Source organism: Gigantopelta aegis, chromosome 12, assembly GCF_016097555.1.
Source record: "Gigantopelta aegis isolate Gae_Host chromosome 12, Gae_host_genome, whole genome shotgun sequence".
Classification (NCBI taxonomy): Eukaryota; Metazoa; Mollusca; class Gastropoda; order Neomphalida; family Peltospiridae; genus Gigantopelta; species Gigantopelta aegis.
In genome coordinates this window covers 7,527,900-7,599,988 of record NC_054710.1, presented here as the reverse complement: position 1 = coordinate 7,599,988, position 72,089 = coordinate 7,527,900, and the positions used below count along the sequence as shown (strand labels likewise).

At 39.8% G+C, this 72,089-nt stretch overlaps 1 protein-coding gene across 2 annotated transcripts; it reads left to right on the top strand.

Moving 5' to 3' along the window:
* The first annotated feature begins 18,948 nt into the window (after positions 1-18,948).
* On the top strand, positions 18,949-70,730 carry LOC121386424 (dixin-like). Of its 2 annotated transcripts, XM_041517312.1 has the most exons (18): positions 18,949-19,786; positions 29,140-29,269; positions 31,304-31,429; positions 32,358-32,497; positions 34,424-34,518; positions 37,010-37,051; positions 46,058-46,308; positions 48,960-49,072; positions 50,149-50,226; positions 53,063-53,167; positions 55,167-55,271; positions 57,133-57,186; positions 59,540-59,686; positions 60,247-60,357; positions 62,470-62,637; positions 63,187-63,271; positions 63,795-63,912; positions 66,254-70,730. In XM_041517312.1, the coding sequence occupies exons 1-18, from the start codon at positions 19,697-19,699 to the stop codon at positions 66,444-66,446; spliced, it is 2,151 nt and encodes a 716-aa protein (XP_041373246.1). In that variant the 5' UTR covers positions 18,949-19,696; the 3' UTR covers positions 66,447-70,730. The 2 variants fall into 2 exon arrangements, with proteins under 2 accessions (XP_041373246.1, XP_041373247.1); XM_041517313.1 differs by lacking the exon at positions 37,010-37,051.
* The last annotated feature ends 1,359 nt before the right edge of the window (positions 70,731-72,089 follow it).

The window sequence follows — 72,089 nt, the reverse complement described above, 5'->3', positions numbered from 1 at the left end:
TGTGAATCTTCAGCTGAGATTTATGCATGCCAGTTCCCGGCATCCTAAATGCCCACCTATGGTTTAAAAATAAAGAAAGATACAGGTACTTTTAGTCTCAAGGAAATTACAAAAAGGGTCATAATTATAATGAGGACTTATTTTAAGTATTTTTTAGTAAAACGTTTGTGTTACTTTCATCGAGTTTGTGCAGGGCGCACATTAAGTCAATAGGCCTACTTTTCTTAATATGCAGGGCGAATTGCTTTCCTCTGTTTAACAAATTTAAAATGGCTGGCAAAGTTTTTATATTGTCGTTGGAAGATTTATTTTGTTAATAATGATACAAGTACTTCAATCAGGATTTAGTGAGTACGGTAAGTTATAAATTTTTGCTGTCCATTTGTTGCATTATTTCGGTTGAGAAACGGTTGAAACATGGTGCCACAAGTTTTGAATACCAGATATATATAGGGTAGGCCCCTATGTAACAATAGTCGGATGTAGAAAGAACCACACTTTCTGCGTCCCTTCGGACTAACTTTGATCATAATGTGTCCAAACTGCATGATTTTGGGTGCATTTTTGACAATGTTTACACCTATACTAGATCTGTGCAAAAACAACAAGCAAACCCTTTACGCTGCAGGGTACAGAAGGGAGCTAACTATGTATTGCTACCTCAGCACTATGTATGGGTATGTATAAAAAATGAAGGCGGTTGGCAATATGCATCAAAAGTGGAGAAGCGGTCAGAGCAATTGGTAACTGTTAAACGGTATTTCGTGTAATGTAATAGATTGTTTTTTAAAGTGCAGTTCATAGGAGTACGGGCTCCCATTTTTGTAGGGGAGGGGAGGGGAGGGGAGGGGGCAGAGCTAGCATTTTCCCGAATTAAACGAAAATGCCCGAATTTGGATAACAACATTTATTCATAGTATTACTATCAAACAGCTATATATGGCTGCAAACGAATCACTGCGCATTTTTACATGGATTACAACTAATTTTGGGGGTAGAATGATAGAAATACCTGGTAAAAAGGTCTCAGGTTAGCACAATTTTTCCCGATTATCTGTATAATTGTTGCCCGAATTTGAGGTTTGCTCCACGTTTATGGTGCAGTTAATATAGCCATCTTATTATTTCAAATGGCCGGAGCTAAAATCTGTAAATTTGAAAACATTTATTCCTAAACATTTCATTGTTAACAGAACATTTACATGGCTAGGCTTATCAGCAATTCGTTAATCTTAATTTGCGGAATGCGTGCGAGTTTATCGGCGTGCAAAACGTTAAAGAAAAAAAACCTAGAAGGGATAACACAAATGTGTGTTTGGAAGCCGTGTTTACGGAGCGATTAAACAGTTATGTTACACATTCTTCCAATGCCGTTAGCCGGGTGGCCGCTTTTCCGTAGCCTCAGGTCCCGGTTGCGATCGGATTAACCCGAAGTTACACGATCTTTGAGAGCTTTTGTGTGTAGGTTGATAATTATCGCGGATTACCGAGGAACAGCCAGTGTAGCGGACAGCAGGTGCCGGTCATGTGAAGCCAGACGAATTAGGGAGCAGCTGACCGCGGTCAGACTGACCAATCTTCATTGACTGGCCAGCTGGTCACGTGAGCTATGGCAACAAAGACATTTTGCGCATCGCCGAAACTGTCGTCTGCTACAGTGCTAGACACTATACGATGTGGGTGTTTGTAAATAAATCGATAGGCGAAGTTGCAGACGGCGAGAAAATGAGGGATGCAGGTGCAAGTGGTTTGTGGATATGAAAAAAAAAAAATGACGACCTGTTCTTCACATTGCCAACCGAAAGGACAGAATGGCCGCTTTAGCCACACGCCTCAGACGTGGAAGGATACTTTCAATGTGGAATTTAGAGCGCCCGACCAACGAATGCTTGATGGCGCAGGCGATTTTAAAATTCCACGTTTAAAGATGGATAATACGAAAATGGGGACATCTGGTCTAAAATCAAGTCCGTTGCATTCAAAGTCGGATTCAGAAGGTCAGAAATCGAGATCGTTGCATTCAAAGTCGGTTTCACAATATCAGAAATCGAGTTCGTTACATCCAAAGTCGGTTTCACAATATCAGAAATCGAGTTCGTTACATCCAAAGTCGGTTTCGGAATATCAGAAATCGAGTTCGTTACATCCAAAGTCGGTTTCGGAATATCAGAAATCGAGTTCGTTACATTCAAAGTCGGCTTCAGATAGTAAGAAATCGAGTTCGTTACGTTCAAAGTCGGCTTCGGACAGTCGGAAATCGAGTTCATTACATTCAAAGTCGGATACGGACAGTCAAAGATCAAGTTCATTGCATTCAAGGTCGACTTCAGAACATAAGCTGGATTCGTATACCAACAAGATTCCAGCACACAGTGGCAATTGTTCGCAGGTTTCGGATGTACTTCTTTCTGATCTAACTGACCCTCGACTCTCTCCACGGGTGATGGTCAGTGCGGATCTGTCGCAGTTCAAGATGCTGGGATCTCGCCGCGCGAACACCGCGCTAGTTGTGAACAACTTCCTACAAAACCGGACCACTAGTCCGTGTCTGTCAGTGAGCTCTGATTTTTCGAGACGTGACAGTGGACAAGAGGAGCTATGGACGAACCCTGTAAACAACCGAAAGGTGAGTGAGTAACTATCTCTTAGGTTAACGGAAATAATAATTCACAGACGAGGATGGTGAGATGGTAACAGGCGCGGATCCGGCGATGGGGGGGGGGGGGGGGGGAGTACCGCGGAGATAGTGTTTAACAAACTTTTTTTAATCAATGTATATTTTCTAGTCCTGGGATAGAGTATTTTTTTTGGACGGGTGGGTAAATGTGGAATACACTGTGACATATGTAGGCCTATATTGCATGCTATTAGAGTACTTCAGAATATATGTGTCGTTAGGCTGTTATCTTGTAAGATCCAAACTTGGCCAAAGGTATACATACCACCCCTAGGTAACACACAAAGGTATACCACCCCTAGGTAACACACAAAGGTACACCACCCCTAGGTATCACACAAAGGTACACCACCTCTAGGTATCACACAAAGGTACACCACCCCTAGGTATCACACAAAGGTACACCACCCCAGGTATCACACAAAGGTACACCACCCCTAGGTATCACACAAAGGTACACCACCCCTAGGTATCACACAAAGGTACACCACCCCTAGTTATCACACAAAGGTACACCACCCCTAGGTATCACACAAAGGTACACCACCCCTAGGTATCACACAAAGGTACACCACCCCTAGGTATCACACAAAGGTACACCACCCCTAGTTATCACACAAAGGTACACCACCCCTAGTTAACACACAAAGGTACACCACCCCTAGGTAACACACAAAGGTACACCACCCCTAGGTAACACACAAAGGTACACCACCCCTAGGTAACACACAAAGGTATACCACCCCTAGGTAACACACAAAGGTACACCACCCCTAGTTAACACACAAAGGTATACCACCCCTAGGTAACAAACAAAGGTATACCACCCCTAGGTATCACACAAAGGTATACCACCCCTAGGTAACAGACAAAGGTATACCACCCCTAGGTATCACACAAAGGTATACCACCCCTAGGTAACAGACAAAGGTATACCACCCCTAGGTATCACACAGAGGTATACCACCCCTAGGTATCACACAAAGGTATACCACCCCTATGTATCACACAAAGGTATACCACCCCTAGGTATCACACAAAGGTATACCACCCCTAGGTATCACACAAAGGTATACCACCCCTAGGTATCACACAAAGGTATACCACCCCTAGGTATCACACAAAGGTATACCACCCCTAGGTATCACACAAAGGTATACCACCCCTAGGTATCACACAAAGGTATACCACCCCTAGGTATCACACAAAGATATACCACCCCTAGGTATCACACAAAGGTTTTGCCATATAAAATTAAGAAGAGAAAGAACAAATGAAAGAAATATTTCTTCAACATCTAAGCCGATTGTTTGATCAACTAAATCACTGACCTAGCCAGGATTTAATACGGGGGTAGGGTGGAGATAGGGACGCGGAATACTCACACTGTCTAGGAGCCTTGTTATGAAGCGACAGGCAAATATAAAATATGGGGAGGGGGAGGGGGCGAGAGGTGTGATTGGGGTAGGAAGGGGCATGTCAGTGATTTAAAGTTAAAGTTTGTTATGTTTAACGACATCACTTGAGCACTTTGATTTATTAACCATCGGCTATTGGATGCCATACATTTGGTAATTTTGACATATAGTCTTAAAGAAGAAACCCGCTACATTTTTCTGTTAGTAGTGGTCGCGGTCGCTAGCTAGACTGGTATTTGCGCCTAACGTTAGATGAACGTGGTCGGTTTAAAATCGATCACCGTCGGTGGGCCCATTGGGCTATTTGTCGCTCCAGCCAGCCAGTGCACCACGACTGGTATTTCAAAGGCCGTGGTATGTGCTATCCTGTCTAAGGGATTGTGTATAAACAATTCCTTGCTAAAAAAAATTGCAGGTTTCCTTTCTAAGATTATATGTCACAATTACCAAATGTTTGATAACCAATAGCCGATGATTAATAAATCATTGTGCTCAAGTGGTACCGTTAAACAAAACAAACATTTAGCTTTAATAGATGAACGTGATGTGATACAAGACGATGGTGCCAGTTGAGTTGTTCGCGATCTCTCGGCCTCTAGAGAACGCCAAAGAAAAAGAAAAAGAAGTTTATTTTGTTTTGGGGTTGTTGTTTTTTGTAATTTTTGACATATAGTCTTAGTGAGGAAACCCGCTACATTTTCCCCGTTAGTATCAAAGGATCTTTTATATGCACCATCCAACAGACAGAATAGCATATACCACGGCCTTTGATATACCAGGCGTGGTGCACTGCCTGGAATGAGAAAGAGCCCAATGAGCTCACCGACGGGAATCGATCCCAAACCGACCGCACACCAAGCGAGCGCTAATTACCACTGGGATACGTCCCGTCCCTAACATGCCAAAGATGTAAACATTATAGTAGTAGTGACGCTGTCCAGCCAACCATTATATAGCTAATGAGAATATGACAAGTGTATGGCTAATATTAATTCTATTGATCTCTCGGCCAATGCCAGCATTATTTATTTAGCATACGGGGCACTGGTCGTATAAAACAAATGTGAACAGGCGCGTGTGTAGTAATTTTAGTACGGGAGGGGTGTTGGGGGGAGGGGGTCGAGATATGTTCTTCCGGAAAATATATTGGAAAAGAAAGGAGAGTATTTGCTTGTGTTAAGGGGATTCAAACCCTTAACCCTCTCCCCAGGCACACGCAACTGGCAAAATGTCTCTGTGTCTCTGTCTCTCTGTGTGTCTCTGTCTCTGTCTCTCTGTGTGTCTCTGTCTCTGTCTCTCTGTGTGTCTCTGTCTCTCTCTCTCTGTGTGTCTCTGTCTCTCTCTCTGTCTCTCTCTCTCTCTCCTCTCTCTCTCCTCTCTCTCTCTCTCTCTCTCTCTCCTCTCTCTCTCTCTCTCTCTCTCTCTCTCTCTCTCTCTCTCTCTCATATCGCGAGCTCTCTGCCTAAACAATCAACCTCAGCTTGTACTGTAGGATCATTTTTACCTGTTCTATCGGAAATGTCCTTGTCCCATTTCAGATCTATAGAAATGTTTAGCAATATTTTAAGTGGTTTTCTTAGGTATCAAAACATATATAGTAAGTTGTAAAACGTATTCCAGGAGTAAACTGAAGAATAAATGATCATTTTGCCAATACACTGACTCATTTGTTGTTAGAACAATTGTAGCGCCCTGTGCATATAATTATAACAAACCGTACATTATACAAATGTGTGTCCTTAATAAAACATTTCTAACCCCACCCCCACCCCACCCCCACCCTTTCCAGAGGCGGATCCAGCGTGAAATCGAGCAGGAGAACTGGCGACGGGTGTGGGGTGGGGTTGGATTTTCTAAATTTTGCAGTTTGTTATTGTCGTAACTGGCAGAGACGGATGTAAGATTTTTCAAGGTAGTGGGTGCAACGCCTAAAAGTGGCATATATATATATATATACATTATTCAAAAGTAAAGTAACATGTATTATCTATATATACTCTTCAAAAGAAGAAACGCAAAACCACATTGTCGTAACATTTGGAGAATTGATTTAATTATTGAATGGTGAGTCCGATAATTACCAAATGTTGCAGGATTGTTCACAATTCACTCTAGTCCATTGTGAGTAAGTGATAGGACACACCACCAAGGTCAAGGTCATCTGGAGTCAATACCGGGTGTGGCCTCCGCGTGTGTTGACAACTGCCTGGCACCGCCTGCCCATTGAAGCAACCAGAGTACGGATGACGTCCCGGGAGATGGTGGCCCACTCGGCCTGCAAGGCTGCTGCCAGCTCGGGCAGGGTCTGGGGCTGTGGTTGTCGCTGTCGGAGGCGTCGGTCCAACTCGTCCCATAGATGCTCAATTGGGTTCAAATCCGGAGATATCGATGGCCAAGGAAGGACATTAATGTTGTTGTTCTGTAGGAAAGCCGTTGTGAGACGTGCTGTGTGAGGCCTGGCGTTGTCATGTTGGAACACTGCGTTGGCGTTGGCCATAACTGGAACGATGTGTGGCCGGAGGATCTGGTCAATGTAGCCCTGTGCATTCAGGTTGCCCTGCACGTGGACCAGGTCAGTTCTGCCAGTGTGTGAGATGGCTGCCCACACCATGACACTACCCCCGCCGAATCTGTCCACTTCCTGCACGCAGTTTGCCGCATAACGTTCACCACGACGCCTATACACGCGACATCTTCCATCATGACGGAGCAGAAATTGGGACTCGTCACTGAACCACACCTGTCTCCATCGCAGTTGAGGCCATTGTCGATGAATCTGGCACCACTGCAGTCGGAGTCGACGGTGTTGTGGTGTTAAGATGACACCTCGAACTGGACGTCTGGCACGAATTCCTACCTCACGTAGGCGGTTCCGTACGGTCTGGTCGGATATCCTGCGCAAACCTGGTATTGCTGCGGCTGTGGAGGTGGCAGTAGTCAATCGTTCCCGAAGGTGGCGTACCCGGATGTAGCGGTCCTGCCCGGGGGTAGTGACCCGTGGTCGACCGGATCTAGGGAGGTCACGTGTTGATCCATGTTGCTGGTAACGGTCCCACAGTCTGGAGATGGTGCTTGGGGACACATGGAATGCCCTGGCAACGGCCGTTCTGGATTCGCCTGCGTCTAGTCGGCCGATGGCATTGTTTCTCTGCGGTTCACTGAGACGTGGCATGTCCTGGATTGTCAACTGTCGGCCAGATACAGAGGCCAGGCAAGCGAACACCCTGCACTTTTATACTGTCGGTATTCATGTTGCACGTGCAGACAACGCACGTGCAGTGGTGACATGGTTTGCACGTGGCTGCGTTTTTGCGAATATTCACATTTTGGAACTTTATTGTACAGTAGCTGCGTTTTATCGAATGTAACCGTGGGAATGTGTTTGGGACATGCAATGAGTTATAACCCATTTGTACCCTTTTGCGTTTCTTTTTTTTTGAAGAGTATAGTAATTATCCACAGAAATAGTAAGCTGAACATTGTAAACATGTTCCCCGCTAAAAAACAATAAATGCATTGTTTTCATCTGCTAAACAATGGGCGTTTCGGGACACTTCGAAATTCTGTCGGAGGGTGTGGGTTCCCCTTCAACACCGTCCTCATGGATCAACTCTTGCAGTCCTCCGGGAGCAGTTCTTATGGTTAAATTAAAATTGATGCAACAAACTGAATTCAACTGAATTAACCTTGGCCCTAGCGAGAGAGAGAGAGAGAGAGAGAGAGAGAGAGAGAGAGAGAGAGAGAGAGAGAGAGAGAGAGAGAGAGAGAGAGAGAGAGAGAGAGAGAGAGAGAGAGAGAGAGAGAGAGTACATTTTATTATATGTCTATTTACTTAGTTCAATATTTAGGAGAGAGGGAGAGAGAGAGGGGGATGGTCAGACAGAGAGAGAGAAGAGAGAGAGAAAGAGAGAGAGAGAGAGAGGGGGGGGGATGGTCAGACAGACAGAGAGAGACAGAGACAGAGAGACAGACAGAGAGAGTGACAGAGACAGAGAGACGCACGTGTACATACATTTAACACCAGACAAAACACTGTCGAAGTGAGATGCCTGAAATATATATTTATATAATCAACACCTGATAGAAATCATCCGCTATGCCCGCGGGGTAGAATATTCCTGCCAGGTAGACATGCAGTAACCGTCCATTCATATTTAATACAGAATGTAATTGCATTCTAACCGTTTAGAGTTCTTTATCTCTCCATGATGTCCGCCCATTTTCTAATTATACATAATTAATGTCTGACTTGCAAATAACATGCACGTGTTATTAAACGGCCATCGCCAAACAATAGTTTTTTAAGAATACACATGACAACATTAAAGGTAGATGTTCCGATATCGTATGTGGTAAAATTACATTGACACCTAAAAATCGTATCCAGAGTTGATGATAGTCCTTTTGATCACACAAATCAGGGTGGGGTTGTTGTTGTTTTTTCCTGTGAAAAACTTTATAAAACCCTGGAGACCATTTTGTTTGCGGGAGTAGCAGCCAACAACGCATGCGCCTGGGTGTTGTAGTTCCTTCACGGGCCGCCATATTAATAATAATAATAATAATAATAATAATAATAATAAGGAAATACGTAGGGTTGTAAAGGAGCGGAAACTTTCCAAGAATTTTGGAAACAGGCCGGAAATTATTATTTATTTATTATTATTATTATTATTATTATTTATGGTGTTGATAAACATTAGAAACAAAATTTCCAAGACTGTATAACTAGTTAGCACCAATTTATGGCCTTTCATTCATAAAATGTAATCATATTCCTAAGGCCACTAGTAATTCTTTAATTGTATTGTTTTTTATTTGAATTATTGGTTAAGCATACAAAACTAAACTTCCCACTGATTTTTTTCCCTCAGTATATTAGTCATAGACGTATGGGCTCAAATATGACATGTATATGTGTCCATTTCTACACATTCGGCGGGTCCTAAGGTTATTATCAGGTGCGGATTCAGAGGAGGGTGCTGAGGTGAATACCCCCGCCGAATTCTGAAGTATTTTTGATAAGCAATACACTGAATTTATTTGTTTTGTTGTTTTTTTGTGTGTGGATATATGTAACATTTTGGCAAACCTCCAACACAAAAACAATACATCGACAATTGGGTTTTAAGCTAACGTATGTGATGATCAACATCAGTGTAAAATTCTAAATGAAATAGTGTAGACATCTTAGAAAGAGTTACATTTATAAACGACACAATGAAAGAAAGAAATGTTTTATTTAACGACGCACTTAACACATTTTATTTACGGTTATATGGAGTCAGACATACGGTTAAGGACCACACAGAGTTTGAGAGGAAACCCGCTGTCGCCACATAGGCTACTCTTTTACGACAGGCAGCAAGGGATCTTTTATTTGCGTTTCCCACAGGCAGGATAGCACAAACCATGGCCTTTGTTGAACCAGTTATGGATCACTGGTCGGTGCAAGTGGTTTACTCCTACCCATTGAGCCTTGCGGAGCACTCACTCAGGGTTTGGAGTCGGTATCTGGATTAAAAAACCCATGCCTCGACTGGGATCTGAACTCAGTATTTACCAGCCTGTAGACCGATGGCTAACCACGACGCCACCGAGGCCGGTTCAGGGTTTGGAGTCGATATCTGGATTAAAAATCCCATGCCTCGACTGGGATCCGAACCCAGTACCTACCAGCCTGTAGACCGAATGACACAATGAAGCATATTAACATTAAATACCACCCAAAAATGAAATTTTCCAAAAGACCAAAATAAACGCTATGGTCAGGCCATAAAAACAGTGTATGGAGCTGTGATAAACGAACCCAGTATTGGAAATTCGCGTAGTATACAAAACAAACAAACAAAACAAAAACAAAACAAAACAAAACAAAAAAGCGATTTGTTTTTCTACAAAAATTCTACCGCCCCTAAAATTTGGCACCCTAGGCCTGGACCTAGTTGGCATGTGCAATAATACGGCCCTAACCGCGTCGAAAAGTTTGTTTTGTTTAACGACATCACTAGGGCACACTGATTCATTAATCATCGGCTGCTGGGTGTCAAACATTTGGTAATTTCGACAGTCTTAGAGAGAAGACCCGCTACATTTTTCCGTTAGTAGCAAGGGATCTTTTATATGCATCATCTCCACAGATAGGATAGCACATACCACGGCCTTTGATATACCAGTCGTGGTGCACTGGCTGACCACGATGAGAAATTGCGCATGCAGGCCTAGAAAAAATCTGGTGTCCGTCCCAGCTTATAAAAGCTCAATATAGTAAACATTAATGATGTTACCTTTTATCTCGCGCTAGCATTTTGGTGTTTTGTGGGGTTTTTTTTTAAAGTAGCCTACTCTGCAAAATTTAAAGGGTATCTACGGTAGTCCAAAAAAGGACATTGAGGATTTCTACGGTGCTTTGAAGTTAGGGGGAAGGTGCGCACTCCCCGGCATCCCCCTGAATTCGCGTCTGCATTCTGGTGAATCGTTGGAATGTCTTGACACTTCAGAACGCATCAAATAATAATTCACAGAATATAAGCCTTCGCGGTCTCTGGAGATAAGGCCAAAAAAAAAAGAAAAAAAAGTTGATGATAGTCCTTTTGATCACACAAATCAGGGTGGGGTTGTTGTTGTTTTTTCCTGTGAAAAACTTTATAAAACCCTGGAGACCATTTTGTTTGCGGGAGTACCAGCCAACAACGCATGCGCCTGGGTGTTGTAGTTCCTTCACTGGCCGCCAGATAGATCTGGTGATGGTTTAGCCCGTTACGGTGCTTACGAAAGTTGAATTGCTGCTATCTCGACGCATTTTTAACAGTTTTTAACAAAATAAAAAATAAAACAAAATTCAGGGGCGGGCGCATTTTTCAGGTACGGGCGGGGACGATCACCAACTTTTTATTTTTTTTATTTGGCCTAAGTTCAACCAGTCGTTTTTCGCTAACGCTTGATGGCTAGACTGGTTTTTGCGCTACACTTTAAACCGAATGCAACTTCGGGAACCAGTCAAAATAGTTTAAAAGCGTTTAGCTGATTGAACGTACCTAGGTTATTTAAGAAAGTTTTAGATTGTGAAGTGCCCATCGACACCCATGTAGAAAGTGACCACTGATCAGATAGCGTTAAACAATGACCTCATTCACAAATATCTTTAAATTCTCCAGAACGTAATTCATGACCGGTGCTGTCCGGAGTCAATTTAGGCCACACACCCTTGACTTAACTTGGAACAAGCGGAGGTGTGTTATTTCACACCGCTGGGAGATAATGGCACAGCGCGGTCACGTTTTAATTAAGATAAGATACTTGTTAGCTGATGGACATGTTCAAGTAATGACCCCATAAATAAACCGGTGTTCAGTCAGCGGTGACCACCGCGTGACAAAGATCCTATTTGGGGATATTTGGCGTAAAACTGCCTTCTAGAACAATTAGCTGATACGCAGAATGGAGTTTACGACCCCACAGGGCGTTCGTGTGGGTTTATTGCAGAGAAAAGTAAAGTAATGTTGGTTTAACATACTTTGATTTAGAGTGTTAGAGATAAAAAGAAAGGAATGTCCGTGTTTGACGCTCGCAGCACTTTGTTCAATTAGAAAGCCTAATTGCTAGTGTTGGGTATCTAACATGACCGGCCACGGTGGCGCAGTGGTTAAGCCAGCGGACTACAGGCTGATAGGTACAGGGTTCTCAGCCCGGTACCGGCTCCCACCCAGAGTGAGTTCTTAAGGGTTCAGAGGTTTACACCTTCCACGTGTAAGGCCACTACACCCTCTTCTCTCTCACTAACCACTAACCAACTAACAACTAACCCACTGTCCTGGACAGACCGCCCAGATAGCTGAGGTGTGTGCCTTGAACCTTAATTGGATATAAGCACGAAAATAAGTTAAAATGAATGAAATTAATTAAATCTAACATGAAATACATGTGGAAGTTGTAATATGTAGTTTTGTACACGTGGAAGGTAAAACATCTAGTTTAGTGCACGTGGAAGGTGTAACATCTAGTTTGGTACACGTGGAATTTGTAACATTTAGTTTAGTACACGTGGAAGGTGTAACATCTAGTTTAGTACACGTAGAAGGTGTAACCATTAATTTAGTACACGTGGAAGGTGTGACATCTAGTTTAGTACACGTGGAAGGTGTAACATCTAGTTTGGTACACGTGGAATTTGTAACATTTAGTTTAGTACACGTGGAAGGTGTAACATCTAGTTTAGTACACGTAGAAGGTGTAACCATTAATTTAGTACACGTGGAAGGTGTGACATCTAGTTTAGTACAGGTGGAAGGTGTAACATCTAGTTTAACTTACACGTGGAAGGTGTAACATCTAGTTTGGTACACGTGAAAGGTATAACATTTAGTTTAGTACACGTCGAAGATGTAATATTGAATTTAGTACACGTGGAAGGTGTAAAATCTAGTTTAGTACACGTGGAAGGTGTAACATTTAATTTAGTACACGTGGAAGGTGTAACCTTTAGTTTTGTACACGTGGAAGGTGTAACCTTTAGTTTAGTACACGTGGAAGGTGTAACCTTTAGTACACGTGGAAGGTGTAAAATCTAGTTTAGTACACGTGGAAGGTCTAACCTTTAGTTTAGTACACGTGGAAGGTGTAACCTTTAGTTTAGTACACGTGGAAGGTCTAACCTTTAGTTTAGTACACGTGGAAGGTGTAACCTTTAGTTTAGTACACGTGGAAGGTGTAACATTTAGTTTAGTACAGATGGAAGGTGTAACATTTAGTTTAGTACAGGTGGAAGGTGTAACATCTAGTTTAGTACATGCGGAAGGTGTAACATCTAGTTTGGTACACGCGGAAGGTGTAACAGTTTGTTTAGTACAGGTGGAAAGTGTAACATTTAGTTTAGTACACAGAAAATTATGCGGGGTGCCGTGTAGACTGGCGAACGAACTTTCTAAGGGGTTCGGATCATGCTCTTTTGTAAAATGTATTTAAGAAACAAAATTCGCTTGGAGCGAGGGGGAGAAGACGTTTCGATCCCCGAACCATCCACACCTGCACATTGTACCCAGATCATTCTTTCTTTAGTTTACTTCCAGAAGCCGAAGAAGATAACGGCACAAGTCATTTTTCAGTATTTCCGACATTGCTCCTTTAAATGCCAAATATTAATAATGGAAACAGTTGTTTGGTATATCCCGACCACCAACGTGTTAATACTGTTTCATATCAATCAATATAAATTGATTATCATTAGCACTTACGAATACCCAACGCCGCTGGAGACGGCGAAGAAGACTGCTTGTTTTGAGTGGGGCAGGCGGTGATGCGATCATAAAGCGTACGATGTGTGTGTGTGTGTGGGGTGGGGGGGGGGGGGGGGGGGGGTGGGGGGGCGAAAGACCCCCTAGTGTTGGAGCAAATCCTCAAATTCGAGCAAAAACGATAGAGATATACAGGCAAAATGAGCTGGCCTGAAACCTTTTCACCAGGGGCGGGACGTAGCCTAGTGGTAAAGCGTTCGCTTGATGCGGGGTCGATCTAGGATCGATCCCCGTCGGTGGACCCATTGGGCTATTTCTCGATCCAGCCAGTGCTCCACAGATGGTGTAACAAAGACCGTGGTATGTACTATCCTGTCTGTGGGATGGTACATATAAAAGATACCTTGCTGCTAATCGAAAAGAGTAGCCCATGAAGTGGCGACAGCGGGTTTCCTCTCTTAGTATCTGTGTGGTCCTTAACCATATGTCTGACGCCATATAACCGTAAATAAAAATGTGTTGAGTGCGTTGTTAAATAAAACATTTCCTTCCTTCCTTTTAACCATGTATTCATAGGCGTACGGGCTCCCATTTTCGTAGGGGGCAAGCTGGCTTTTGTCCGAATAAAACAAGAGTTATTCATATTAGCATTACCACCAAAAAGCAATATAAGATTGCAAAAGATCACTGTACGCATTTTTACATGGATTACAACTAATTGTGAGGGTAGAATGATGGAAATACATGGTAAAAAGGTCTCAGGTTAGCACATTTGGCCCGAATATCTGTACAATGTTTACCCGAATTTGAGATTTTTGCTCCAACACTAGGGGGGGCTGGGGGGGGGGGGGGGGGGGGGCAGTTGTCCTATCATGGGAGCAAGTGTCGACATTCATCGGCTCCTATGTTCAAGACAGAAAAGGGGATGGGGGTGGGGGTGGAAGAGGGAACACCCGCGCTTGGCAATTGCAAGAGAGCGCAAGCATCCCGACCAGGGTCGGTAGAGGGTTAGGGTGTTTGTGGTGCTACTGAATTTTGAAAATGTCCCGATGGGCAGTCCACCGGCCTCGGTGGCGTCGTGGTTAGGCCATCGGTCTACAGGCTGGTAGGTACTGGGTTTGGATCCCAGTCGAGGCATGGGATTTTTAATCCAGATACCGACTCCGTAAATAAAATGTGTTGAGTGCGTCGTTAAATAAAACATTTCTTTCTTTTTTTCGATGGGCAGTCCACAAATGAAATAGTTTGCTCAATTTTGTGAGGTAATTTTGGCGCATAATTTGGAACTGTTCATCGAAAGTAATTTAGGAGCTATCTGAGTGATTTTTTTTACTTAATTGGCCGAATTTTAGCTCCTAGAGAGCTATGTCTTCGGCTCTCTTAAATAGTCTTCCAGTTTCAATATCATATCTATGTTAAGCCGTCCTTCAATTCCATTCCAAATATATGTAGGCCCTAGAGAAGTATGAATTCAGCGTCATATTGGTTTTTATTGATTTTGGATCATGTGTACGTATTGATTTTTGACAATACTTTGACAGCTCTTTCATAATGAACAAATACCATAAAATGATTTGGTGGATTTAATCTGATAAAAAACATAATATTAAGAAAAGAAAAGAAAAGAGAAAGAAAAATTGCAAAATAAATCAATAATCGCCATTTAATCCTGAGCGGCAGTATCGTTTATTCATTTGTTGTAGTTGCAGTGGGACATTTGCTGGGGGGGGGGGGGGGGGGGGGGGTGTTGTAATCAGTTGAAACAGAACCAAGCTGGGTTTTTTTTTTAACATTCATTCATTTATAGTTATTTCCGTGCATAAATCAAATTAGCCTAAGATTTAAGCACGCTGTCATGGGCACACACCTCAGCTATCTATTCAGGACAGTGGGTTATAATTAGTAGTTAATGCCAGAAACGTCGATGTAATGGTCTTACACCTTCTCGTGAGTCGTTAAGCTCGCTATGGATGGGAGCCGGTAACGGGAGACGAACCCAGTACCTACAGTCCGATAGCTTAACCACTACGCCACAGATGCCGGTAACTTTTTTGCTATTATATACACACTTTATGTGGATGTCTACGGGAGGGAAGGTGAGGGTGTGTGGGGGGGGGGGTGAATCACTCTCACCCCCTCCCCACCCCCACCCCCGATATCGTGAAAATTTTACAGAGGTATATTGCCATCTATGGACCACCATTCCCCACCTCACCCCACCCCCATTAATTCCCGCCTATAACGTATCCTTTTGAGTTGTAAGCAGTTGTTAGTCCAGGGTCTAATTTATAAAGGTGTGTGTGTGTCTGCTAGACAACAAGGCATCCTCTTAGCAAGTATTTTAGCATTGCACTGCGAGGTCGCAAAGTTGCGAAAGTTTAGTGAATTAGCTCCAGCTGTTTAGACGTCGGGGGCGTACCGTGATCTGAGCCCGTGCTTATAAAACGTTTCGAGTCCATACCCAATCTCTAATGACGTCTCACGCGTACAAATTGTATGGCGTTGCCATGACGTTCACGTCTCAGACTCTATTAGAGTCTCGAGATCGAGGGTGGATCGAATATGGATCGAATATGAAGGGCTCTTAATTAGTAATTAACATGTTATATGTTAAAGCTTGGTAAAGTTATATTAATATTATTAATTTATTTAAGCGAGCCCGACTGAAAATGGCACCAACTAAATTAATAAGTAAATACATAACCTGATATTTCCTATTTATACATTTTTATTTATTTTGGTGCACTTGAAAACTAACTAACATGTTTTATAAAGTAAAGCCCCTTTTATTATTTTTTTAGGACATTTGGTCTTACCAACAAAATTTCTAAATTCTCCCCATCATCTCAACTACTCCCCCCTCCCCTATTCCCCAACCCTTCCTGCCCCGGAACCACCCACTGGCTATGTCAGAGGCTGGATCCGTGGTAGGCGTGCCTGAACCTTTATTGGATATGGGCACGTAAATACGGTTCCTTCCTTCGAATATGAACCTGGCAGCTCCTTTTATGTAATTTCCCCCTTGACATCTATAATAAATCTGTAAAAAAAAAAAAAAAATCCCTAACCCCTTCGGTTCCTGTGATGCTGATCGCCATACCTGACAGTGTGTATTAGTATGCAAATTACATAAACCAATGTATAAATGTAACAGTTGTTAGTCAGATTTCTGACCCCCCCCCCCCCCCCCCCCCCAAATAAAAATACTGAACCACATATTTAGGAACTGACTGATCCACTAGCTGTTATGATTCCACACTGGCTCAGAATATTCGGTCACACTTCCGTTCATTCTCCTCGTGTAAACACGTCTAGACATCGATGACGAATATTTGTTATGACGAACTAAAACTATTCGGTATTCGGGTAATTGTTCGTATTTCACATGTCAGTATGTTAAATATTACGTTCCGTACGATTTACAGTAGCCTACATATATTGACGAAATTTTGAAATGTGAACGACGTAACAAGTGTTACCTATTCAATTCCCATATTTTTACATTTAAAGGGACATTCTTGAGTTTGCTGCAATTTTTAAAGATGTGATCGACTAACAGAGACTTTTTAATGATTGTAATTCCATATCAAATATATTTTTCTGCATAAAATTTTAGTGGCTGTATATTAAATGTGCTTTCTGATCATTCTAATATTTCTACTAGGTTAAATTTTATTTTATTTCCTAAAATATTATATTTTTCGTACGTATGAAATTATTTGAAGACCAAATCCAGTTTGGGCTTCTTACAAATATTAAGACGACCAGAAACACATTGAATATACAGACACTGATATTACAAAAATGGTTTCAAATAGAATATCATTTTGCAAACGGATCACTACGCATTTTACATGCGTTACAACAGGTATTGTGGGTAAAATAAAGGAAATACATGGTGAAAATGTTTTAGGCTAGCTAAGTTTGCCCGAACATCTCCATCGTTTTTGCCCGAATTCGAGAATTTGCTGCAACACTGGAGGAGGGACAGTTGCCCCCCACCCCCGTCTTGAACGCTTATGGTCTCAACCAGTGCACCACGACTGGCCGTAGTATGCGTGTTGCGGCTGTGTCAAAGGGCTTATAAAAGATCTTTTACTGCTAATAAAAATAAAATGTAGCGGCTTTCCTCTAACACTGTAAGGATTACCAAATGTTTGACATTCATTAGGGAATTATTAATGAATCAATGCGCTCTAGTGGTGTCGTTAAATAAAACAAACTTAACCTTGATTTGCGTTGTTAGTAAAACGGTAATAATTATTATCAGATTAGATGATGATTCGTTTATGGCTTCTATAGTTTCCATTACATGCATATGTTAAATGAAGAAACTTGTGTGTGCGTGCGTGCGTGTGTGTGTATGGCAGGCAAATGGAATTTCCGTGTGTTTTGGTTAGCCTTTTGACGAAACCGAACACTGCATTATGATAAAACTGTACACCACATTTTTAAACTTCAAGACAGCACCGTCAACCGCAATCCCTAACAACGTGTTCTAAAACATTTATAACATCAAATTAAATACTGCGACTGAAGGAAGGAAGGAAATGTTTTATTTAACGACGCACTCAACACATTTTATTTACGGTTATATGGCGTCAGGCATATGGTTAAGGACCACACAGATATTGAGAGAGGAAACCCGCTGTCGCCACTTCATAGCAGCAAGGGATCTTTTATATGCACCATCCCACAGACAGGATAGTACATACCACGGCCTTTGTTACACCAGTTGTGGAGCATTGGTTGGAACGAGAAATATCCCAATGGGTCCATCAACGGGGATCGATCGATATCCTAGACCGACCGACCGCGCATCGAGCGAACGCTTTACCACTGGGCTACGTCCCGCCCCTATTGCGACTGCGACAAGAATTAACAAAATATTATACTAAAATAAAATTTAAAAAAAGTAATTTTTCAATAAAATCTCACATATAGGTATCCTGAAGCTGAAATTGTTCCGATAACTAATAATTATTGAATAAAAATTATACGATTTATTTGTTTCAGTTTATCAAAAGCCAAAAACAACTTAAAATATACTGGTAACAACGTCATTTGACTATTGGCCAGTGTAGAATTGTTACAGTGTGATTAATCTTGTAGGCCTTTTCTTTTCTTTTTCTTTTAGTGCTTATATCCAATTAAGGTTCAAGCACGCTGTCCTGGGCACACACCTCAGCTATCTCAGTATCTGCGTGGGCTGTCTGTCCAGGACAGTGTGTTAGTTGTTGGGGAAGAGAAGGTGTAGTGGTTTTTAACCTACCCATTAATTCGTTAAAACTCGCCTACCTACCTACCAGCCTTATTTCCGATGGTTTAACCACGACACCACTGAGGCCGGTCTGTAGGCCTACACGTGGATTTGTTTATAAATCGATGCCCCGGAAGTGATAAGAGATCTATCCCGCGCAACCAATCTTTACAAAAATTTAATACACATACACGCTATAGAAAGATAAAACAAAAAATTATATTATGTATAAAACATACACGCTCTATTTCACTCAGATACACGAATATCATAGTTATATGTATTATTAAACTTGTTATTGTAATTCACGTCTGCTCGATATTACTATTTTAGATAATTTATTTACAAAATGGAGTCGCATTGTCGGGAAAGGAATAGTTTTATATGCATATCGACAACAGGTGGCTAGTGTGCAAATCAGCCAAGCATAACCGTGTCACACGCGAATAGCAAGTTATGTTTCGAATCAATTATCTTGGTGTTTTTCGCGGTTTTTGTTTTACACACAGTTAAAATAATATTTTATGGCGTGATTACGATGCTGTCATAATTAAATCAATGTACTTGTAATTTCGTGATAGTCGCGGAGACTACGTATTCTTGGAGCATTTTCTGTAACCGGTATTTATTGTGAATATCAGTGTTAATATCTACAAATAGATTATTCAAGTACTCGAATAAACACTGATAGTTAATTTTTAATTTGACAGTTTGTGAGTTAATATTTAAAATGAAGTTGAACTTAAATTTAATGATTTATAGGCCTAATTGTTAAGTGGAGAATTGTTTATGAATTTTCTAAAAAGTATTTTGAGAATGATATCAGTTTCTGGGACTACATAATTATCATTCCTTGATTAAGTTTGATTTTGAGCATTCATATGCCTACCAACAGTTCCATCTGAGAAATAGGATTGACATTATGTGCATACATTATTATTAAATGTATGTAATATGTAGGCCTATGTCACAGACCTGACACTCGAAAAGCAAATAAATTTATAGGAGAAAAGGAATTCAACCGAAAACATCCATTAAATTGCCACAGTGTATCAGACTGATTGTCAGGAGACGCCTGAGTTAGTTGAATTTTAAATGGAATCTGACAATGTCCGATAGAGGAAGCCCAATCAGAAGTGTACCAAACAGTGAGTCGAGTACACCGGACGAGACATCACATGCCTGGATGGAGTGGCAGGTAACATAATACTTAAACAGCATTGGTGTATATTGCTAATATTTAAGCATTTGGAATTAATTTTTGCTGGTGTTTAATTTAAAAAAAAATTCTTCCAGAGGCAAAATAATCTTTAATTTCCAATCGCCTATTAGTATTACATGTATCCATGTATGTTCACGAGTGTAACCTCAGCAGTGTTTTTGCCAGAAAGAAATTTTGGGTACGGCGCTATGGAATTGAATATTTACGTGTGTTCTGAATCAGTGTTCATGCAACCACAGTCAACTGGGGGTATGGGGGGCCTCCCCAAGAAAGAAAATGGGTTAGATTTAGGGTTAAGAAAATCATACAGTATTGATAAGACTCTAAGAGTCATCAATTTTGTCAAACAGTCAACTTTAAAAAATAAAATAAGTCAAAAAAATTGAGTATGGGGCCATACCCATTTTACCCTCTGGCAGAAACCCTAGCTGCTCAGGGCTATTCACAATTACATAACACTCTTGCGGGCTTTCTGCTGGAAAATAATTTGAGGGTACATAATAAAAACAAAACAGATGTGAGTCCGACACACAGACTCAGTCAGAGACTGCTTAGATCCTGTTACAAATGTTCCTACTCACTATTTTTAAAAATTTAGTCAATTAAATGTTAATTGCATACATGTGCATTTAATACATCAATTTAATTGGGAAACGAATGGGAAAATTTGCAGATGGACAACCTGATTTCGTAATAAGAAAGTTCAAACACTACAATGTTAATGAAAAACCGACTGTGCGATGGGAATTCCCTGACCTCGTTTTATGTTGCACGAGCTCACATAGATAAAGTGAAAACTAACTTCACAAAGAGTCTACTTACCCATTTTAGTAACGTGCTGGATTGTAACATTCTAAATAGCTTTTTATCGATCCTACAAGGTTTTTGGCAATTTACTTCAAGCACCAACATGAAATATACCATGATTTATAAATAAAAGCCTAATTTCTTAAATGCCTTCAAAAAGGAGGGGGTATTCAAAGACGTGGGCCTACTTCTGGTCAGATATGGTACTCGATATAATAACCATGGGAAACAGGTTTCATGATTTGACTGACATGCTATCGACACGGTACCGGAAGCTTTCGTTTCCATGAAATCCAGGGGCCTGACGCGCTCATGTGCGCGCACGCACACACACACACACACACACACTGTACATAGGGGAGGCAGGGAGTCAGGGAGTGGGGGTGAAGGTCAGTTATAGTTTTGTTACTTGCACAACCAATCTAAGTCTGAACGGCCTCACAGTCTTGGCTAAGCTTTGAAATGGCGGATGACGAACGGAATTACAAAAATCACAAGTATACAAACCGGAAAAATTAAGAGCCTGTTTGTGTTTGGAAATTTTGTTTGCACGGCGGACGATTCAATTGTAAATTTTACTCGTCTGGGGCAAGTGGACAAGTACTTTTGGCCAGCTCTGTCGGTCATTTCAAAATCACAAACATTGGTACCTGGAAAGAAAATCTGTAACACTTTACAAAGTTATATCAATTAATAAAAAATCAAATGAGATAACATTAAAAATGAAAATTCAGGTGTAACAAAATTTAAGTGTCATAAGGACTCTCTGTTTGTAAATCTTTAGAACCCGCCACCAACCCAGCAAGCCCTGCTATGCATCTCCATGCAGTAGAACAGAAGATACACTAAATGTTTTGCATGAAACTATGAAAAAGATTGCCATTCAATACTGTGGTTTCCCTAGATTTTGAGATATATGTTGACTGTCATTTCGAAGAATCAATGTAATTTGTACATATAACTTTTACGAGCCGTGCAGGCTCCTATGCTAGCCAAGCTAGAGAGTCCTATATGATTTTTGTGAGCCTTGGGCTCCCAGACTTCTCAAAATTGCACATTGATCTTCCCTTCATGGGTGAGGGGGTGTCTATATTCTTATTCCCTTAGCAGTGCATAGCATTTAAACATTTAACATGGTAGACAAAATGCAGAGCTCTGTTGTTTTCTCCATTTTTTATTCTCATCCGTCAGGCCATAGGATTTCAAATTTTATGGGAAACACTTTTTTGGTTCCATGTCTTGTGATCATCGGAACCCATTGGCCATCGGAAACTGTTTTTAAAAAATAATTATGTATTATTTTTTTTGAATAGTTGTACTTGATATATTAATCATAGGAAACTAAATGATCGTTTCCATGAAATCCGAAGGCCAATCACTGTATAAAAGTTTTTAAAAAGTTTGTTTTGTTTAAGGACCCCACTAGAGCACATTGATTTATTAATCATCATCTGTTGGATGTCGAACTATATAAAAGATCCCATGCTGCTAATGGAATGTCCCTTGAAGACTACATGTACACACAGTGAAACCCCTCTAAAACGGACATCCTCGGGACCAAGTAAAAAGTCCAGTTTTAAGAGGTATCCAGTTTAAAGAGGTTCTCTTCTACACAGCTATTTAAAAAATGACCATGAAAAATGTCTGGTTTTGAGGGAATTCCGGTTTACAGAGGGTCCGGGTTTGAGAGGTTTCACTGTACATGTACAAAATGTATGTGTTACAATTACCAAATGTTTGGGGTAGGTGCTGTCCTGTCTTTGGGAAAAAACATGTAGTGGGTTTCCTTTTGGGTACTGGTTGGGATTGGAAGGAAGGAAATGTTTTATTTAATGGCGCACTCAACACATTTTATTTATGGTTATATGACATTGGACATATGGTTAAGGACCACACAGATATTGAGAGAGGAAACCCGCTGTCACCACTTCATGGACTACTTTTTCCAATTAGCACTAGCAGCAAAGGATCTTTTATATGCACCATCCCAAAGACAGGATAGTACATACCACAGCCTTTGTTACACCAGTTGTGGAGCACTAGCTGGAATGAGAAATAGCCTAATGGGCCCACTGATGGGGATCGATCCTAGATCGAACACGCATCAGGCGAGCGCTGTACCACTGGGTTAAAAACAAAATGGATCGACTGAGATGCTTTGATCATACAATGAAAGCCCGTCAGACAGGCACTCTAGATGTATCAACTGAGTTGGATCTTACCCCCTTTGTAGACTCGGTGTCTTTGTGTCTGTTGTAGTTCAAACTCCATTTTCCTTCAACCTAATACTCTGTTGCTGTTTGGTTTTTGTTTTGTACGGAGGCAAAATGTAGTTTAGGCTACTTCAAACACTAGGGGGGGCGGGACGTATCCCATTGGTAAAACGTTCACTTGATGCGCAGTCAATCTGGGATCGATCCCCATCGGTGGTCCCATTGCACTATTTCTCATTCCAGCCAGTGCACCACAACTGGTATATCAAAGGCCGTGGTATGTACTACCCTGTCTTTGGGATGGTGCATATAAAAGATCCCTTGCTGCTAATCGAAAAGAGCAGCTCATGAAGTGGTGACAGCGGGTTTCCTCTTTCAATATCTATGTGATCCTTAACCATAATATGTCCAACGCCATATAACCGTAAATAAAATGTGTTGAGTGCCTCGTTAAATAAAACATTCCTTTCTTTTTTTCAAATTCTAGGACAATGAGAAATTCTTATTATATATATATATATATACACACTCACAATCTCTTTAACAGTTTATATAAAACTAATAATGTTATCACCAAACACAAAAGGAAAGGAGCGTTTCCTGCTGAAGTCCTAACTTCCTGAACAATATACAGTGAAACCCATGTTTAAATAGCAGCATGTCAGGCTAGTATCAGAAAGTGTCCCTTTGAAAGAGGTGGCTGGTTAACACATGTTAATTAGTATTAACTGTGTATTTGATTTGAGAGGTCATTAAGACGAGGAGCTGCTTAATTAACAGAGCAGGGCTCAAAATAACGGCTAATATGAAAAACGAAAAGCCGTCTTTTTTTCAGACTTAGCATACATTAACCTCAGACTTAGCATGCATTAACCTCAGACTTGGCATACATTAACCTCAGACTTGGCATACATTAACCTCAGACTTAGCATACATTAACCTCGGACTTAGCATGTACATTAACCTCAGACTTAGCGTACATTAACCTCAGACTTAGCATGTACATTAACCTCAGACTTTGTGTACATTAACCTCAGACTTTGTGTACATTAACCTCAGACTTAGCATGTACATTAACCTCAGACTTGGTGTACATTAACCTCAGACTTGGCATACATTAACCTCAGACTTGGCGTACATTAACCTCAGACTTGGCGTACATTAACCTCTGAGTTAGCATTCATTAACCTCAGACTCGGCATACATTAACCTCAGACTTGGCATACATTAACCTCAGACTCGGACCTGCTAAAACCACACAAAAATCAAGTCATTTTATAAAAGACGGATGTTTTTTACAATTATATTATAGATCTACTATTTAGCTTACGATTTCGTATATTCTATAAGGCTGTAAAAATATGTCTCTGATTTCAGCACATCCCAAAGTCTCTATACCTCCGGTGATAGAAATAGGCAGAAATTTCAGTTGTCCACTGAATAAGTACATTTACATTTACAAATCGTACTCGAAATAGCAGTCTATGAAAAGGGAACAGCCGTCTGTGTTTCAGACCTATATTATATATGTACATGTAGTATATGTGAAGTAAAAGTTAACCTGCGAAAACCACACAGAAATCACAAGTCATTGTATAAAAGACAAGATGTTTTTTACAATTATCTTATAGATCTGGGACCTAATTCACTAAACTCTCACAACTTTGTGATCTCGTAGTGCAATGCTAAAAGACTTAAAAAGAGGATGCTTTGTTGTCTAGCAGAGCCTAAGAGAGCTTTGATAATTAGGGTCCTGGGGCATAATTCACTAAACTCTTGCAACTTTACGATCTCGTAGTGCAATGCTAAAAGACTTGCAAAGAGGATGCTTTGTTGTCTAGCAGAGCCTAAGAGAGTTTTGTGAGTTAGGCCCCTGCTATTTAGCTCACAATTCTGTATATCTGAATTCCATTATGCTCTACAATACATCTTAGAGATCCTTCTTCTTTTCGTTCACTTGTTGACTACACGTCGAGGCCAGCAGTGACTATGAACGATACGGTTCTCTGTAGATCACTTCTTGTGCCATACAGCTTCTTCTGGAGAGTTGTTTAAGTTGTCCAGGTAGTCTCCCTCAGCTGCTGTAGGTTTATGCAGTCTCGGATGACATGTTCAGTCGTCTGTTCTGTTTCTCCACAGGAGCACATGGAAGAAGGTACCAGCCAGAACCTCTTATGCATATATGCTGTTAGAGATCCTGATTTCACTACATCCCAAAACCTTTATACCCCAGCAGGCCCCTGAAAATTGGGAGAACGATAATTTTGTTAACCTCATCGGTCGCGCAAATCTTAATTTTGTGTAACCTATTTTTTATTCACGCATTGAATTAAAGACACTATTTACATGGACATAACAGGTTACACAAAAAAGGAAATGGGTTACCTGAATTTGTTTCTGCGTAGCCGATGAACAGGTTACGCACATTTTTAGTTCTCGGAGTCCCACCCAGGCTCTCATCAAGGTTCAAAACTCGCCCAAAAATATGGTGGCCCCAAAAATAATAATGTATGTTGGCAAATTATGGTAAGCAAACCACAAGCAAGATTTTAATGTGGAATACAGATATTAATAGTGGCTCATATGTTATAGCTCTAAAGAAGATAATATTATTTAGGTGACTAACAGGCCATTGGTCGTATTTGGCGACCTGGTCACAGGCTGTTTCAAGTCCTGGTCTCATATTTCCAAAAGTACATATTTTTTCTTTGCAGGACATATTTCTTTAAAACACAATGACAGGTGGCCCATATTTTACTTTATATTTTGTGCTTTGCAGAGGGAACCGTTTAAACAAGCATGACTGTGAGCACTATTAAATACAGTGAGCAGGATGTGATAAGTACATGTAGTATTGTGTGGCTGTTAAGTCTTGTACAGTTCGAGGTTTCCGTTTGTGAAATATTCAATATATGTTGTGTTAGGGAGTACGAGTATATATGTGTATATTCTAAAAAAAAAAGTCTATGATGGAGTGTTTATAAATCAATGTATGTACAGTGAGAAGGATATAATAAGTAGTATTGTGTGGCTGTTAAGTCTTGTACAGTTCGAGGTTTCCGTTTGTGAAGTACATGTTTTGTGAAATACATGTTCTGTAAGGGAGTACAAGTAATAGTATATATGTGTATATTCTATACGTGTTGGAGTGTTTATAATGTATGTACATGCAATTGACAGAAACGTCATATAGTACGTACATGTACGCGTATGCACATGACTTCAGTGTGTTAAGATGTGTGTTATATATTAAGATGTGTGGTATATATTAAGATGTGTATTATGTGTTAAGATGTGTGTTATACAAGCTTCATACTATGTATATGTGGTTTAGTTTTTTCACCACTTAAGTTTCATGAGCAAAATGAAGCCAAGCTGAAGATCACTCTTGAAATGGAGCTGTAGGCAAGTTATCGTTTACGCAGTTTGAAATAAACTATATTGAACATTTTATTGCAAGGGAATCAATTGGCCACTCACCTAAAATGTTCCAGGGGAGTGTGGAGAAGAGAGCAAGTAAATAGCAAAGACTGAGACTAGTTCCCATTTTTCACTTGGATACATTTGAGTTAACTTGTGTGTGTCGTCAGTACTTTTTGTGTGCCGTCAGCACTTTTTGTGTGTCATCAGTAGTGTCGTCAGTACCTTTTGTGTGCCGTCAGCACTTTTTGTGTGCCGTCAGCACTTTTTGTGTGTCATCAGTAGTGTCGTCAGTACTTTTTGTGTGTCATCAGTACTTTTTGTGTGTCGTCAGTACCTTTTGTGTGTCATTAGTATCTTTTGGGTGGCGTCATCCGAGTGGTGCACAATGTCGGATTTGTTCCTTCAGTTTATGTATTCGATGCCCATCTACTATGATGATGAGGATGTAGAACAAGGGAGTAAGGCAGAACTTGTTTTTCAGGTAAGGGTGGTTCCACAACTGAGCATGGGGGGAGTGTGTGTGTGGAGGGTGTTTTTGTATTCCTCCTACAAAATACAAGGCTGCATGGATTTGTTTGTGTTTTTTGGTGGGTGGACTAAGGGAAAAAGGGCACATCAATTAACTTAAGAAGTATAATTTTGCCTTGTAATTTTTTCTTACAGTAGCAGGTCAATTTTATTTCAACTTTATTTTCGTGCTTATATCCACTTAAGATTCAAACACACTGTCCTGGGCACACACCTCAGCTATGTGGGCTGTATGTCCAGGACAGTGGGTTAGTTGTTAGTGTGAGAGAAGAGGGTGTAGTAGTCTTACACCTACGCATTGAGTCGTTAAAACTTGCTCTGGGTGGGAGCCAGTACCTGGCTTCGAACCCAGTACCTGGCTTCGAACCCAGTACCTACCAGCCTTAAATGTCTGATGGCTTAACCATAACACCACCGAAGCTGGTAGCAGGTCAAAAGAAATATACAGTCAGACCTTGTTGCAACGACCGTCGTAACTACGACATTTACACCATCCGACCACCAATTGTCGGGAACAAACGTACATCAATGTTATTCTGTTCATTACACCGGAATTCACACTTTCCAACACAGACAGAGCAAATTAGGAACAAATGTGCATCCGACATCTGAAAACACCTCTTTACAACGACATTACATAATCACAGATACCGTAGCATGTTGGCAGTACACACACAGCCACAGAGAATCCTTGATCTCTTAGTGAGACGACTGTGTCACATGCTTTCTAAGCTACTGTCTGCGAAATCTGTAGACATGTATTGCTTTTGCAAATAAGCCTTTAGTTAACCAATTAAAGGATTAACTTCAAACAATAAAATCTTCTATTTTCATGATATTTTGTAAACGAAACAGGTACCAATCGTATTATTTTTAACCAAGCAATGACGGTGAATGCGCCTTGTTTAATATATTTAATGATGGTTTTTAAAACATATCTAATGTATGTACATATATTTGTTGTTTGACATAATAATTGCACTGCATTAATTATTAAAATGCTGTTCAGTCATCAATTAATATTAATTAGTATTTTTGTTACGTTATTTTGGCAATGGAGATAAATCATGACAATTCGATACCGGCATTTTCAATATCATGACAAAGTGACCCAGGGACGAACATGGTCGTTGTAATGAGGTCTGACTGTACATGTACATGTATGTCTGGCTAAAAAAAACCCCAAAAACATGACCTGCTGAAAGGGCAAGGTTTGCGATAATGTGTGAAAATTTGCAAACTCCAAGATGTACTAGTTAATTTTTGAGAGCATTATAATTTGCGGAATTAAAATATACCACCAGGGCTCGACCTTATCGGTAGCCTGGGGTGTTTTGGCTACCAGTTTCTCACTCGGGCTATCAGATGTTTAAACCTGATAGTCCACCGGGCTACTAGATTTTTTTTTGGCACCTCCAGTTACTCTGCAATCAACAAGATGCTTAAACATAAAAAAAAACCACATCCTAAAACAATGTTTAAATAAGAATAAATTATTTTGCTTATTTCTCTCCTTTTTTAAAAGTTTATTAAAATTATGGGCTGCCAATTGTACTGAGGGCTACCAGATTTCATAACCTGGAAGCCCAGTGGGCTACCACTGAAAAAAGTTAAGGTCAAGGCCTGACTGGTCCACCATCTTGAAGAACAATGTATATAAACGTAAATAGCAGGTCTGTGATAGAATGTATAGATCTGTTTTGTTATGGAGTGGGACATAGCCCAGTGGTACAGCGCTCGCTCGATGCGTGGTCGGTGTGAGGTCGATCCCAGTCGTTTGGTTTTTGTTTTGTACAGAATTATTTTGAGGCAAAATGTAGTTTAGGCTACTTAAACACGGGGGGAGGGGGGGGTAGCCCAGTGATGCGCGGTCAGTCTGGGATCGATCCCCATTGGTGGCCCCATTGCACTATTTCTCATTCCAGCTAGTGCACCACAACTGGTATATCAAAGGCCGTGGTATGTACTACCCTGTCTGTGGGATGGTGCATATAAAAGATCCCTTGCTGCTAATCGAAAAGAGTAGCTCATGAAGTGGCGATAGCGGGTTTTCTCTCAATATCTGCTTGGTCCTTAACCATATTCGACGCCATATACCAGTAACCGTAAATAAAATGTGTTGAGTGCGTCGTTAAAACATTTCTTTCTGTTTTGTTGAAAAATCATCTGATTGTTAAAGAGTGGTTTCAGCAGGTGAATTTCTTTGTAAGGTCTAAAAATTAATTCATCTTCACTTTGGGCACACTGCTGTTTCGAGCCCTGTCGCTTACTTAGTAATTTTTAACTTCGTCATTCTCATGGTATGATTTTAAAATGTAACCTAACTGAATACTAAAACTTTTTAATGTATTGTTTCAGCAACAACTGAAGGCTTATGTGGACTGGCTGAACTCGCAGTTAAAGAAAAAACCTGGAGCTAGACTCGTGGAAGATCTCCGCAATGACGTCAAAGATGGCGTGGCTCTTATCGAACTCATTGAAGTTGTTGGTATGTGCTGTCCTAATTGGGAAAGTGTGTATAATGAAAAATGTAGCAGTCCCTACCTGATTTGTCACATTGCTCTTCCTATACATTCCATGATGTATATGTAAGAACTAGTAAAAGTATCATTGGTAATGTGAGGGGTGGGATGTATCCCAATGGTAAAGCGTTTGCCTGTAAGTCGATCTCGGCTCTAAGTCAAGTCCCTAATTTCAAGCCCTGAAAACATATTTTTATTGACCCGTTTATAAGTCGACCCATGAAAAACAACTTATAAATATTGAAGTATTTCTTATTTTCAGCACATGAGAACAATAATGTACAATATTTGAACAAAAGAAAATTAGTTTACAAACTTTGGTTTTCACATTTTGTACATCGCAGTCAAACTACATGGCATCAAAACGAAATATTCCCTTAATAGATAGTGAAAGCTGTTTGACTGTTACCGTATGGCACTGTACAGCATGGTTTTGTGCACAGACAACAACTTTATTTATAAACACTGACAACAGATCACTACGATAAAACTGAAAGTACATGTATCTTCATCGGTTTATCACATGTTTTGCCGCCATATTAATACATGTAAGGGGGATAACTCTGGAAAGTACACTGGTTTTTGTACCAAATGATGTGTGTCCCTATTGCTCTAGTGAACTGCAGAGATCAATCTGAGTTATTTTAACTAAGTGGACTGTTGTCTTGGCATGTGAGTGAGATCGCACGCCTTCTCGCATAACCAATACCGCTCTACTGGCAAAAAAAAAAGGTTATAAAAAAAAAAAAAGTGTCAAATTAACATATTTGAGTATAAATACAGGGCATACTTCAACAATAAAACTTGTAAAAATAATCCCCAAAACGGTAATATTTTTGGGTGACATTTTTTTACCCTCTTATAAGTCGACACACACACACCCCCACCCACCCACCCCCAAGTTATAAAATAAATTTTGGGTGAAAAAAATTCGACTTACAGGCGAAGATATATGGTAGTCTGTTTGGGATCGATCCCCATCAATGTGGCCCATTGGGATATTTCTCGTTCCAACCAGTGCACCATGACTTCTATATCAAAGGCTGTGGTATGTGCTATCCTGTCTGTGGGATGGTGCATATAAAAGATCCCTTGCTCTTAATGAAAAAATTGACAGAGTTTCCTCTCTAAGACTATGTTAAAATTACATAAGAAAACGTGATAAAATGTATGTTACCTTTGTGTCGTTTGTTTGAAGGAAAATATTTGCCTTGGTGCCCATATTTTTATTATTAAGCCAGATCAGGACTTGTTGCCAACCTGCACCCCCACCCCTCCACCAGTAAAATTTGACCCCTGTACTAGACTGCCAGTGTGAGCAAGGTACATATATATGTTACAGTGGTGTAGGAAGGTGCCAAAAAGGGGGGGGGGGGCATACTTTTATATTTACACACTTTTACACTATTATAAAGCAAATATAAAGCAAAATATATGAAAGGGGGGGGAGGGGCACATGCCCCCTTGCCCCCCACTTCCTATGCCAGTATCTTATTAGTGGTGTTACGATAACACGCGATACAATATGATACCTGATTCCGTCATGTTTTCCCAGTAAAACAAGAAGCTAAAGCTTGGGTGAAATAATTTAATAAATAAATAATCATGATAAAAGTGAAACACTCATTAAACACAGTTTTAATGTGGAAACATCACATCATAAAGATATTGACTTAAGCAGCAACATGTTCTCTGCACACTTAAATGTTTTTTCTTGTGGAAAATAACTTGTCAATAAGTACATCTTAGTACAAATTGGTGTTTGTATAAATGGATACAAAATTAAAATAGGAAACGATACATAGTCAAAATATGGATCGATACACAAATGAGGGTATGCTGTATCGTATTGTCAGCAGTAGTATCATGATACATCGATGCATCGGTGTATGGTGACAATGTTTTTAGTGTGTATGTTTAGCGGGAAAAAAGTTGTTGGGATTTCACGAATCTCCATCTAACCAGTGTGAGTGAGGTATATGTATTTTGTGTGTTTACAGCGGGAGAAAAGTTGGCGGGATTTCACGAATCTCCGTCGAACCAGTCGGAAATGAAGGAAAACATCGAGCGAGTCATTCAGTTCATGGCCACCAACCGAATCAGAATGCATCACATCAGCGCTAAAGGTTTTATTAATTTCTTTGTTCGTTTGTTCATTAGTTCATTCATTTATTTTTTCATCCGTCCAACCATTCATTTCTTTATTCATTCATTCATTCATTCACTCATTCATTCATTTATTCATGCATCCATCCAACCATCCATTTCTTTGTTCATTCATTCATTCATTCATGCATCCATCCAACCATCCATATCTTTCTTCATTCATTTCTTCATTCATTCATTCATTCATCCATCCAACCATCCATCCATTTCTTCATTCATTCATGCATCCATCCAACCATCCATTTCTTCATTCATTCATTCATTCATGCATCCATCCATTTCTCTGTTCATTCATTCATTCATTCATTCAACCATCCATTTCTTTGTTCATTCATTCAGTTCATTCATTCATCTGTCCATCCATTCATTTCTTTATTCAGTCAGTCAGTGAACCTACTCACCCAACTATTATTTATGTGTGAGCACCAATTCTGTACGAAAATCAATGAGGATTCCGAAAATAAGTAATAAAATTAAATAATAAATAGCAAATTTATGTTTCAAACTATTTTTGAATGTTCATTTTTAAAATTTATTATTTTTCAAATTTATTTTAGCACACATATTTGAATTTAATTATTTTTGTTTGTAGATATTGATGAAGGTATTTGATACTAGCACTAGCGGCTGTCTTCAACCATCTGTTTTCTGTTTGTAGATATTGTTGAAGGCAATCTGAAGGCCATCATGTGTTTGATACTGGCACTAGTGGCTTGCTTCAACCATCCATTCTATTTCTTGTATTGTCAGTGTTCCTGGTTTTCTGTTTGTAGATATTGTTGAAGGCAATCTGAAGGCCATCATGCGTTTGATACTGGCACTAGTGGCTTGCTTCAACTATCCATTCTATTTCTTGTATTGTCAGTGTTCGTGGTTTTCTGTTTGTAGATATTGTTGAAGGCAATCTGAAGGCCATCATGCGTTTGATACTGGCACTAGCGGCCCACTTCAAACCCAAGAGCGTCAAACATTCTGCCCACCAACAGATTCGAGCGGAACGAAACGCAAACATCTCGGGAATAGCGCAGGTCAGTTATGACAATTACAGCACTAGTTGCTGAGGTTTAATGGCTGATCCAACAGGTACTCTGATACATATGTTTCCCATCCACCCCCCACACACCCTCCAGCCCCAACCCCGCTCCCAATATTTTGGCTGAAAATTATGACGGACTTTTGAAATATGAATTCCAGGCATGAAGACTGGGTTCTTACGCACCCTGGACATCCAGGAATGTCCTTGAATTTGGGGTTTTAAAATCTAGGCCTGGAATGTCCTAGAAAAAGCATTAAATTTTATTGTGTCCTGAAAATGTCCTGGAAATTGAGGCCAAATTTGTTTTTGGCATCTTTACTTTTGTTGTCCTCATAAACCTGTCTAAATTCAGACGACAATTTGTTATTAAAACATTCATTGATTGAAGATTTCATGTCCTGGAAAAGTCATGGAAATGTCCTTGAATGTTATGTTTTTTCAAGTGTAAGAACCCTTGAAGAAGCAAAGAAGGATGGAAATTTTTTATTTAATGACGCACTCAACACATTTTATTTATGGTTATATGGCGTCGGACATATGGTTAAGAACCACACACAGATATTGAGAGGAAACCCGCTGTCCATAAAATGTGTTGAGTGCGTCGTTAAATAAAACATTTCTTTCTTTCATTTCAACTTACTTTCGTGCTTATATCCAATTAAGGTTCAAGCACACTGTCCTGGGCACACACCTCAGCTATCTGGGCTGTCTGTCCAGGACAGTGGATTAGTTGGTTAGTGAGAGAGAAGAAGGTGTAGTGGCCTTACACCTACCCACTGAGTTGTTAAAACTCGCTCTGGGTGGGAGCTGGTACCGGGCTGAAACACGATGCCACCGAGGCCAGTAAGTTAATGTTAACCTTTTTGGTTTTGTTTAGCCAAGAGAACATAATTATATGCTTAAAGTTGTCAACAAACCTGACTATTAACTCTGTTCAGGTGCTAAGACAGGGCTCAAACTTAACAACGGCACCGACGGCAGTTGTCTTCGTTGAGATATACATGTACATTGCCATCGGTAAAGCTCATGAACTACTGGTTACGTGCTTATAAACATTAAAGTTTAGACTTTAATAAAGTCCAGACTTTAACATCATGGCAACGCCATTCAAATAGCATTACGTTAAAGTCTGGACTTTATTAAAGTCTAGACTTTAAGTTTTATAAGCACGGGTCCTGGTGTATGTTGTCTGCCAATATTTAACATTTGCACATTTGAAATATGTCTACATAGAGCAAAATAACCTTTCAATCGTATTTCTTTGTCACTTTTTAATAACTTGCCATAGGCAGGCTCACAATAGCTGTCGGTGGGACATTTCACCCATGGCAATTTTTTTTTAAGATTGCCGTGGCAGAGATATTCTTAAGTTAGAGCCCTGCTAAAACAGTACACTTTTACTCTTTCAGTCTTCTTTAAACCAAACCACATGACTGTAGTGATAGGACATCTATGTTTACGGTGCCCTCAAAGTAGACTCCTTGATTCCGTGATGAACCAGCTTCATTAAAGGAACAGATCCTAGTTTCAACCCATGAAAATTAACACTTAAGTTTATTTTATCTACAAACCTGTGACACATTTGGATAAAGTTACAAATGAGTGAAACATGGTGAAATACCCTCTGAAAATAGACTAAAACTCGACTCCATAATTGTTACCTCTCAGACGCACGTGCATTTTAAAAAATATGATAAATGCATTTTGTGATATTAAAAACACCAGGAAGACCAAAAACACTTCGAATGTACGGAAATTGATGATCTAAACCATAAAATCTAAGTAAAGTATGATTTCAGTTAACAAAAACGGCTATAATAGTCAAAAATATGCCTTAGTGTTTTAAAACTAGGGTATGTCCCTTTAAACTGGTATTTGACCAAATTGCTTCTTTAAATGTGCTTCCTCCTCTTCCTAGGGAGCATCGGCTGCTTTGGCAGATGCACGACGTCACGCTTCAAGGGCCGGGAATCGGTTTCGCCGGAATCGAGACGCAGCTGTCAGTCAGAGAAGGTAATAACAGATTCTCTTAACAGCACGCTATTGTCTTATTACCCTCGCGATGAATGTCTGGCTGTGTTATACAAATTTCATACTCACCTGGTGATGCCTGTTAGTAGCAAAATTGATGTCATTTCGGTAAGAGACATCATTGTCATTGGTCTTAGCTGTGGCAATTTGCTTGTCTCATTAAGTAATGTTACAAATAAATGTCACATTTTACATTATTTAATGGTGGGTAATAAGTAAAATACCACACTTCAGGGATCAAACTTAACGACTGCACCGATGGCAATACTACTACTACTTACTAATATGGGAAGTTCACTAGTTTCGTAATTTAAATGATATCTAGAAAACAAGTGTAGTATTCTATAGGTGTGTGCTGGGATAGTTTTATAGCAAGGCGATTGCATCCTCTTTTTGTTGATTTCTTTGGCATGAATATTTTCTCATAGTTCCAGCACTTAAATAGTATCTTCCTTCTAACATATTAAAACATTCCTTCACATGAAAGGACTTCAGCCAAATAACAACGTACTAAATGTAATATTTGAAACAACGTATAACATGTCCTTTTGTTCCCTTCACTCACTGGCATGGATATTCTGTCATACTTCCAGCACTAAAACGTATGTTCCATCCCACATACCGGTATTACATACTAAATTTATTCAGATTAACGGACTTGTACCAAGATAAAAGTGTACCCTCTGGGAGTATGTTTGTCACTTGTAAGTCTACAATGTATATGGGTGTGGGTGTGTACTTTTGTCACTGTAAGCCGAGCGGCGGGATATAGCCCAGTGGTAAAGCGCCCGCTTGATGCACGGTCGGTCTGGGATCGATCTCCGTCGGTGGGCCCATTGGGCTATTTCTCGTTCCAGCTAGTGCACCACGACTGACATATCAACGGCCGTGGTATGTACTACCCTGTCTGTGGGATGGTGCATATAAAAAAAATCCCTTGCTGCTAATCGAAAAAGAGTAGCCCATGAAGTGGCGACAGCGGGTTTCCTCTCTCAATATCTGTGTGGTCCTTAACCATGTCTGATGCCATATAACCATAAATAAAATGTGTTGAGTGCGTCGTTAAATAAAACATTTCCTTCCTGTAAGCCTATGGTAGGATGAGGGGTGTTTGTTTAGTTTTGTCACTGTACACCTATGGAAGTAGGGGGAAGGGTATTTTTGTCTCTATGTAAGCCTATGATAGGATGGTATGTATTTTTATATCTACCGGTGTCGTAGTGGTTAGGCCATCGGTGTACAGGCTGGTAGGTACTGGGTTTGGATCCCAGTCGAGGCATGGGATTTTTTATCCAGATACCGACTCCAAACCCTGAGTGAGTGCTCCGCAAGGCTCAATGGGTAGGTGTAAACCACTTGCACCGACCAGTGATCCATAACTGGTTCAAAAAAGGCCATGGTTTGTGCTATTCTGCCTGTGAGAAGCACAAATAAAAGATCCCTTGCTGCTAATCAGAAAGAGTAGCCCATGTAGTGGCGACAGTGTGTTTCCACTAAAAAATCTGTGTGGTCCTTAACCATATGTCTGACGCCATATAAACGTAAATAAAATGAGTGCGTCGTTAAATAAAACATTTCTTTCTTTCTTTCTTTTTATATCTACATGTATGTAAGTCTCTGGTAGTTTGGGTGGTGGGGGGGGGGGGGGGGGGTGATGGGCATAGCCCAGTGATAAAGTGGTCAGTTTAGGCAGGGCTAGCTCTGGGAGTGCAGAAAAATTTGCCAAATTATTGATTAAACTTCGAAAATTGCAAAAACCCAGTTACTTGCTTTCAAAATAACAATTATTACACGAAATTATTTAGCCAAATTAAGATAAATTTGCTAATTATGGCGAATTTGGCGAGTGCCAGAGATAGCTCTGGTTTAGGAATGATCCCCGTCGGTGGGTCTATTGGGCTATTTCTCGTTTCAGCCAGTGCACCATGACGGGTATATCAAAGGCCGTGGTATGTGCTGTCCTGTCTGTGGGAAAGTGCATGTAAAAGATCCCATTGCTACTAATGGAAAAATATAGCTGGTTTCCTCTCTAAGACTATGTGAAAATTACCAAATGTTTAATATCCAATAGCTGATGATTAATAAATCAGTATGTTCTAGTGGTGTCGTTAAACAAAACAAACTGTTATTTATGGAAGTTTGGGGGGGTGGGGGGTATTTTTGTCACTAGGTAAGTCTATGGTAGTTTTAGGGGGTGGAAGGTATGTATAATTATAATAGTAATATGCTGCTGTTTTGCTGTGGACCCTACAGATTCAGAATCCTATGCCTCAAAGAATACCTCCTACGCTGTCGGCTTTCAATTATAATTTAATCAGTGGCCGCATGTATTACGTTTTATATTAGTATGCATTTGTTGTGTTCATTAATTATGCTTTGTGGATTCATTTTGCTGAACAGAATTTATCTGACCTCATTTATGAACTGTTGTCTTTTTTTTTTCTCTTTTTTTTTTCCAAATGTCTTTTTCTAGGGAACAAATAAGTCCTGAGTACAAAGCAGTGGCTGCGAAAGTGTATGTGTACATTTATCTAACACAATTCATGGATTTGGTCTAAAAAAAAATTGTTTTTGTTTTGTTTCTGGTTTCTTATCTGTTGTATTCCCCCACTTCTACCCTAAAACTGTGTTTTTGGACATGTTGACAATAGTATGAAAAATTAGTAAAACTGTGATTAGTTGGTAAAACATTGTTTGGTTTGTCGTTCTGTATGTTTTGGTCATGTCCATAAAGTATGTATTCACAGAGGGAGGGGGTGGTGGACTTGAACATCAAATACATATATATAGCACACGGGGTGGGGGGAGGGGTATAGAGGATTAATGACAGTTATAAAATAAGGCCTATTAAGTAGTATATTAAAAATGTTTCAATTGTTTTCTCAGTAAACGTAAGTTCTGTTAATTGATGTATATTCGAGCATCACCTGCAAGGAGTATATGATGTGGGGGAGGCGGGGGAGGTGGGTAGAGAGATTTAAAGGGACAGACCCTAGTTTCAACCTGTGAAAATTAACACTAAAGTTTAGTTAATATACAAACCTGTAATATATTTTGATGAAGTTACAATTTTAGTGAAACATGAGTCTGTGACTTTGAGATGGTGAAATACCCTCTAAAGATAGACTAAAACTCTACTCCATAACTGTTACTTCTCAGACGCACGTGTGTTTTTTAAAATATGAGAAACACCAGCATGACCAAAAACACTTTGAATGTGCAGAAATGAATAATCCAAACAATAATATCTACGTAAAGTATGATTTCAGTTATCAAAATCGGTTCTAATGGTAAAAAATATGCCTTAGTGTTTAAAAACTAGGGTATGTCCCTTTAATAACAGTGAGAAAATAAGGCCTGATCAAGTCAAGAGTTCAATAATGTTTAAAATATATTAAATTTGTCTTTAAAACTGTCTTAAAATCCCAGTGTTTGATTGTAAAACTTAAAATGTTCTCGGAGAAATGAAATAACAAAGTACGGTGAAACTGAAAACAGACTAACACCAGATTGACAGATTAAAAACAACACAAGCTGTGGAAATAAGGAAAAGTTTAAACAGTGTTTTCAGTAAATGTAAATTTCGTTAATTCGTGTATATAAACATATATAGAATTTCAGCTTCTAATTGTATCCTCTTTACTTTGTTTCAGCGTTTTTATCACCTACGTATATGTTTCTTGACTGATAATCGGTACCATTCCCCACCATTTCTCAACGCCTATGTTGTTTTTATTCCCAATATGGAGTAAAAAAATTCCCAATTGAATGTAAAGAATGACCTTTTTTATTACTATCACTATAATTTATAAAGACATTTTGCAAACGTCACAACTCTTGTCAAACTCCCATTCTCTCCCCCATAACATTTCAAAATGCGAAATAGTTTGAATAAATTCAAGTACATTCATCATTCATGTTTAGTATTAGTCTATTAAATTCTAACTTATTAGATTAATTAATGAAACTGAAAATTCCCACTCTTTTTTCTTTTTTTGTTGTTGTAAAATGACACTAAAATTCCTAGTCAAAGCCATAGACATCAAGTCAAGTTTTAGAAATAAAACCCTGAGTGTGGATGATGTATGTGGAGGTGGGGATAATGAGGAAATATTTGGAATAAAAAAAACATTCATTGGAAGAGGATTGGGGACAAAAAGTCGTGAGCAAATTTTTAACTTGCATACTTTATGGATGGACTCTTGTAGATACATTGTGTATAGTGCTTCGTTATCTAGTGTAGTAATACATTGTTTAGTTTAAGACAGTGTGTTGTAATATTTCTCGAAACTAAGAGAATCAACCTATCAAAACACAACTGACATACATGTAATATATTTAGTGGTAAACAGGGTTTAATGTAATATTCAGCATAATTGGGCTGGACTGCTTTAAGTGCTTCACGGTAAACCAAATGGCCACATCGGGAACCAATCAAATAGTTTGTGAACGTTAGCAAAATGTTTGCTGGCTGAACTTTTTTCAAGGAAAGGTACTTCTCAACAAAAAATAACACTGGCCTTTCTCATATACATGTATGTATATTCTGTTGGGCACCAGTGCTTGATTGATAGTACCATATTTACATAGTTACTGTATTAAATATATTTTTTTTTTTATTTAAATACAAATCCAGGTAATAAATCTGTGCATAAAGCAAACAATGTAAAACTTATATTTGGAGCCAAATATTCTCAACTGATTTAAAAGATTTCATGTTCTGTTTTTCATTTATTGTTTTTGTTTAAAATTTTAACCGTAAGAAACCAGAAACAAATTGTTATTCTTGTTATGCCTTGTTGCTTTTTATAAAACAGAAAACCTAATCAAAATTATACCCATCCATTTTTTATATATATTTTTTGTTGCTTATTACATATGATTCATGAAAATCTCTGGAATCCGTAAATTTGAATAGTCCTGCATTCCTTTCCTTTAATTCCCCTATAAAGTCAACGTTTAAATGTTTATCATACCTCTTGTTTTTCTATAGTAATGCTAATACACTTCACATCTTTGTTCATGAGGGATTTTTGTGAATCACATCATAAGCTTTAAAAAAAAGATTAAAAAAAGAGGAAAATATCAACAAAAAATTGGTTGGCTATAATTTTGAATATGACTTTAGTTTGCATAACTTTTATAAAAATCATTATTCCTATGGTGGTTTAGGGATCTTACTGACATTTGTCTTCATAAACACTGGGAAGTAAAAACCATACTTCTTAAAATACTGGCATAGTAAAGCCCCTTCCCCTCCCCCTCCCCCAGTAATCTTTTATATTTTTCTTTTACCCCATAACACATGTAAGAGTAATAATTAACACTCAGTGTGCATGACCTCGATAGTCTCCCAAGAGTGAGGCTCCCATGAAAGTGTGCGTGAAGTTCCTAAGACTACGATTATAGACCTATAGAATTTGCTAGTAATCCCCGAGAATTAAGCAGACAATATGTGCTTAACAATGAACATATATATTAGAGCTGTGCAGTATTGAAATTTGAGGTTTGGTAACGATACCGGTATTTTTGGGGTGATTTACTTCGGTATCGGCACAGTATTCGGTGTTGGTATACTGATACCGATATCGAGCGGTATTTTTCGGTATACTCGGCTTTAAATGTATGCTTGGGTTACGGCTCACCTGCTAATTTCATCTAAATAAAATAAAATTCCATACACACGGCTCTCCGCTTATTTCATCTAAATAAAATTAAATTCCATACACACGGCTCACCAGCTAATTTCATTTAAATAAAATTAAATTACATACACAAAACTTTCATCTGATTTATACCCAACCCATTTTGCATTCGTCAGATTATATATGGTTAGTGCTTTACTAAATGCCTGGAAACATTTTTCAAGACTGAAAGTTTGGTATTTTGAAATTTGCTCTGTACGGTTACGAATGGTATGCACGGTATACCGCCCAGCTCTTATATACGTACATGCATGAGTTTAGTTTCTAAACAGAATTATTATTGTTTGTTTCTTTGTTTTTGTTTTAAATTAACACACAGTGTACAGGCTTCTAATGCAGTCAGCTGATAGAGAGATGCTATAAAGCTGTGCTAGGAAACATGTCTTGATGCTACCAAGACAGTGAGACCATAACAACATAAACCCTAGATCTGTATCACGTATAAACAATCTAATTAAAATTAGCTCCACTATTACATGTGGATCTAACACCAGCCAGTTGGAGCTCATGTCCACCAATCAAAACCTTACTTGCAGAATCCTGCCAGTGATTTAAAAATAATTTGAAAACATTCTGAATTATCCTGAGGATATACGACATGTTTCGTGTGAATTACGAATGCCTTAAAATATGTTTTATTTTATAAAATAAATAATTTGTAATGTAAAACTGAAGACTGATTTAGTTTTTTTGTGTTTTTATAAATAAATAAATAATTTTTAATGTAAAATTGAAGACTGATAACCCACCCCGTACGTATTGGTATGGTTCACTGTACTGCGGCCACTAAAATAGACTCGCCCGATATTTTTAGAATTTGTATGCTCCCAAATAACGTTATAAAAGGCGATGTGTGATTGGTCAATATTTAAATTATTATTTACGGACGAAATGTTACCTGGACATTGGGGACTACGCAATGTTGTTAGTTTTAAATCACTGGCAGGATTCTGCAAGTAAGGTTTTGATTGGTGGACATGAGCTCCAACTGGCTGGTGTTAGATCCACATGTAATAGTGGACCTAATTTTAATTAGATTGACGTATAAAAGGCCATCCCACATTTTTTTATTCTCTCCCCCCCCCCCCCCCCTCCATGTTTGCTTGATTGTATTTCCAAATAAAAAATAAAGTTTGCTCTAAAATACACCTTAAAAGTCCATATTCTCCACACACTGTCCCCAAACCCTTCACTCACCCCATGCTGTCTTATTTCCAGCAGGCCATATTTTTTCGTAGCTGGCCATATTTCTTTTGACCTACATGTATGTTAAAAATAAATATCTTTTTCATCGTGTTGTTTTTGTTTCTTTTCTTTCTTTCTTTTCTTTCTTTCTTAAAATTTGTTTCTTTCTTGACCTTCTCATTCCTTTCCTATTGTTTATATGCCACATTAGAAATATTGATAATAATTATTGTAACAGACGTTTTAAAACTTTATGAAATACATACAAATTACTTTTTTAAAATTATATTTGGTTTGGTTACATCAGCATCAAGTTAATGCTTATAGTATATCTAGTTTTTAAAATTAACTTTATTAGTTTTAAGCCATAATAAAATAAATTCTTGATTCAGATCCCTGTCCACCCAAAGGATAACGATCCTCCTCCCCCCTTGTTTTATTGCCCTCCCCCACCATATTCCTATTGTTTAAGAATACACATGTATGATTTTTGATGTACAGTGCACATTAGAGCTGCAACGAATACACCAAGTGGAGAATACGATACGTATCACAATATGGGGTCTCGAATATGAATAAATATTCACGAATACCAATAATTACAGTGAATCTACCAATACTGTACTTTGGAACGTTAGAAGTTGAAAATTAAAAAAAAAAATGTCACAAAATTATAATAAAAAGAAAATTAACAAAACGTAAAAACAAAACAGACTGCTTGAAATACTTGTGTGTGTACATACAGCTTGCAAACTGTGGTCTCTCTAAAGTTATATAATTAATAATAATAATAATAATAATAATAATAATAATAATAAAAATAAAGTTACTAGTATTTAAAAAACACTAATATATATTCGATTCTTTGGGTAACGAATACGTATCATGGATAGCCTGTATTTGGTGCGCCGAATACATGAGTGAATTGTTGCAGCCCTAGTACACATATTTCCAATGTCCTGAAAATTGAAAATATTTCACTCTCTACCTCATTTTTAATTTAATTTTTTTTTTAATAAACATCTTATCATTTATTTTATTATGACCTTATAAAACAACAAATTCATAATTTGTGGTTAACAGATCAAAAATGTGTTTATTTTGCTACATCTTGCCATGTTTTACTATTTTATTTAGTTTGGTTTGGTTATACCATTAACAAGCGAAATGTATACACTTTTGTGATGGCAAATGGTACATATAATAACGGTATACATTAAATGCCGTCAAATGGATTTTGCAGTAGTTTTTGCGACAGTATGGCTGATACTTGCTTGACTTCCAAGAGCTGTCGTCAGAATATTGCAGGGGTCGAAATTAGCTGAAATTAATGCCAGACATTCAGTCCAACAAGCTACATGTACAAATTTTACCTACCCAAATCAAAACCTGCCAGGGCCCATGGTTATAAAACTTTTAGACTCAATCTCTTGTATGGCATTGTCATGACATTAGTGCCACAGACTCTATAGGAAGGAAGAAAATGTTTTATTTTATGGTTAAGGACCACACAGATATTGAGAGAGGAAACCCACTGTCGCCACTTCATGGGCTGCTTTTACTTTTTTCATTTAGCAGCAAGGGATCTTTTATATGCACCATCCCACAGACAGGATAGCACATATACCACGTCCTTTGATATACCAGTCATGGTGCACTGGCTGGAGCTAGAAATAGCCCAATGGGCCCACCGACAGGGATTGATCAAAGACCGACCGCGCATCAAGCGAATGCTGTATCACTGGGCTACATCCCTCTCTCTCTCTCTCTCTCCTCTCTCTCTCTCTCTCTTCCCCCCCCCCCCACTCTATAGAGTTTTGAGTCTAGACTCTGAAAGTGTTATAAGCATCAGGCCTGATCAAATATAATTGACTGAACCTAATGTGTGAATATAAAAGTAGCGGGAAGACATGCAAAAAAAAAAAAATCTCTTGACCCATGGTGATGTTGACCAGCAGGATTTTTTCCGACGGGCAGTATTTCGATCCCTGCACTGATTCCTATTCAATATTAACCAACACTGTTACATGTAGTTTCATTCAGAATAAATTAATGATTCATGGTTGCCAGTCATTTATTTTACTGACTAATAACCAAGTTTAGTTGGTCTTAATGTGGTTTTGGTATTGTACGTCCTTTACATAATTATATAAATAATATTTTCATAGACATACTTTTTGTGCGACACCCAATAGCCAATGTATGTTTTTGTGCTGGGGTGTCGTTAAAGGGACATTCCTGAGTTTGCTGCCAAGTTTAAGATGTTATCGACTAACAGAAACTTTTTGACGATTGTAATTACATATCAAATATATTTTTCTGCATAAAATATTAGTGGCTGTATATTAAACAAGTTTCTGATCGTTCTAATATTTGTACTAGGTTAAATTTAATCTTATTTCCTAAAATAAAATTTTTCGTACGTACGAAATTATTTGAAGACAAAATCCAGTTTGGGCTTCTTACAAATATTAAGATGACCGGGCCGGAGTTGCTAGGGGGATCCCTCGAAATGTTTTAAAATCTAGAATGCAGAAGATGCATTTTCCTGCATTCTGGGAAATAAATTTGTCACATCGTCGGACTATTTTTCTTTTTTTACATATCCATAGATGGACCTCGGCAGACTATGGGGGGGGGTGAGTATGCACCCCTCGCACCCCCACCCCCCCCCCCCCCCCCCACCCCGTGCGTACGGGCCTGCACTAATATTCTAAGCAAGAAAATATATTTAATATGTAAGTTTAATCGTAGAAATATTTTATTAGTCGGAAACATCTTAAAATGCAGCAAGTTCGGGAATGTCCCTTTAAACATTCATTCATTCATTCATTTATTTATTTATGTTTATCCTATAGTTATGGTACTATATATACATGTATGTATACCTTTTGCATGTACAAAATATGATGAGCTTACATGTATAAAACACAATATTAAACTACAGCTGCACTGCTAAACCATCTAACGTGTGGGCATTACCTTTCATGTCCACATTCACGTCCACGCTAGACTGCACGCAAAAGGTCTCTGCACGTTACCATAAACATAATTAATTTTTTTTATTTAACGATGCCACTAGAGCACATTGATTTTTTTATCTTATCATCGGCTATTGGACGTCAAACATATGGTCATTTTGACACTGTTTTTTCTTAAGAGGAAACCCGCTGTCGCCACATAGGCTACTCTTTTTTCGACAGGCACCTAGGGATCTTTTATTTGCACTTCCCACAGGCAGGATAGCACAAACCATGGCCTTTGTTGAACCAGTTATGGATCACTGGTCGGTGCAAGTGGTTTACACCTACCCATTAAGCCTTGCGGAGCACTCACTCAGGGTTTGGAGTCGGTATCTGGTTTAAAAATCCCATGCCTCGACTGGGATCCGAACCCAGTACCTACCAGCCTGTTGACCGATGGCTAACCACTATAAATTATACTTACATATATGTATATCATATTATTTATTGGGGTGAGACGTAGCCCAGTGGTAAAAGCACTCGCTTGATGCGCGGTCGGTCTGGGATCGATCCCCATCGGTGGGCCCATTGGGCTATTTTTCGCTACAGCCAGTGCTCTACGACTGGTATATCAAAGGTCGTGGTATGTGCTATCCTGTCTATGGGATGGTGCATATAAAAGATCCCTTGTTGCCCATGAAGTGGCGACAGCGGGTTTCCTCTCTCAATATCTTTGTGATCCTTAATCATATGTCTGACGCCATATAACTGTAAATAAAATGTGTTGAGTGTGTCGTTAAATAAAACATTTCCTTCTTTCTTTTTATTTATTGGTCTGAGAGAAACTAGAAAATATATATTTGGAAGACGAAATGTGATGGAATCATTTTGATTCCATTCTGAACTTTCGTTGTAATTTCTTCATAATACTGACTTTTATTCTAAATTTTAATTTTTAATTTGTGATATTTTTCGTGCTGGCCGAAGTGCCGTTAAAACATTCAATCATTAATTCATTATTTATTGGTGTATTTTAAAGTAGGGGAATATTCTCATAACTCTCCATTATTTTTCAGGTCATCCAGGTTTTTGTAATACCCCAAAATTAAATTTTCATAATTCTAAAACACACGTTCATCTGAGAAGTAATGATTATTGAGACCAGGTTGTTATTTTTAGACTGCATTTTCCCATTTAAACATCACAGACGTTTAAATTTAGCTTATCTCTGTTATAATCTTATATCCAAATGTGTTGCCGGTTTGTATGTTAAATAAGCTTAGTGTCCATTTTTATGGACTGAAACAAGGGTCCGCACCTTTAAAGTAAAGAGGCGGGACGTAGTCCAATGGTAAGACGCTCGCTCGATGCGCAGTTGGCGTGGGATCGATCCCCATTGGTGGGCCAAAAGGGCTATTTCTCGTTCCAACCAGTGCACCACGACTGGCATATCAAAGGCTGTGGTATTTACCACCCTGTCTGTGGGATGGTACATATAAAAGATCCCTTGCTGCTAATCGAAAAGATTAGCCTGTGAAGTGGCGACAGCAGGTTTTCTCTCTCAATATCTGTGTGGTCCGTAACCATACATCCGACGCCATATAACCATAAATAAAATGCGTTGAGTGCATCGTTAAATAAAACATTTCCTTTCTTTCTCACTTCCAGATACCAGGAGAGCAGTTCAGACCAGTTTTCCGACTCGGACCAGCCGTACACGAGCCAGACGACATACGGCGGCGGGCGCAACCGCAGTCGGCAGAGTCGTGAGCGGCGGGAGCTGGAGGGGGCAAGCGGTGCCAGCCCTGCCAGCCCCGCCGGCCAGAGGCGGAGTCCGAGAACAGCCCTCAGTTACACGTCCGAGTCATCTGACGTCGTGACGCCCCCGCCCAGGAGCAAATCCACCGACTCTATGTCAAGTGAGTTAAAGGGGAAGTGGTATCAGGGATGTCAATCTTCTGTGGATTCGTGGATTTCCGACTTTTTTGTAGTCATTTGGACCATTTTTGAGATCAGTGCAAATCCAGTTTAAAAATTGGGGTGGGGCCGGGTGGAGACCCTTTCTATCGGTACCGCTGTATAGATTCCAGAATTCTAAATAACGTGATCGCGATGTGTTTTTACATAAACCTTCAGCGGAGTTTTTGGCAACTGGTGTAAAACAGAAATACACGAACCACACTCTTCATTTGACAACAATCGGAACCAGATTAGCTGGTGCGGAAATAGCCGACAAGTTGTATAGATGGATGTCGGTCGTCGGAATCGTCCGAAGTCTTTTTAACTACGGTTTCCAGGGCTCAAAACTTGCCAAAAAATATGGTGGCCCCCAAAATAATGGATGTTGTCAAATTATGGTAAGCGAACCACACACCACGAGCAAGATTTTAATGTGGAATAAAAAATATATACTAAACTTAGATCAATGTGACACACACCCACCCAGGAGCAGATCCACTGACTCTATGTCCAGTGAGTTAAAGGGGCAGTGGTGTAGATATATACTTAACTTAGATCATTGTGACACCCACCCACCACCCCGCCCCCAGGAGCAGATCCACCGACTCTATATGTCTAGTGAGTTAAAGGGTCAGTGGTGTAGATATCTACTAAACTTAGATCATTGTAACACCCCCCCCCCCCCCCCAAGAGCAGATCCACCGACTCAATGTCTAGTGAGTTAAAGGGGAGGTGGTGTAGATATATACTAAACTTAGATCATTGTGACACACACACACACATCCCCTACCCAGGAGCAGATCCACTGACTATGTCCAGTGAGTTAAAGGGGAGGTGGTGTAGATATATACTAAACTTAGATCATTGTGACACACACACACACATCCCCTACCCAGGAGCAGATCCACTGACTCTATGTCCAGTGAGTTAAAGGGGCGGTGGTGTAGATATATACTAAACATAGATCATTGTGACACACACACACACATCCCCTACCCAGGAGCAGATCCACTGACTATGTCCAGTGAGTTAAAGGGGAGGTGGTGTAGATATATACTAAACTTAGATCATTGTGACACACACACACACATCCCCTACCCAGGAGCAGATCCACTGACTCTATGTCCAGTGAGTTAAAGGGGAGGTGGTGTAGATATATACTAAACTTAGATCATTGTGACACACACACACACATCCCCTACCCAGGAGCAGATCCACTGACTCTATGTCCAGTGAGTTAAAGGGGAGGTGGTGTAGATATATACTAAACATAGATCATTGTAACACCCCCCCCCCCCCCCCCACAATGTCTACTAAACACATTGTGACACACACACACACATCCCCTACCCAGGAGCAGATCCACTGACTTTATGTCCAGTGAGTTAAAGGGGAGGTGGTGTAGATATATACTAAACTTAGATCATTGTGACACACACACACACATCCCCTACCCAGGAGCAGATCCACTGACTCTATATCCAGTGAGTTAAAGGGGAGGTGGTGTAGATATATACTAAACATAGATCATTGTGACACACACACACACATCCCCTACCCAGGAGCAGATCCACTGACTCTATGTCCAGTGAGTTAAAGGGGAGGTGGTGTAGATATATACTAAACTTAGATCATTGTGACACACACACACACATCCCCTACCCAGGAGCAGATCCACTGACTCTATGTCCAGTGAGTTAAAGGGGAGGTGGTGTAGATATATACTAAACATAGATCATTGTGACACACACACACACATCCCCTACCCAGGAGCAGATCCACTGACTCTATGTCCAGTGAGTTAAAGGGGAGGTGGTGTAGATATATACTAAACATAGATCATTGTGACACACACACACACATCCCCTACCCAGGAGCAGATCCACTGACTCTATGTCCAGTGAGTTAAAGGGGCGGTGGTGTAGATATATACTAAACTTAGATCATTGTGACACACACACACACATCCCCTACCCAGGAGCAGATCCACTAACTCTATGTCCAGTGAGTTAAAGGGGCGGTGGTGTAGATATATACTAAACATAGATCATTGTGACACACACACACACACATCCCCTACCCAGGAGCAGATCCACTGACTCTATGTCAAGTGAGTTAAAGGGGAGGTGGTGTAGATATATACTAAACATAGCTTAGTATGACAAACACACACCCCCCCCCCCCCCTTGCCAAGAAGCGTATCCACCGACTCCATGTCTAGTGAGTGGGTTTTCATCTCTAAAACTTTATGTCAAAATTACCAAATGTTTGACATCCAATAGCCGATGATTTAAGAATTGACTGCAATAATTTTTTGGTTTTGTAAGTTTGAACCGAAAAAACAATGTGCACACTGTATGAATGCATAGAGGAACATACCATTTTTTTTTCATTCATACATCCATCAATATTCATTTCATTGCATGTTCAAAATCTTAAAAATGTATTAATTAAAAATACCGAGATTCCCCCCCCCCCCCCCCTTTTTTGTCTGAAAAAGTAGATTAATCATGAATATTACATCACAAGTTGATATCATTATTTACCAAATCAAATTATAGTAAGTAAAATATTTAATTCCATGCAATTATTAATTTCTTGTTGTTTCCAGAAGACTTCCATAATACGACAGTGGAGATGGGGCATCAGGAAGAGGCTGATTTGGAAGAGCTAACGGCGAATGTCAAGGAAACGAGAACAGAACTATTCCGACTGCAGGAATTGGTAAGAAACCCACAGAACAAAAAACTAAGAATAACTTCCTGTACAGGAAATGGCAGATATGCATCAATTAGCATACGAATGTAACTTTAAGCTTTTGCCCACTATATTTTATGTTTGACTTTAATGTTATTGACAGGGCAGGAAGTAACCCAGTGGTAAAGCGTTCGCTTGATGCACGGTCGGTCTAGGATCGATCCCCGTCGGTGGACCCATTGGGCTATTTCTCGCTCCAGCCAGTGCTCCACAACTGGTGTAACAAAGGGCGTGGTATGTACTATCCTGTCTATGGGATGGTGCATATAAAAGATCCCTTGCTGCTAATCGAAAAAGAGTAGCCCATAAAGTGGCGACAGCGGATTTCCTCTCTCAATATCTGTGTGGTCCATAACCATATGTTTGACACCATATAACCGTAAATAAAATGTGTTGAGTGCATCGTTAAATAAAACATTTCCTTCCCTTAATATTATTGACATTCAAATGGGTATAATATTAAGATGATATTATCCATTTCTCTATTTCAGTTACTGTGTGGGGAATAGTCTGTCTGTCATTTAGACATTAAGATAATATTATCTATTTCTTTATTTCAGTTACTGTGTGGAGAACAGTCTAATGGTCATTTAAACATTAAGATAATATTATCTATTTCTCTATTTCATTTACTGTGTTGTGAACAGTCTGATGGTCATTTAAACATTAAAATAATATTATCTATTTCTCTATTTCAGTTACTGTGTGGAAAACAGTCTGATGGTCAATTAAACATTAACATAATAATATCTATTTCTCTATTTCAGTTACTGTGTTGTGAACAGTCTGATGGTCATTTAAACATTAAAATAATATTATCTATTTCTCCATTTTAGTTACTGTGTTGTGAACAGTCTGTTGGTCATTTAAACATTAAAATAATATTATCTATTTCTCTATTTCAGTTACTGTGTGGAAAACAGTCTGATGGCCATTTAAACATTAACATAATATTATCTATTTCTCTATTTCAGTTACTGTGTTGTGAACAGTCTGATGGTCATTTAAACATTAAAATAATATTATCTATTTCTCTATTTCAGTTACTGTGTGGTGAACAGTTTGATGGTCAATTGAGTTTTAATGAAGTTTTTGAAGGCGATACACCATGTGAGAAAATAGTAAGTGTTTTGGGGTATGTTTTTTGCTTTGAAAAAGATTCTTAATTTAGGCCTTTGCAGTAATGGATTAAAGCTAGGGTGGAATGTAGAACGCCCGAAGGACTCATTGGCTTTTCCCATTCCATGTAGTACACCACAGTTGGTATGCACTGCCCTGTCTTTTGGAAAGCAGCCCTCAAATTTTGCAGTGACAGTCAGCAGAGCTGTCATAAAAAGCTGTTGCAAAATTGATCTGCAGTCGCATGTTTACCACATGTTTGGCATCGACTAGTCAATGATTAATTAATAAAGCAGTGTTCTCTAGTGGTGTTTGACATCCAGTAGTCGATGATTAATTAATAAAGCAGTGTTCTCTAGTGGTGTTTGACATCCAGTAGTCGATGATTAATTAATAAAGCAGTGTTCTCTCGTGGTGTTTGACATCCACTAGTCGATGATTAATTAATAAAGCAGTGTTCTCTAGTGGTGTTTGACATCCAGTAGTCAGTGATTAATTAATAAAGCAGTGTTCTCTAGTGGTGTTTGACATCCACTAGTCGATGATTAATTAATAAAGCAGTGTTCTCTAGTGGTGTTTGGTGGTGTTTGACATCCAGTAGTCGATGATTAATTAATAAAGCAGTGTTCTCTAGTGGTGTTTGGTGGTGTTTGACATCCAGTAGTCGATGATTAATTAATAAAGCAGTGTTCTCTAGTGGTGTTTGGTGGTGTTTGACATCCAGTAGTCGATGATTAATTAATAAAGCAGTGTTCTCTAGTGGTGTTTGACATCCACTAGTCGATGATTAATTAATAAAGCAGTGTTCTCTAGTGGTGTTTGGTGGTGTTTGACATCCAGTAGTCAGTGATTAATTAATAAAGCAGTGTTCTCTAGTGGTGTTTGACATCCACTAGTCGATGATTAATTAATAAAGCAGTGTTCTCTAGTGGTGTTTGGTGGTGTTTGACATCCAGTAGTTGATGATTAATTAATAAAGCAGTGTTCTCTCGTGGTGTTTGACATCCAGTAGTCGATGATTAATTAATAAAGCAGTGTTCTCTAGTGGTGTTTGACATCCACTAGTCGATGATTAATTAATAAAGCAGTGTTCTCTAGTGGTGTTTGGTGGTGTTTGACATCCAGTAGTCGATGATTAATTAATAAAGCAGTGTTCTCTAGTGGTGTTTGGTGGTGTTTGACATCCAGTAGTCGATGATTAATTAATAAAGCAGTGTTCTCTAGTGGTGTTTGACATCCAGTAGTCGATGATTAATTAATAAAGCAGTGTTCTCTAGTGGTGTTTGACATCCAGTAGTCGATGATTAATTAATAAAGCAGTGTTCTCTAGTGGTGTTTGACATCCAGTAGTTGATGATTAATTAATAAAGCAGTGTTCTCTAGTGGTGTTTGGTGGTGTTTGACATCCAGTAGTTGATGATTAATTAATAAAGCAGTGTTCTCTAGTGGTGTTTGGTGGTGTTTGACATCCAGTAGTCGATGATTAATTAATAAAGCAGTGTTCTCTAGTGGTGTTTGACATCCAGTAGTCGATGATTAATTAATAAAGCAGTGTTCTCTAGTGGTGTTTGACATCCAGTAGTTGATGATTAATTAATAAAGCAGTGTTCTCTAGTGGTGTTTGGTGGTGTTTGACATCCAGTAGTTGATGATTAATTAATAAAGCAGTGTTCTCTAGTGGTGTTTGACATCCAGTAGTCGATGATTAATTAATAAAGCAGTGTTCTCTAGTGGTGTTTGACATCCAGTAGTCGATGATTAATTAATAAAGCAGTGTTCTCTAGTGGTGTTTGGTGGTGCTTGACATCCACTAGTCGATGATTAATTAATAAAGCAGTGTTCTCTAGTGGTGTTTGACATCCAGTAGTCGATGATTAATTAATAAAGCAGTGTTCTCTAGTGGTGTTTGACATCCAGTAGTCGATGATTAATTAATAAAGCAGTGTTCTCTAATGGTGTTGGGGTGGGACATAGCCCAGTGGTAAAGCATTCGCTTGATGCATGGTCAGTCTGGGATCGATCCCTGTCGGTGGGCCCATTGGGCTATTTCTCGTTCCAGCCCGTGCACCACGACTGGTACATCAAAGGCTGTTGTATGTGTTATCCTGTCTGCGGGATGGTGCATATAAAAGATCCCTTGCTGCTAATCGAAAAGAGTGGCCCATGGAGTGGCAACAGTGGGTTTCCTCTCTCAATATCTGTGTGATTCTTAACCATATGTCCGTAAATAACCGTAAAATGTGTTGAGTGCGTCGTTAAAACATTTCTTTCCTTCCTTCTAGTGGTGTTGTTCAACAAAAGAAAGTTTAACTTTTTCGATTCCACATTACATCTGTGTATTTTATAACTTGGGCATAACTACTCTTCGACTAGTAGTGAATTCAGTTTGGTCACAGGCACCTTGTGTTCCGGTACTTGGTTTAAACAATATTTATAAATTGCTTCGACATGCCGCCATTGTTGTCAAGTGAAAATACTTGCCGAAAACTACTTTTTGAACTTAAAATTTCAATGTATTTTCAATTGAAAAAAAAACAAAATAAAAGCCACCATTTTGAAAAGAAATATTTTTTCTTGCATTATATTTCCGTTTCCGGTGAGTGTCGTGTGCAAACCGGCGGGAAATATGAATTGGGGAATCCACTGTATGCAGTATACTGTATGTTGACTGATGAGATATCTCGCCTGCATTAGTCAGAAGGTTAATTAATCTCGGAACGTTTGCTGTTTATAATGAAGTTTTGGACAGATTTGAATGTAGCATTATTTTCTAGGAGACTAAGGTTTGGCTTTGTTCCAGTACTTGTTTTTACAGGTATATTGATGGTCTTGTTGCAGGTTGTATTAAGAAGCCGGTTACAGCTGATGTCAAAAGTGTCGAACGACCTGCGCGAAGATCTTTCCAGAACGAAAAATGAATGTCTGCAGTTAGAGGGAACAAAGGTACTCAACGACATTAACTGTCAGAAAGTGATCCAAAATATTCCTGATACAGTTATGTTAAGATTAGGTTTAACTCCCTGTTTTAATTTAATTCCACAGGCTCGTGGAGGCAGAATATGGCTCAGTGGTAGAGCACTCATTGATAGTACCTGTCAGAAAGTGATCCAAAATATAACTCATACAGTTATGTTAAGATTAGGTTTAACTCCCTGTTTTAATTTAATTCCACAGGCTCGTGGAGGCAGAGTATGGCTCAGTGGTAGAGCGCTCACTTGAGGTGCAGTGGGTTTTGAGTATGACTTGTTTTACCGCCGGGGCGGGACGTAGTCCAGTGGTAAAGCACTCGCTCGATGTGCGGTCGGTCTGGGATCGATCCCCGTCGGTGGACCCATTGGGCTACTTCTCTCTCCAGCCAGTGCACCACGACTGGTATATCAAAGGCCGTGGTATGTACTACCCTGTCTGTGGGATGGTGCATATAAAAGATCCCTTGCTGCTAATCGAAAAGAGTAGTTCATGAAGTGGCGACAGCGGGTTTCCTCTCTCTATATCTGTGTGGTCCTTAACCATATGTCTGACGCCATATAACCGTACATAAAATGTATTGAGTGCGTCGTTAAATAAAACATTTCTTTCTTTCTTATAAAGGCTGTTTCGATTATATAATTTTTTTATTAAAAATTAAAATTCTTTTTGGCCAAAAAAGAAACAAAGGATGATGATGTTAACTCCCTTTAATAGTGACATAATTCGTGCTATCTAGAATGACGTCATCCTTGTTTAAGTTTAAATGTTTAGCATGGATATTTTATAAGATGCTTTGCTGCACTTCGGTGAACGCAGAAGTAGGAATATCACGATCAGTGATTTCAAAAATGTACTAGCCAAAATTTAAAATTCACTAGCTCTACTCCACTTTAAGTTAATACAATTTTACTAAATGATAGTAATAATCAGATATGTCGCCTAAAGAGGAAGATACATCTTAAAAACACTAACATTGGGTGGTTGGGGTGGGGGCAGGATATTCATATTTACAAAATAGACTTAACTGCAACATTTGAAACACAAATTTCACTAGTCGTCGGGCATGGCAGTAGCAGTTATTTACATTAAATATTTGGGGATACCATAATCTAGAAGCCCTGGGGAATACAAAGTAAATGGTAAAATAAAGGTAAACTGTGTATCTCATATGTAACAATTTTAAAGGCGGCCATTTTTGTAGTGAGTGAAGCTGACTTTTGCCCGAATTAAATGGAAATGCCCATAATGTGCATAACAACATTTATTCATATTAGGTTTTCTACTAACCAGCTATATAGGGTTGCAAACGAATTGTTACACATTTTTACGTTGGTTACAAGTAATTTTGAGGGTAGAATGCTGGAAATACATGGTAAAAAGGTCTCAGGTTAGCACATTTTGCCCGAATATCTGTATTAATTTTGGCCAAATTTAAGGTTTTATTCCAGCACTAGCCCCTCCCCCCCCCCCCTTTTTTTTAAACTGTATATTAATATGTGTTGATTTATTTTTTAAAAGTGGATTAAAACAATTTTCTGACGTAGTTGAATTAAAGAATATTCAATGAGCTATAAAGCAATACCATTTATTTTGCACGATGGAAGGACAACATCAATTCACGAGTGCAAGATAAACGGTATTGCAGAGTAATGAGTTGGGTATTCTATTTATTGCCCATTATCAATCTTTATCATTTTATCAAAGATTTTCTAAAGATACTGTTAAGGAAAACAAATTTGCAAGTTGAGAACAAGAGACAGCATTGCGTCACACCTTGCTGTGATGCACGTATCACTGATGATGTACCGGTAAGTTAGTTGTTGACATGACTGCCACCAATGAAGCTGAGATGTCAAAGCACTGATTATGATGTCAAAATGTATCTAGGGGAAGAAATGTGTTGGTTTTTTGTCTTTGCCCACTTCTGTCTGCCCATATGGGTAATAATTCACTTTCTAATTCTCTCACACAGGCTGGTCTACAGCAGAGACTGATAGAACAAGACACTCAGATTAGTGAGCTCAAGTCGAAGTTATTGAAGAGAGACTTTGAAAGGGAAAATTTTCTAGCAGAAAAGGTGAGTTCGTTGTCATTTCTCTTCGGGGTGGGACGTAGCCCCGTGGTAAAGCGCTCGCTCGATGCGCAGCCGGTCTTGGGTCAATACCCATCGGTGGGCCCATTGGGTTATTTTTTCTCGTTCCAGCCAGTGCACCACGACTGGTATATCAAAGGCTGTGGTATGTGCCATCTTGTCTGTGGGATAGTGCATATAAAAGAACCCTTGCTGCTAATTGAAAAACCGCGAATAAAAAAAATCAGTAGGCTGTTGGCAAGGTTGTCAACCTAGGTTGTGATCCTATCATTAGATATATATATATATATATATACTCTGTCAAAAAAGAAACGCATAGGTGATAGGGAAAGAAGAAGTGTTTGATTTTACAAAATATATGTTTTTTGTGTACAATATTGCTGAATGACCATGTTTGTTAATGTCCCTGGAATGGTAGAGCATGACCAAATGCACCATAAAACAAATTGAACGCACGTTGTGTGACAATTGCAGGAAATCGGCGTGAAATGGTCAGATTTTGGCAAATGCACGTCAAACTCGGCGGAAATATTTGGGTAGTGATGGGTATTTAAAGCTGCAATGTTCGCATTGATGCCTCATTTCCATTTCGACGTAGACGAGTTACAAGATGCCAAGACTAACCCAGCCGAATCGAAAAATTGCAATAGGCCGCCTCCAGTTAGGCGAATTGCTGTTAGCTGTCGCACGCCACATGAACGTCCATCAGAGCACCATTTCACGTCTCTGGGGACAGGTACCAGCAGTTTCAATCAGCTAAAGACCGGATCAGAAGGGGAAGACCATGCATAACAACTGCAGCACAAGATCGCTACATCCGGGTTCTGCACTTGCGTCACCGAACTGCCACAGCAACGAACACTGCTGGACGCATACCTGGTTTGAGAAGGGTGTTTGCACAAACCTTTCGGAACCTATTTCGAGAAGCTGGTTTACGGGCTAGGAGACCGTCCTGTGATGTCAGCATCGATATTTACGAGTTCATTGGTGCACGAATGTACCGGGGTGGAACTTGGGAAATTGGCGACGAGTATGGTTCAGTGACGAGTCACGTTTCCTTCTACAGCGACGTGATGGACTACAACGTGTTTACAGATGCCACAACGAACGTTTTGCCAACATCTGCGTCGCCCAAGTTGACAGATTCGGTAGAGGGAGTGTCATGATGTGGGGAGTCATCTCATACACTGGCAGAAATGAACTTATATTCGTACAAGGCAACCTGACAGCTGTACGCTACCGAGATAAAATTTGTCGCCGTTAAATGCTTCCCATTTTGGATTGTCAGAGAACTCTTTCAGCAGGACAATGCCAGGCCGCATACGGCACGTATAACAATGGATTTCCTACAGAATGAAAACATTAATGTGCTACCATGGCCATCAAGATCGCCAGATCTCAACTCCATTGAACATATGTACGCCAGCGTGACCCGGAGCCTCAGACGCTTCCATAACTGCCACATGCACTGCAGGAAGAATGGGCTAGAATTCCACGTGCCCGGATTTAGAGACTCATTCAGTCTATGCCAAGGAGATGTCGCGCAGTGATCGCTGCTGCTACTGGCCACACAATGTACTGATTTCAGCGACCTCGTGCGAGGCTGTTTGGTGACGAAAACAAGAACATTGTCACGTACTCATGTGAAATTTTACTATGATGCGATCATAAATAACGAAATTATGCCACTTTGTATTAAAGAGATCAGTGGCGACAGTGGGTTTCCTCTCTCAATATCTGTGTGGTCCTTAACCATATGTCCAACGCCATATAACCGTAAATAAAATGTGTGTCGTTAAATAAAAACATTTCCTATTTTCCATCATTGTTTTTGTTGTTGTTTCAGGCAGCTCTCGTACAACAGTTTAAGGAAAAAGATAAACTGATTGCAGACCTCAGGGTAAGAAAACAGTTTTAATTCTTCACTTTGTCTTAGGATGTCTTTTTTAGTATGTCCTTGTTTCTGATCAAGGGTGGGACGTAGACCAGTGGTAAAGCATCCACCTGATGTGCAGTCGGTCTGGGATCGATCCCCATCGGTGGGTCCATTGAGCTACTTCTCATTCCAGCCAGTGCACCATGACTAGTATATCAAAGGCTGTGGTATGTGCTATCCTGTCTGTGGGATGGTGCATATAAAAGATCCCTTGCTACTAATGGAAAAATGTAGCGGTTTTCCTCTCTAAAATATGTCAAAATTACCGAATGTTTGACATCCAATAGCCGATGATCTTGCTCTGTCAGTAGTTTTCACCTGAAGTGCTTGTGGTCAAAGGATCGAACCACCTCAGTGGACACTTTCTTTGCTTGTTTTTTCCCATCCCAATCAGTGCCTCATGACTGGTATGTGCTGTCCAGTCTATAGAAAACAAAAATAAAAGATCCCTTGATCAGGGATCTGGAAAGCCTTGAAAAGTATGGAATTTTGAAAATCCATTTTCCAGACCTGGATAAAGTATGGGAAAATACCTTTTTTGTGAGTTGCATGACACCGGCAGAATCTGATGACATTTACCGAAGATTTGAAGTATGCACTTGAGCAATGACAAAAAGATCGTCCATTTTGTCAAATTTTCCGAAAATATGGGGAGATGGATTTAACGTGGGTCTTGAAAATAAATTTTTGTCTTGGAAAAAGTCTGCAATCTTTTTGTTTCCAAGGTGTATTAACCCTGCTTGATGCAAATGGAAAAAGGTATCAGGTTTTCTGTGATGACTGTGTGTCAGAATGTTTAGCAACAATAGCTGATGATTATTAAAACAATGTTCTCGTGCTGTCGTTGAACAAAACAAACTTTAACTTTTAACAGTTTTGGGGGCATGATGTATAGCTTAATCGCAAAAGTGCTTGCTTAAGGTGCGATGGGTTGATGGATCGTAGCACTTAGTATTTTCCCATTCCAATGGGTGCCCCACAAGACCATGGTATGTGCTGTCCTATCTGCTAGGAAGTGCATGTAAGATATCTATTGCTGTTTTATAGCAATGCGTAGCCCATGAAGTGGCTGCAGTGGGCTTCCTTTCTCATTATCTGTGTGGTTGTTAACCATGTGTCCAATGCCATATAACCGTAAATTGAAATGTTGCATGTGTGCTAAATAAAAAGTTCCTTCCTTCCTTCTTACATGTCCCTTTCATTCTTCCTTGAATCCTTCCATCCCTCCTTCCTTCCATCCCTACTTCCGTACATCCCTCCTTCCATCCCTCCTTCCTTACATCCCTCCTTCTTTACATCCCTCCTTCCTTACATCTCTCCTTCCTTCCATCCCTACTTTCTTACATCCTTCCTTCCTTCCCTACTTCCTTACATCCCTCCTTTCTTACATCTCTCCTTCCTTCCATCCCTACTTCTTTACATCCCTACTTCCTTCCATCCCTCCTTCCATCCCTACTTCCTTACATCCCTCCTTTCATACATCCCTCCTTCCTTCCTTCCATCCCTACTTCTTTACATCCCTCCTTCCTTACATCCCTCCTTCCTTACATCCCTACTTCTTTACATCCCTCCTTCCTTACATCCCTCCTTCCTTACATCCCTACTTCTTTACATCCCTCCTTCCTTACATCCCTCCTTCCTTACATCCCTACTTCTTTACATCCCTCCTTCCTTACATCCTTTCCTTCCTTACATCCCTCCTTCCTTACATCCCTCCTTCCTTACATCCCTACTTCCTTACATCCCTCCTTTCTTATATCCCTCCTTCCTTCCATCCCTACTTCCTTACATCCCTCCTTCCTTACATCCCTCCTTACATCCCTACTTTCTTACATCCCTCCTTCCTTACACCCCTCCTTCCATACATCCCTCCTTCCTTCCATCCCTCCTTCCTTACATCCCTACTTCCTTACATCCCTACTTCCTTCCATCCTTCCATCCATCCCTACTTCCTTACATCCCTCCTTCCTTACATCCCTCCTTACATCCCTACTTTCTTACATCCCTCCTTCCTTACACCCCTCCTTCCATACATCCCTCCTTCCTTCCATCCCTCCTTCCTTACATCCCTACTTCCTTACATCCCTACTTCCTTCCATCCTTCCATCCATCCTTCCATCCATCCATCCTTCCTTCCTTCCTTGATTCTTCCCCTGGCCCTTCTTTCCTTTGTTCCTTACTTCCTTCCTTCATAACTGCTTATTTAATAATGTGAACTTAAACATTTGTTTTCATATTTCATCATTTTATTTTGTGTCGAGGTGTACTGGATGAAACATTTTTCAAATTTCTTGATGACCATGACTTGTTATTGCAGCGAGATTTGTCGAAACGTGACGAGAAGTTGGACCAGCTGCATCACGACATGCGCACGCAGTTACAGGAGAAAGATCAATCCAACCAGAATCTGAAGTCAAGAATCATCGAACTTCACAATAAACTTAGAGTCGTGGGGGAAACCGGGGTAAGATGTTCTAGCTACACAACAAACTTTAGTCGTGGGGGAAACCGGGGTAAGATGTTCTTTTAGATAGCTCCATCACAAACTTTAGTCGTGGGGGAAAACTGGGGTAAGATGTTTTTTAGAGAAACAACTGCCACTGTAGATGTGGTGTGGGATTTAGATGAGTCATTTGAGTGCTCACTTGATGTGCTTACATCGCAGGATCGAACCACCTCGGTGGACCCATTCAGCTGATTGTGGTTTTTTTCTCGTTCCAACCAGTGCACCATAACTAGACAAAGGTCGTGTTGTGCTTTCCTGTCTCTGGGAAAGTGCATTAAAAATATTCCTTGCTGCATTAGAAAAAATGTAGCAGGTTTCCTCTGATGACTATGAGTCAGAATTTACCAAATGTTTTACATCCAATAGTTTGTACTAGTGGTGTTTTTAAACAAAACAAACAAACAAACAAACAAACAAACAAAGCCACTGTAGATTTGCATATTGTTAACTTTGTGGGTACTGCAGGTGAGATATCTATATACTGTGTCACATTGTATACTGTATTTGTTTTTCTTCAGGATTCTCTATCATTGCGAGTCGAATCACAGGACAAGAAAATGGCCAAGCTGGCGGGTCGTATCTTTAAGTCACCGCCTGACGAGAACAAACATTCTACAAACAAAAGCCAGGTGAGTTGATTTCTTTCTGTAGATCAAGGACTTCAATGATGGCCTCGGGACGGGACGGGACGGGACGTAGACCAGTGGTAAAGCGCTTGTTTGATGTGAGGTCAGTTTGGGATCGATCCCCATCGGTGGGCCCATTGGGCTATTTGGTTTGAGATCAATCCCCATCGGTGGGCCCATTGGGCTATTTGGTTTGAGATCAATCCCCATCGGTGGGCCCATTGAGCTATTTCTCGTTCCAGCCAGTGCACCACGACTGGTTTTTCAAAGGCTGTGGTATGTGCTATCCTGTCTGTGGGATGGTGCAGATAAAAAATCCCTTGCTTCTAATGAAAAAATATAGCAGATTTCCTTTCTAAGACTATATATCAAAATTACCAAATGTTTGACATCCAATAGTCGATGATTAATCAAATCAGTGTGCTCCAGTGGTGTTGTTAAACAAAACAAACTGATGGCAGTTTTTTTACCACTGGATAATAATTATTTCTGTCCGTTGAAGAATAATGTTTGGTTTTTAATGTTTAGTTGTGTCAAATGTTACTGATTTAAAATGGCTGTAAGCAGGCTCAAAATTGCTTACGGCAAAAGCCTTTCAAAGTATCTAGCTGTAGGTAACAAATGTGTAAGTTCCAGCCGTGTTGATATGATTAACATTGTTTCACATCATATAGCCATTATTTTGCTTTTGTTGCCATCAATTCATCAATACATCGTCAGTCCGTCCACCCACTCATCCATCCATTCATGTATGTCCATGAAACCATGCATTTGTTTGTTTATTTGTCTGTCTTTTCATTTATATCTCCCTCCCTCCATCCTTCCTTCCATCCATCCATCAGCCAGCCAGCAAGCCATCCGTCATCCATCATTCATTCACCTATCGGTCCATTCAGCCATCCATCACTCCATTTAGCCAGCCAGCCAGCCAACGCCCATCAGTCCATTCAGCCAGCCAGCCAGCCAACCATCATCCATCCATCCATCCATCCATCATCCCATCCATCCATCCATCATCACATCCATCCATCCATCCTCTCATCCTCCCATCCATCCATCCATCTATCCATCATTAGTGTTTTCACCATGCCTCAATAGTCTAGCACCATCTTGCCTCAATCAGTGCTATGCTGCCCTGAGATTAAACAAGCTTTTTTCAATAATTAATTCTAAAATTGCCTTTATAAAACACCCAAAAAGGTATTATTAATTAATAAAATATGCTTTTTATATCTTTTGCCATTAATGTTTATTTTAATTTTTAAAAATTGGTATTTTTAATGAAAAACAAGTGCCCCGAAAATGGTGAAAATGCCCCAAAAGTATTTGGTCTACCATGCCTTGCCTAATTTCTAGGGAAATCACTACATCATCCATCCATCTATCATCCATATCGACAAGCCTCGGTGGCGTGGTGGTTAGGCCATCGGTCTATAGGCTGGTAGGTACTGGGTTTGGATCCCTGTCGAGGCATGGGATTTTTAATCCAGATACCGACTCCAAAACCTGAGTGAGTGCTCCGCAAGGCTCAATGGGTAGGTGTAAACCACTTGCACCGACCAGTGATCCATAACTGGTTCAACAAAGGCCATGGTTTGTGCTATCCTGCCTGTGGGAAGCGCAAATAAAATTATCCATCCATCCATATATCCATCCGTCCATCCTCCATCCATCCATCCATCCATCCATTTATTCATCAGTCCATCCATTATCTATCTGGCCGTCCATCCATCCATCATCCATCCATTATCCATCTGCCCATCCATTATTCATCCGTCCATCCATCCATCCATCCATCCATCCTCCATCCATCCATCCTCCATCCAGCCAGCCATCTTAGAGTGTATAAATATGTTTGTATTCATCAGAGTGCGCTCCAGCCAGTGTACCACGACTGGTACATCAAAGACTGTGGTATGTGTTATTGTGTCTATGGGATGGTGTATATAAAAGGTCCCTTGCTGCTAATTGAAAAGAGTAGCCCATGAAGTGGCGACAGGGGGTTTCCTCCCTCTATATCTGTGTGGTCCTTAACCATATGTCTGACGCCATATAACTGTAAATAAAATGTGATGAGTGTGTCGTTAAATAAAACATTTCCTTTCCTTTCGTCAGAGTGCCGACGAGCTTCAGATGATCCGTGACTCTCTACAGAGCCTGCGCGTGCACATGTTGACCTCTGACCCCCAGCATCACGTGGTCGACAACCTCGAACACAGCATTGCCCTCCTCCTACAGAGCAAACGTGCCAGCGCTGCACAGACGCCAGTCAACCAATCACAGGTACTGTTGTAACTTCAGTCAGCCAATCACAGGTACTGTTGTAACCTCAGTCAACCAATCACAGGTACTGTTTTAACTTTAGTCATCCAATCACAGGTACTGTTTTTAACTCAAATCAACCAATCACAGATACTGTTTTAACTTTACCAGTCATAGGTACTGTCACATTGTGACATTTCTGTCTTGTTATGAAAGTAGTTGTGATGCTGAAATCCACTGGTGTAATAAATTAAAATGTTGTTCATGTCTCTGACATTTCTGTCTTGTTATGAAAACAATTATGATGCTGAATTCCACTGGTGTAGTTCAAATGCTGTGGTATGTGCTATCCTGTCTAGGATGGTGCATATAAAAGATCCCTTGCTACTAATGGAAAAGAGTAGCCCATAAAGTGGCGACAGCAGGTTTCTTCTCTCAATATCTGTGTGGTCCTTAACCATATGTCTGATGCCATATAACTGTAAATAAAATGTGTTGAGTGTGTCGTTAAATAAAACATTTCCTTCCTTTCCTTTCTTCCACTGGTGTAATAAACATTTTTCCTTTCAGAAACCTCGAAGCTGTTCTCCGAAACGTCTTAATTTTGAAGCTTCAAGCTCCTCGACTGTTAGAAAACCACAATCAACACCAGCAGGTATGTAAAAAAACCGGAGGGGTGCATGTACAGATGAAGGGGGGGATTGAGGGTTGAAATCTGTCATGCCCTTCTGGGAGCACATTTTCTTTTTTTAATATATTTTCCAACCCAACCCTTCCCCTCCCACCCCCCTTCCCCTCGCACAGTTTTCCGCTAACGCACCTGGTGAATTGGTATGATGAGAGCAGGGCGAGATGTAGCTCAGTGGTAAAGCACTCGCTCGATGTGCGGCTGGTGTGGGATCGATCCCCATCGGTGGGCCCATTGAGCTATTTCTCGTTCCAGCCAGTGCACCACGACTGGTATATCAGAGGCCGTGGTATGTACTACCCTGTCTGTGGGATGGTGCATATAAAAGATCCCTTGCTGCTAATCAAAAAGAGTAGCTCATGAAGTGGTGACAGTGGGTTTCCTCTCTCAATATCTGTGTGGTCCTTAACCATATGTCCGACGCCATACAACCGTAAATAAAATGTGCTGAGTGCGTTGTTAAATAAAACATTTCTTTCCTTCATTGCAGGTTTTGGATTTGCATTGAATGAACTGAACAATCCTCCAACAAACGGTCAGCTATGTACTAAAGTGTTGTACTTCACAGAGCAGGCCGTCACACCGTTCATGGGCACTATACACAAGAGGTAATCCTTCACCCCAATTGTGGGAATTATACACAAAATGTGGGCCTTCACCACAGTTGTGGGACTTATACACAAGAGGTAAATCTTCACCCCAATTGTAATTTTACACAAAAGGTAAGCCTTCACCACAGTTGTGGGAACTAAAGGTAAATTTTTACACTAATTGTGGAACTATACACAAGAATCCTTTACCACAATTGTGGAAATTATACACAGAAAGTAAGCCTTCACCACAGTTGTGGGAACTAAAGGTCGACCATCATACCCTTCATAGGCACTATACACAAGAGGTAATCCTTCACCCCAATTGTGGGAATTATAAACAGAACATTGGCCTTCATCAGTTGTGGGAACTAAAGGTATGCTCACACAATTCATAGGCCCTTTTACACAAGAGGTAATCCTTCACCCCAATTGTGGGAATTATACACAGAACGTAGGCCTTCACCCCAATTGTGGGAATTATACACAAAATGTAGGCCTTCACCACAGTTGTGGGAATTATACACAGAACTTAGGCCTTCACCACATTTGTGGGAATTATACACAGAACGTAGGCCATCACCCCAATTGTGGGAATTATACACAAAATGTAGGCCTTCACCATAGTTGTGGGAATTATACACAAAAACGTAGGCCCTCACCACAGTTGTGGGAATTATACATAAAATGTAGGCCTTCACCACAGTTGTGGGAATTATACATAAAATGTAGGCCTTCACCAGTTGTGGGAATTATACACAAAACGTAGGCCTTCACCACAGTTGTGGGAATTATACACAAAACATAGGCCTTCACCACAGTTGTGGGAACTGAAGGTAGGCCATCACACCCTTTATGGGGACTATACACGAGGTAATCCTTCAACCCAATTGTGGGAATTATACACAGAATGTAAGCCTTCACCCCAGTTGTGGGAATTATACACAAAACATAGGCCTTCACCACAGTTGTGGGAACTGAAGGTAGGCCATCACACCCTTTATGGGGACTATACACGAGGTAATCCTTCAACCCAATTGTGGGAATTATACACAGAATGTAAGCCTTCACCCCAGTTGTGGGAACAAAAGGTAAATTTTCACCTCAATTGTCAAACTATACACAGGTAATCCTTTACCGCAATTGTGGGAATTATACATAAAACGTGGGCCTTCACCACAGTTGTGGGAAGTAAGGTAGGCTCTCATACCCTTTATGGGGACTATGTACATGAGGTAATCCTTCACCCCAATTGTGGGAATTATACACAGAATGTAAGCCTTCACCCCAGTTGTGGGAACTAAAGGTAAATCTTCACCCTAATTGTGGGAATTATACAGAAAGTAAACCTTCACCACAGTTGTGGGAACTACAGGTAGGCCTTCACACCTTCATGGGGAATATTTACAAGTAGGAATTATACACAAAACGTAAGCCTTCACCACAGTTGTGGGAACTACAGGTAAGCCTTCACCTCAGTTGTGGGAACTATACAAAAAAGGTAAGCCGTACACACCATTCATGGTAACTATACACAATAGGTAAGCGTTCACCCCAGTGGTGAAAACTATTCTCAAAAAATAAGCCTTCATCCTAATTGTAGGAATTATACACACAAGATGACTCTCACACACCTCCCCAATTTATGTGAGTTGTACACTGAAGGTAACATATTTTACTGATCAAGGGAACAATAAACATAACCAATGAAAAATCTATATGACAAATATAACTACAGATAGCAGTTGTAGTTTACTGGGGGGGGGGGGGGGGATGTAGCCCAGTGGTAAAGCGTTTGCTAGATGCGCGGTCAGTCTGGGATCAATTCCCATCAGTAGGCCCATGGGGCTATTTCTCATTCCAGCCAGTGCACCCCGACTGGTATATCAAAGGCTGTGGTATGTACTACCCTGTTTGTGGGATGGTGCATACAAAAGATCCCTTGCTGCTAATCGAAAAGAGTAGCCCATGAAGTGGCAACAGCGGATTTCCTCCCTCAATATCTGTGTGGTCCTTAACCGTATGTTTGACACCATATAATCGTAAATAAAATGTGTTGAGAGCGTCGTTAAATAAAACTTTTCCTTCTTTCCTTTTTATAGTTTACTGTAAACACTGTTCATATCTTTGCAGATTAGGGTAGATAACTATAAAATACTCAAAATCCAGGTTTGACAAAGGTGCATTCATAATAAGGAACCAATGTATAGAATAAAATAATATAATCACTAACTGTAGAGTGCAGTCATGGTGTGTGTCTTTATATAAATAATATCATCACTAACTGTAGAGTGCAGTCATGGTGTGTGTCTTTATATAAATAGATGTATAATTTTTTAATTCTTATTTTTCTTTCCAGGTTAGGGGAGATAACTCTAAAAGACTTAAAAAGCATGTTCGACAGACCCGGGGCCTACAAATACCACTTCAAGGCCCTCGACCCGGAATACGGAACAGTGAAGGAGGAGCTACATTATGACGATGATGTCATTCCGGGCTGGGAGGGTAAAATAGTGGCCTGGATCGAGGAAATACACGGGACGCCGTGTTGACGGTTGCCTTGGTGACCCGTTTGTTCGCAAAGTAAAAATAGGAGGATCTTGTGTCTCATCTGGAAGTGCGGATTAGTGGAGGAAATGGAACGTGATGTCAGGGTTTACCAGTCACGGAGGTTTTCATAGATAGTCTTTTTTTATATTTATTGCAAGAAGGCTGAATGATGCTGTTAATCCTTTGGGTGTCCAGCTAGTTTGTGCTTCGTTGTTCAGCATCCTTGATTAATTACTCTCATGTTCCAGATATTGTGATAGCCAACTGCATGCAGTGTTGTTACGAGAAGATATGGAATAGATTACAAGACCGCACATGATAATGTGAACTGTAACCTCTGTGTGGATGCACTGGTCAAGAGGAAACGCTTCCAATACAAACACATCATGGCTGTAGCTTTGCTTATAAGCAACTTTAATTCGTCTCGCTGCAACATTTTAATAAGTGTTGTTTTAGCTTCAAGTGAACATTATTGATTTTGTCTATTTCGAAAGGCCACAGATGTTTAGCACAGAAATGGAAGTCTTTTTTAGTTGAGACATCACATGTAACAGATGATGATGTGGATGGTGATGATGTGGATGGTGATGATGTGGATGGTGATGATGTGGATTAGGAAAATTGCCTGTTTCGTATGGAAATACATGACACGTCTTTGAAGTACTATGCTGGTCAGTTGAGTTGTCTCAGCATTTCAGAAACTCAGGACATTGCGGTATGTTGATGAGGAATGATAAAAATCAGAATCTCCTGTTTTGTATGGGACTACATGATAAGTCTGTGATCTACGCTGGTCAGTTTAGCCGCTTCAGTATGACAGAAACCCAGAACATGACAGGATGAGGATGAGGAAAATAAAGATCACAATCTCCTGTTTGATATGCTGGTCAGTTGAGCTGTCTCAGTATATAACAGAAATCCAGGACATGGCATGATGATAAAGAAGATCACAGTCTCCTGTTTGATATGCTGGTCAGTTGAGCTGTCTCAGTATATAACAGAAATCCAGGACATGGCATGATGATGAAGAAGATCACAGTCTCCTGTTTGATATGCTGGTCAGTTGAGCTGTCTCAGTATATAACAGAAATCCAGGACATGGCATGATGATGAAGAAGATCACAGTCTCCTGTTTGATATGCTGGTCAGTTGAGCTGTCTCAGTATATAACAGAAATCCAGGACATGGCATGATGATGAAGAAGATCACAGTCTCCTGTTTGATATGCTGGTCAGTTGAGCTGTCTCAGTATATAACAGAAATCCAGGACATGGCATGATGATGAAGAAGATCACAGTCTCCTGTTTGATATGCTGGTCAGTTGAGTTGTCTCAGTATATAACAGAAATCCAGGACATGGCATGATGATGATGAAGAAGATCATCGTCTCCTGTTTGATATGCTGGTCAGTTGAGCTGTCTCAGTATATAACAGAAATCCAGGACATGGCATGATGATGAAGAAGATCATCGTCTCCTGTTTGATATGCTGGTCAGTTGAGCTGTCTCAGTATATAACAGAAATCCAGGACATGGCATGATGATGAAGAAGATCACAGTCTCCTGTTTGATATGCTGGTTAATTGAGCTGTCTCAGTATAACATGGTGTGATATAGCTCGGTGATGGAGTCCTTGCTCTGAAGTGTTCTACAGTAGATCTATGTGCTGTAATGTTTGGCCACTCTGGCTGACACCACTGCCTATCTTTGATGTTTACAGTTGTACGTACACCTCACTATGGTCGGTAGACACAGCTGCCTACTTTCCTCAGACGGACTTCTCCAATGGGTGGGGATGATCTAACTTAGTCAGTAGATGCTTACCGGAGGTGCTTGCGTTGTAGGATTGAACCGCCTCTGACTGGTTTTTCCTCCATCCCAACTAGTGTCCCACGACTACTGGTATAGTAAAGTTTGAGGTCGTCGTGCATTTTAATTAAATCTTTGAAAACCTTACCTCGTGTATACAGGACTGCTTGGCTTGTAAACTACACCTTACCTAGAGACCTTGCAAATCTGCGTACCATTATTAACCAGTTTAAATTATCACATGGGTTTACAGTGTTCGGGATTAAACATTTTGGGCAGTATCCCAGTTGGATACTAACATTTCAAAATCTGGTAACCCACCTGAGAATTTAGTATCCCACTTGAATGAAATTCATAAATAACATCATAACAAACTTAGACGACAATGTCCTCGTTCCCAGTCTATTGCTACGTCACAATCAAAATCACGGAATTTGTGATATTAGCAATCAAACGGAATTAGCAAAAAGATTTGCTGCATTTATTTTTGAGTAATTAAGTATTTCGGACATTACTAATGATAAACCTACCTGTATCAATTTTCTGCAGATGTGGAATTGATACCTCAAATAAAATTTGAAGTAGGAAAACATCCAACAAAAACAATAGTGACTTGGTGATTCCCAGTTTATTGTTACACCGCTATTGCTCCGGTGTAGCATTAGACTGGGTACAAGTTGGGGGGGGGGGGTTTATTGTTATGGCATAGCATTAGACTGGGTACGAGCTCGAAAACACTTTTACTTAACTTACCAGAAAATGACGACTTGCATGTTTTTTTTATGAAAACTAAAAACCAACAACATTATATGGCATCCCGTTGGGATACTGGGTTCTTGAAGTCTGGTATCCAAAATTAAATTATGGGATATCGGGATACCGTCAATCTCGAACACTGGTTTATGACATGGATATCATGGGTAAGTTATATGATAAAATTAAGTATGTCATAAATTGAACACGGTTGCTTAAATATTTGAAGTATGGGTGTTTTTTTGTTTTTTTTAATATACCTAGTGAAAGTTGAAAAGTATACTTACTATACTGTGTAAAGGTTTACCTGATTAAAGCCATTATATTGTGGAACTAATGGGTTAATTGGTTAACCAGGCCTTGTTCTGTTGCCTTACTTGTGAAGTAACTATTATTAATAAAACCACAAACTTTAGGTGTTTTTTTTTTTTACCATTTTTATGCAAATGAATATTTTTGTTGTACACCACCGTTATTTTTGCCAATATTTGAGTGTAGTTACAGTGTGAGAATAAATTCTGTTCTAAATGTCACTATGGTATCACTTTGTCACTTCAGAGTCGGGATGTAGCCTAGTGGTAAAGCGCTCGCCTGATGCGCGGTAGGTCTTGGATCGATTCCCATCGGAGAGTCCATTGGGCTGTTTTGCATTCCAGCCAGTGCATGACTGTTATACCAAAGGCTGTGGTATGTGCCATTATTATCTGTGGGATGGTGCATATCAGAAATCCCTTGATCCATCTCGCAGACAAGATAGCACATACCACATCCTTCGATAGACCAGTTGTGGTGCCACGGATGGAACAAGAAATAGCTCAATAGGCCCACTGAGGGGATCGATCGTAGACGGACGACCGCGTATCATTTCGTGAGATCTGGATCTACAAGTCCAAGTAGTAATGGCATTTAAAATGGTGGTGTGCTGTCTTGTCGGATTGTATTTATATGTACGTGTGTATTATACATTACTGTCTCCACCTGTGATCTGTCGATGAATTATCTGTTGTGTTTGTTACTAGAATCTCGGTCATCATCTTACCACAAGGTGAATCTCGCAGTTTACATTTACTCAGTCATAGCATACCCAAAAGAAACACTCACTTTCCCCCCCCCCCCCCCCCCCCCCCCCTCCTATTCTCCATTCTCATCAATTTTCTGCTGTTGTATAGTTCACAGGGCTCGAAACAGCCTGTGGTCAGGTCACCAAGTGCGACCAATGTCCTCTTTGGGCGACTTGAATATTAAAAAAAATAGTCCAAATAATACTATTATTTGAGCGATCTACTTTAAATCTATAGCATATGAGCCACTATTAATATTTATATTGCAACTGTTTATTCCACATTAAAATCTTGCTCGTGGTTTGTTGTTCTCTTACCATAATTTGCCAACATTAATTATTTTGTGGGCCACCATCCACCATATTTTTTGGCAAGTTTCGAGCCCTGGTTCATGCAGTTGAGCATTCCATTTTATCTTATTACAGTCATGTTAACTTTTGTTAACTATCATTCCATTGGTTTCTTAACTGTCATTCCATTGTTATCTTAACTGTCATTCCATTGGTCATCTGTGAAGAACATTTAAGTCATTTTAGTGGTTATTCAGAATATTACTGGATTATTTTACACACTGCCGTTTAGTTTTGCATTTTTGCTAGGTAAAAGAATACCATTGCAAGGTTTGGGGGTTTTTCCCAGTCTATGTTTACAGGTTTTTGTTTTTTTTTTAAACCAATTATTGGTTGGTTATTGTTTTAAATATGTGTATTTAAAACGAGGCAAGAAATCAAAACTTTGTGTACATATTAATTTATTTTAATTTATTGCTGCTCTTCAATGCAGTCTTTCAATATTTTAGGTACATGCAAATATTACTAATATTTAGAAGATAGTCTTTATGTACACATCTTGTAACAGCATGTGAAAGTGTATGAACATGCTTTTTAAAGAAAGAAAGAAATGTTTTATTTAACGATGCACTCAACACATTTTATTTACGGTTATATGGTTAAGGACCACACAGATATTGAGAGAGGAAACCTGCTGCTGTCTTTTCGATTAGCAGCAAGGGATCTTTTATATATGCACCATCCCATAGGCAGGATAGCACATACCACGACCTTTGATATACCAGTCGTGGTGTACTGGCTGGAGTGAGAAATTGCTTACTCTGAAACTGAACAAATTTGCCAGTTGCAAATAAAATTAAAAATTGGCAATTTTACTTTAATTTGGAGAAATAATTTCATGTATTGTTTTGTTACAAAATAACAGGGTGTCGGTCATTTCCGTAGCTTAATAGATAATTTGTTGACAATGTCTGTCAACCTTGATCTCACTGACTCACATGTATACTCAGTATGTGGTATGTGTTGTCCTGTCTGGGATGGTGCATATAAAAGATCCCTCGTTACTAATGGAAAATTGTAGCGGGTTTCCTCTCTGAGACTACATGTCAAAATTGTCAAATGATTATTAATAAATCAGTGTGCTCTAGTGGTGTTGTTGAACAAAACAAAAATCCTTCCTTTCATCTCTTCACACACATTTACAGTACCGTATACGCAAATATTTTCGCGGCTAAAATAATTCGCGATCAGGCTTTCATTTTACATTTTCGCGACTGTGTCCCCCGATAATAAAATAAAAATTACCCATATTTCATTTGCCAAACTGTTTTCAATTACGATTTCACGCACAGACATGTTCACTCAATCTAATTAAAATTAGCTCCACTATTACATGTGGATCTAAAGACAGCCAGTTGGAGCTCATGTCCACCAATCAAAACCTTACTTGCAGAATCCTGCCAGTGATTTAAAAATAACAACACTGCGTAGTCCTCAATGTCCAGGTAACATTTCGTCTGTAAATAATAATTTATGGGTATGGGTAACTATATTTACGTGCCCCTATCCACGTAGGTTCAGGCACGCCCACTGCGGAATTAGCCTCTGACTTCGCCAGTGACTGACTCCGGAGCAGGGGGGGGGGGGGGGGGGGGGGGGTAAGTTTGAAGTGGGCGGAATTTGGAAAAAAGCCATTTAGTTAGCGCGGACCGACTAGCAGACACTTCATAAAC

Excerpts from the sequence above, each read along its gene's own strand:
- LOC121386424 (XM_041517312.1), top strand. The coding sequence starts at position 19,697 with ATGTCCGATAGAGGAAGCCCAATCAGAAGTGTACCAAACAGTGAGTCG. Across the intron at positions 55,272-57,132 it reads AAAATTTTCTAGCAGAAAAG|GCAGCTCTCGTACAACAGTT; the intron begins GTGAGTTCGTTG and ends TTGTTGTTTCAG. Across the intron at positions 63,913-66,253 it reads ATGGGCACTATACACAAGAG|GTTAGGGGAGATAACTCTAA; the intron begins GTAATCCTTCAC and ends TTTTCTTTCCAG.